General features: G+C 51.0%; 3 protein-coding genes across 3 annotated transcripts; 2 read left to right on the top strand and 1 right to left on the bottom strand.

The window, feature by feature from the left end:
* Positions 1 to 19,002: 19,002 nt before the first annotated feature.
* LOC133627768 (ubiquitin carboxyl-terminal hydrolase 42-like) lies at positions 19,003 to 24,045 on the top strand. The gene is made up of 11 exons (XM_062014798.1): positions 19,003 to 19,189; positions 19,632 to 19,742; positions 19,823 to 19,925; positions 20,074 to 20,141; positions 20,294 to 20,364; positions 20,915 to 20,997; positions 21,247 to 21,358; positions 21,648 to 21,788; positions 22,006 to 22,106; positions 22,859 to 22,997; positions 23,869 to 24,045. Exons 1-11 carry the CDS (start codon positions 19,003 to 19,005, stop codon positions 24,043 to 24,045), a joined length of 1,293 nt encoding a protein of 430 aa, XP_061870782.1.
* Positions 24,046 to 29,773: 5,728 nt separating this feature from the next.
* Positions 29,774 to 39,676, bottom strand: LOC133627769 (non-structural maintenance of chromosomes element 4 homolog A-like). Its single transcript, XM_062014799.1, has 10 exons — positions 39,439 to 39,676; positions 38,510 to 38,590; positions 37,810 to 37,940; positions 36,943 to 37,079; positions 33,809 to 33,908; positions 32,328 to 32,418; positions 31,780 to 31,874; positions 31,069 to 31,117; positions 30,323 to 30,414; positions 29,774 to 29,857 (listed from the first exon to the last, which is right to left on the bottom strand). Exons 1-10 carry the CDS (start codon positions 39,674 to 39,676, stop codon positions 29,774 to 29,776), a joined length of 1,098 nt encoding a protein of 365 aa, XP_061870783.1.
* A 2,645-nt stretch (positions 39,677 to 42,321) lies between these two features.
* Positions 42,322 to 49,400, top strand: LOC133627770 (HAUS augmin-like complex subunit 8; the record flags this gene model as incomplete). The annotated part of the gene is made up of 8 exons (XM_062014800.1): positions 42,322 to 42,364; positions 43,427 to 43,540; positions 44,038 to 44,150; positions 44,710 to 44,784; positions 45,303 to 45,461; positions 46,329 to 46,470; positions 48,210 to 48,351; positions 49,108 to 49,400. Coding segments are annotated over 8 exons (909 nt in total), but the record flags the coding sequence as incomplete, so codon positions are not given.
* Between the last annotated feature and the right edge of the window lie 19,969 nt (positions 49,401 to 69,369).

Below are 69,369 nucleotides of genomic sequence, written 5' to 3' on the forward strand. Positions count from 1 at the left end.
GCCTGGCCAGGGGCTGGTGTCCCTGCAGGGTCAGGCAGCAGGAGGGAGGCCCCGGGGCACGTGGGAGCTGTAGGCCTGGGGCACAGGCTGTTGGCTCCTGGGCCATGTGGGAGCTGTAGCCCTGGGCAGGGGCTGCCAGCCGTCCCTGTTCATTGCTGGGCGCTCTGGGAGCTGTCGCTGCCCCCTCAGCTGCTCACAGCCGTGTCGCTGCTGTGAGGCACAGGCTGTGCTGCAGCTGTGGCCTGGCTGAGGTGAGGGCTGGGGCCAGCCAGGCCCTTGGGCAGCTCTGGCGGTGTCTCCTGCCTGCTGCCCACCCGGGGCTGGTGATGGGAGCTCCAGGCTGGAGCTGGGCCTGGCTGGGGCAGCCCCTTGGTGACCCGAGAGCTGGGGAGGGGCAGGAGATGGAGACAAGGCCCCGGGCACAGGCCCCGGGTGCCCCAGCTGCCAGAGCCCCCGCAGCCGCCCCAGCATCTCAGTCCCTGCCCTGACAGCAGCAGTGTGTGGTGCTGCTCACTCTGGCAGGGCTTTCACTCCATCTCCCTTCTCCCCACAGGTGCTGGGCCGGCTACAAAGCAGCAGCTTCTACTCACTGTAGCAGCCATCCTGGCTCGCTCTTTGGCTCACTAAAGAAGAGGTGAGTTCTCCCAATTAAAACAAGCAGGTGAGAATCTGCCAAGTCAAAAGTGCCTGATGTATTCATAGGATGGACTTCTGGGGATGCTTGCACAGCCTGTGTGAGTTGGTCTCTGTTTCTGCTAGTGGGCTGCATTATGTTAGGCTCAAATGCTGATGTGCTGCAAGCTGCTGGGTTCTGTGGTTATTGAGATGTGACAGCAGTGTGCAATACAGAGTTATTTTACCAGAGGAAGCCACCGAGTGACTGATTATTCAGGTGACAAAGGTTTAGTCATAAGAGTTCTTTCCAGTGGTGGAAGCCACTCCTTAAGCAGTGGCTACATGTGTGTGACCAACCGAGACCAGGGAAGTGGAGGGAGAGGCACATGGCACTAATTGCTTTCTGGTTCTAAAAGCTTTGTGTGGAATCTGGGTGATTAGTCATTGATTTGTTCCTGCAGCCATGGTGTGTTGCCTCCAGCCTTTCAAATCCTAAGAGTGAAAAGAAGCTGAAAACACCATGAAGTTTCCTCAGTTTCTGTTGTCTAAGTAAAGAGAAGAACTAGTGGGAGTGGGTGCAAGCCCTTTGGGGAGGGGCACCTGAGTTCTGGGCAATCTCTCCTCTTTCTAGGCCTGATGGTTCCAGACTCACCCATCAAGAGATGTCTCAGGACCATGCCAGGGCTGATGGAGCTGCTTTTGCAATCCCATGAGAGGGCTGGGCAGAGGAGCAGGTTCGCAGGTGCCATGGCCAGGTACATGGGCAGGGTGTCAGGGCCACCCCTGCCTGGTGTCCCCAGCCAAGCCGCAGCTGGTGCCAGCCCCGAGGCTCAGAAGCGTTTCTGCGGCTGCTGCACCCTGACGGGCCCCGGCTGGGACCCACCAACTGCTCGGGGCTGGGAGAAGAATCCCCGTGGGAGTAGTGAAAGCCACCAGCATCACAGAAGGAAGTGTCATTACAGCATTGTGCTCCTTGTGGAGGTTTCAGGGTGGTCGCCTGTTCTATGAGCTTACAGGGCTTTCAGGCTGTATCTTTCCTGTCAAAGCTGCTGTGCAAAAACATGCCAACAACAACCTCATTTGTAGGCAACTGCTCTTCTTTTCCTAATGACAATGTCCATTCCAGGCTGGAGAAAAAGAGCAATACCCTGCAGGGCATTGCCTGTGGCGTGGAGTGGGATGAAGGGATAGTTAATCCTTCCCCAAGGTGAAGCTCTGGTTGAATTCTGTATCCCTGAGCTTTATGGAGGGGAGAGAATCAGGTGTCTTGGTTACAGTGACAGCTATTCCACTGCACTGCTGGCTCCAGGGATGTTGCTGCCATGGATGTATTTGTACAGTCCAGTTCTGTCTCAACCACACGAGCATTGTTGGCTTGGTCATGTTTTCCAGCTCCCTTAAAGAGGTATCTCTCCCCCACAATTAGTACATGTCCTTGGCTTGTGGTTCTGCTGTGTCTTTCTAATGTTTGTTCTCAATCAATAGACTGAGGAGTCAGAGTGTGTCTCAGACCAACAGCATTCTGACAGCCATCTGCAAGCAAAAACCCCTGAATTGCCATCTCTCTGCCTGTAAACTTTGGGCACATGACTCCAGCAGCTGTGGCAATGCCTTCCAGTAGTCCCTGGTCAGGAGCCCCTCTCCTGGTATGGAAATGCTGCCTGAAAGGGAGAGGACTTTTGTTTCTTCTTCTAGAGGTCCAGCTGAGCCAGTGAGTGGTACATCAAAAGCTGTAAGTAAAGACACAATCTGGCACTGTTTTTGTACACACTGCAGTTAGTTCTGAACACTGCAGCCTTGTATTAACCTTCCAAACATTGACTTAATGTGTCTTCCAGTAAAACCTTGTACATGTTGTAAACACAGTGTGTGTGATTGAGTGCAGTACAAACTGTGTGCTGCCATCACTTGCACGGCTCTGATGTGACCCTTGGTGTCTGGGCCTAGTGATGCTCTGTATTTCCTAGGAACGTGCCAGGACATGGCCTGTAGCACCTGGACAGGTGACCTGTGATGGTTTGGAGGTCATGTAGGTTTAAGGGGATGGACAGTTGAGCATGGTGCTGTGTTCTACCTCTGTGTGTAACAGGTATGTTTACACAGGTTGTGATGGGCTTTGATTTAGAATCAGAGAATCAGAGGATTGCTGTGGTTAGAAAAGACCTTGAAGATGATTGAGTCACACCCCTCACCTCACTCTGCCAGGCTCATCACTAAACTACCCCCTGTCCCTCAGCACCTCCTCTGTGTGTCTTTTGAACGTCTCCAGGGATGGGACTCCACCAGCTCCCTGGGCAGCCCGTTCCAATGCTTAATAACCCTCTCAGGGAAAAAGGTTCTTCCCAATGGCCAATCTAAACTTACCCTGGAAGAATTTTGAAGCTATTTCCTCCTGGCCTGTCATTTATTCCTGGAGAGAAGAGACCAACTCCTACCTCACTACAGCTCCCCTGCAGGCAGTTGTACAGAGTGCTCATGTCTCCTGTCAGCCTCCTCTTCTCTAGGCTGAACATCCCCAGCTCCATCAGTCTCTCCCCGTCAGACTTGTTGTCCAGACCCTTCAGCAAGCTTTGTTGCCCATCTCTGGACACACTCCAGCACCCCAATGTCCTTCTTGTAGTGAGGGGCCCAGAACTGGGCACAGTATTGGAGGTGCAGCCTTCCTGCCCTGGTGCTGCTGACCACGATTGCTGGTCCAAGCCAGGAAGCCATTTGCCTCTTGGCCACCTGGGCACACTGCTGGCACTTACTGAGAGGGCTGTCAAATAATCCCCCCAGGGCCTTTCCCTCTGGGCAGCTTTTCAGCCCCTGAGCCCATTGCTCCAGCCTGTCCTGGTCCCTCTCAAGAGCCTTCCTGCCCCCAAGCAGGTCCCTGCTCCTGCCCAGCTTGGTGTCATCAGCACTGAGGGTGCACTCAATCCCCTCATCCCCGTCACTGATAAAGTTGTCAAACAGAACAGGCCCCAGCACTGAGCCCTGGGGAACACCACTGGTAACTGGCCACCAACTGGACTGAACTCCTTTCGCTACAAGTCTCTGGGCTCTGCCATCCAGCCAGTTTTCCACCCATCTCCAGCAGGTCCATCCAAGCCCCAGGCAGCCGGTTTCTCCAGCAGGATGCTGTGGGAAACTTTATCAAAAGCGTTTCTCAAGTCCGGGAAGACACATCCACAGCCTTTCCCTCATCCACAGTAAGTGGGTCATCTTGTCACAGCAGGAGAGCAGAGTGGTCAAACAGGACTGACTTTCCTAAGGAAGCTCCTTTCCTTTTGTAAGGTACCTGCCTTTACCTGGAGATAACTCCCACACCAAAGTGCTGGGAAGGTAGAACGTTCCTGGCTGACAGGCTGCTCTGGGAGCTCTCTAAAGGGGAAGAAGGATGTGGGATTTGGAACTTTCTTGTGTCTCTCAGTGTCCACTGGATCCCTCTCAGCTGCAGCCTGGCCTCTTCAGTCTGGGCTAAGCAGACTAACAGCATACAAGTGAGGATAAGTCCCAGAGCCAGAGGACTAGGCAGGTGGAATGTGCTGGCTGACAGGGTACACTGGGGCCTCTCTAAAGGGGTAGGGAATGTGGGCCTGGGGGCTTTCCTGTGCCCCTCAGTGTCCACTGCTCACTGAATCTCTCTCGGCTGCCCGCTGGCCGATGGGCAGAACAAGTGCATACACTTGAGGACAGCTCCCCCAGCAAAAGGGCCTGGAAGGCAGAGCTGTGCTGGCTGACAGGCCGCCCTTTTTCAGTCTCGGCTGTGTGCAGCAACTGGAACAGTCTGCAGGTTGCTGCCTAACGGAAGGTGCTAAGAAGGAATGGTTTTGCTTGCACAGAGGTGACCTTAGTTAGGGCATTTGCAAATGAGCAGGCAGTCTGGGGCTGTCAGCTTTCATGCTTCCCAAAGTCTCATCAGCCACACTGCGTAGCACCCTCAGCTGATTCCTGACTTTTGGCGTCTCAGCGACTGCAAATGGTTCCCAAGCTACAGGAAAGAGCCGTTGTGACACTGCTGCAACCACGGACACGGAGCGGTTGCTGAGGCAGCTCCAGCTGCCGTGTCACAGTGCTCTGGGCACTGAGGGCGTGGGGTGCAGGTGCCCAGAGCTCCTGGCCAGAGCGCCTGAGTCGCTGTCGTGAGCGGCCAGGCCTGGGAGTGCTGCGTGCGCCCCAGGGAGCGGAGCCCCGACCATGTCGTGTGTCCACTACAAGTTCTTCTCCAAGCTGACCTATGCTGCGGTCACCTTCGATGGCCTCCACATCTCCCTGCGCGACCTCAAGCGCGAGATCATGCGCCGGGAGAAGCTGAAGGCGGCCAGCTCTGACCTGCAGATCAGCAACGCCCAGACCAACGAAGGTGCGTGGGGGCGGCGGGCGCGGGGCCTCAGGGCCCTGCTCTTTGGGGCTCATCTCGTGGGACAAATGAAGGTTTTGCTGCTTGTGTTTGATCCTCAGAGCTGAAGATGTCTTGCAGCCTGCAGCTCGTGTGTTGAGACGAGAAGTGCAGGGTGTTAGATGTACCATGGGGCTGTCCTGTCTGTAGCGGGGTTCTCTGAAGGGCTCTGACACTCCAGAGTCAGACACTTGCTCACAGACTGACAGTTTTTTCTGTGCTGCCTTTGCTTTCAGAATACACCGATGAGAATGCCTTGATCCCCAAGGACTCGTGGGTTATAGTCAGGACAATCCCTGCTGTAGGAGTTAAAGCCACCAGCCAAATGTCTGCTCGGTGAGTATCCAGTATCCAGGCTTTGATGTTCAGGCTGGAGACTCTGTTTTCCCTGCTTTGTGCTGGAGGCAGGTGCTTTGGTTTAAGTTCTGATCCCTTTTATTTCTTCTTCTAGAAATCCAACTGAGCCAGTGAGCAGAACACCAGAAGTGGTAAGGAAAATCACAATCTCCTACCTTTTCTGTACATGGCACTGAGTTCTAACCACTCCAGCCTTGTATTAATGGTCCAAAGATTGACTTGGTGTATTTACCTTTAAAACTGCTGTAAGCACAGTGTGTTTGACTCAGCAGAGCCCAAACTGCCTGTTGCCATCACTTGCACGGCTGTAGGGTGAACCTCTGATGTGTGTGTGTGTGCCCAGTGGTGCGCTGTGTTTCCTTTTGAAGTGGCCAGAAGGTTTCCTGTGGGACCTGGTGTTGCAGAGCTGGGCTGTGCTGGCTTTGGGGCCGTGGGACCTGGTGTTGCAGAGCTGGGCTGTGCTGGCTTTGGGGCTGTGGGACCCGGTGGTGCACCGCTGGGCTGTGCTGGCTTTGGGGCTGTGGGACCTGGTGTTGCACAGCTGGGCTGTGCTGGCTTTGGGGCTGTGGGACCCGATGTTGCACAGCTGGGCTGTGCTGGCTTTGGGGCTGTGGGACCTGGTGTTGCAGAGCTGGGCTGTGCTGGCTTTGGGGCCGTGGGACCTGGTGTTGCAGAGCTGGGCTGTGCTGGCTTTGGGGCTGTGGGACCCGGTGTTGCACAGCTGGGCTGTGCTGGCTTTGGGGCCGTGGGACCTGGTGTTGCAGAGCTGGGCTGTGCTGGCTTTGGGGCCGTGGGACCTGGTGTTGCAGAGCTGGGCTGTGCTGGCTTTGGGGCTGTGTCGGTTCCAGATTTGCACAACTGAACGTGCTGCTGTGTTCTACACCTCTCTGTGGCCGGCAGGAGGGATGTTTGTACAGGGTGTTGTGTGCTTGCTGTTTCTTGCAGTTCACATTGTTTGGTGTGTAGCTTTTGCCATTTTCACATTGTATCAGGTAGCTTTTTGTTTTGTTTTAAACAGTTTGGGGTTTTTCTGCCCAATGGCTTGTGAAAAAGTAACCCCAAACCGCTGCAGAACCACTGCTGGGACACTTGGTCCCGTTTCTGACGTTCCCGTTTCTTTCTCTATGAACAGGCTGCTGAGGCCCGTCAGGTGACTGATGCTTCTCTACGGCTTCCTCTGGAGCGGCTGGTTAAGGTAGATCTCGATATTCCTGTCACATACTGCAAAGAAAAAGTGTTTGCCTCGTATTTTTACACCTGATACTGTGCCTCAGGGCAGGATAACTCTTGTCACGTGAGCAAAACCTTAGCCTCAGTTGTAATAGCTGAAGTGCTTTCTTTACCCTGCGGTTGCCAGAGTTTGGGCAGACAGCAGGCGAGGACCTTCTCAGGCTCCACGTGACACTGCCGTGTTCCGCAGCTGCCGGGCACAAAGCAGCAGCACTTCAGAAGCTGCTTCCTGCTGCTCAGAGGGTTTGTTAATTTGGCCCTGGAAGCTGACACAGTTGTTAAAAAGAATGTAGTTGTCTGTCAGTTCTGGACTTGGGTAAAAGCTCTCCAAGGGATGTGCACCCTGAGGCTTTGGAGAAAACATGAATCTTTCCAAAACAGACGGGACCAGGAGGTAAAGCAGCTCCAAACTGCTCCTTACTCTGACCTGTGAGAAGCTGTGTCTCTTTGAATGCTTCTGTGTCTGAAGCCAGATTCCAGCAAGCAAAACCACCTGCCCTGACTGAAATTGTGGGTCCTTGTCATGCTGCAAAATGGAAACAGTGACACTTGCCTACATCTCAGTGGCATGTGCTTTGAACGGCTTCTCCTTCAGATAGTCTGGAGCCTAAAAATCATCTGACAAAGACTGGACAGTGTGATTATTTTCTGCACGTAGCTTCAGGCCACTTGGAGGGAAAGTGGATTGGTTGCACAGGTCTGTGGGTATAATGCATCAGCAGAGGCCAAGGTTTTGAGTGCCCAAGAATGCTGTTTCCAAGTAGGTTGAGAGGCAGCTACACACGTGTGACGGTGTGAGGGCTCCCCAGAACATCCCCAGGACAAGTGTCTTTATAGGAGCAGCTGTTTTCATGCAGCCTCGGCGAGCATTGCACTGCTCCTGGCAGCGCTGGGTGAGAGGGGCTGTCTGTGCCTGTGTGGGCTTCAGTGTGTTTCTAATGCCCGATCCTTCCCTGTGGAGCAGACTGCCAACCTGGCCGAAGCCAACGCTTCCGAAGAAGATAAAATCAAAGCTGCCATGATCCAGTCCTGCCTGTACTACTATCCCCTGGAGTAAGTGCTGAGCACGTCAAGTCTGTTCTTGGCGGGGGATGGAAACCTTGTGGAGGCGTTTGTTTTGACAAGAGACACACACCTGCACTGCTGTTTCTGTTTCCCCACGCACTTTTAGTTACCTGTTGAACCGCTCCTGTGCACCTCCACCACCATACATCTGCTTTCGCTGCGGACAGCCTGGCCACTATATCAAGTACTGCCCAACAAGCGCGGTGAGTCTGGGGCACTGCTGGGCTTAGTTTGGATGTTTTCGCCTGCTCACTTACGCCCCAAGCCCAGGAACACTCATTCACGTCAAGAGTCGTTTCTCCTGGGGTGAAATGCAGCGCTTAGATGGCAATGTTGCAGAGCCCTTACGATTCAGGCGAAACTGGAAAGGTAAAGGTGGGCTTTTCCTTTTTCTAGGGCACAGCCGTTCAGTACTTGCACGGATCTTTCTCTGGGAACTTTTTCTTTGCACCAAAGAGTGGAATTCTCTTTTACAGGACTGGAATTGTCTCTGGGCTCTAACTCTTTTGCAGGAGAGCTCTCTTTTGCATGAGAGTGTGTTCTATATAAACCAGACGGTTCTGTTGGCCACATCTGTTCAAGATTTGGGTGTTTTACTGACACAAGCCTCTGGGCAGGGGCTCACGCCATTCCACGTTAGTCACTGACTGTATCTGCACGAGGCACGAAGTCACCCGGCACCTGGAGATGGTGAATCTAAGTTTCCCCTGCAGCTGATTGAGAGCCCAAGACTTTGGGAACTCCTGGCTACATTCCTTTAGGAAAATCAGAATTTCAGTCGAGGAACCTTTACACTCGACAGACAGAGAGGACAGAAAGGCTCCTGCTGCTTAAAGCAACCCTTGAGATGCCCTTTCGAGTGTGGCTCTGAAGATGAGCTCTGTCTGCACTTCTGTTCTTAACAGTACAGGAGACTTGCCACTGCTCCCAGAGTGAAGAGGAGCACTGGAACTGGCAGGAGTTTCATGGTGGAGCTGGGTGATCCCAACACGGAGGGCGCGATGCTGTCAAGAGATGGGAAATACGCCATCGCAGCCACTAATGCGTAAGTGTGGCATCGATTGCACTGGCCCCAAAGTGAGCGAGAGGAGCCGTGTGTGCGTGTGTGAGAGGCAGAGCAGCCAGGCTGGCCAGCATCTGTCCTTGGGAGGGAGGCAGCAGTGTCACTGGATCTTCCCCTTCCAATCTGCCCTCCTTTCGAATATGAAAACGGTGCTCTCCTGCCGTTCCTGCCCTGGAAGTTGCTTCATCTGGTGGTGTGCCAGGAGTCTGCATTTCTGCCAAAGAGTTCAGTGCTGTTTACTGGGGAGTCCTTCTCTTGGAAAGCTCCTTTTTCAAAGGCTTCTGGCCAAATTTACCCGCTGGCTGTTGGCTGGAGATTTCCTGCTGCTCTGCCTTGGATCAGATCCCAGGTGTGAAACAGGCTGAAGTTGTGCTGTTGCTCTGATCTGCAGAGATACTGCTCTGTGCTGACAAGAGTGGCTGTGTGAAAAAGGGACGGGAGCCCTGGTGGGTTTCTGTCACAGGGCTCCTTTTGCAGCAGCTGTTTCTTCCTTTTCTAAAATGCAATTACTTGGAGACTAAACTTCTCCTGAGCCTGCATTCTGTATTGAACCCCTGGCAGAGCAGAGGTGGGATTCATACCGTGGATTTCTAGCTGTCAAGAAAGGATTTGACTAGTCTGAAAGGATGAGTTTTCCTTTCCCCATCTTTAACGTTTTCCTTTTTCTTTCCCCACTGTCCCTCCAGGGCGGCTTTTGCTCGAAAAAAGGAAGAAAAACTTCCCGTCTTGCCACAGGAGCCATCGTCCTCCTCCTCCTCCTCCTCCTCTTCCTCCTCCTCCTCCTCCTCAGCTGTTCCGATTCCCGAGGAGCTGTTGTGTCCCCTCTGTAAAGAGTTAATCACGGACGCAGCTGTTATTCCCTGCTGCCGAAACAGTTACTGCGAGGACTGTAAGTGTTACAGCCATGCTTGTTAACTCCAAACATCACACCTCACCTTGTGAAAGCTGAAAGAGGAGATGACAAAAGAGCTTTGTTACCTGTTGTATTGAAAACTGAAGTACACTTGGAGTAGGAAAGGGCTCTTCTCATGCAAAAGAGAAAAGAGAGGGAGCGAGCTCTCTGTTCACTTTTAATGTATCTACTTAGAGGATGTCTACAGGCAGAAGGAGTCTGAGGAGAGTGCAGAGTTGTGCAGGTGAATTCCAGGGTAGATACTGAAGGCATTTAGTCTGCTCACAGCCCTTTTGTTCCCACAAGACTGTTCAGCCAGCTCTGGTCACTTGCTGTGCTCTGCCACAGACAGACAGTCAGGCATTTCATCCACATTCTTCTCCACAGGAGAGCGGGTTAAAACCTGCCGAGCTCAAACCCACTGGTGGCTGTGTAGATGAACCTTGAGCTTGGTGACTTCTCACTCTACTAGAGAGTGGAAAGAAGGCGAGTCAAAACCTCAGGACACAGCCCACTGACATCTGCAAATGGTCCAGGAGGGACAGAGCAAAGCTGTGGAGTCATTGGCTGCAGACAAGGGAATGTTTGAGGCGATTGGACATTTCTAGCTTCACGCTCTCAGTTCAAGGCCAAACTCACCCCTTAATCAGAGACAGGCTTTTGTAACTGATTGGAACCCTAAACCTTTCCTCAGTTTGGCTCAGAGCTATTTTGGTGGTTCTAACTCTTCACAGGCATTAGAAGAGCACTGCTGGAGTCTGAGGAACGTCAGTGCCCAACGTGTCATCAGAGAAATGTTCCTCCCGGCTCTTTAGAGGCCAACAATTTCCTGCGCAAGGTAGCACCGTGGCTTGGGTGGAAGGGGCTTGTGAGGAAAGTCTGTTTGCAAACAGATGGAAGGGAAGGAAATGTTCATTTACATCTCCCTAAGCAAGGCTCAGTGGGGTGAGGCTGAACTGGCCATGATCTGTTGCCGGAGAAGCTGACAGCTCCTTGCAGGCAATCTGGCCCATTCAGGTCACACCTCTGTTTCCCAGCACTGCCTCCCTTTCCAGTTGGCTGTTAACACTCAAGTGCTTTAAATGCAGCTGCTCTGAGTGACCAGTCATTCATATCAGTGTTTAGTGGGATGTGCCCATGTCTCTGTCTCTGGGTTGATTTTGGTATTGACAGCTATTACAGGGACACACATCCCTTCCCTCTGTGGAGGCTTTTGTTTCTGAGTCTCCCGAAGCTCCATGGTGCCTTTTTGTAAATGTTTGTCTGCCTCTAGATTGTGAACAACTTCAAGAGTGACACTGGCTGCAGTCAGCAGATTCAGCAGCAGCCTCAGCAGCAGCTGCCGCCGCCTCCACCTCCAGCCCCACTCCCCAGACAAAGAACACACAACCTGCAGCCTGTTCTCCAGCCGACCGTTCCCAGCCAGCAGCATCCCCTCATCATCCCACCAGCTTCTCCAGCTTCTTGGCCTGCTGCTGCTTTGCCACCATTGATCCCTGCTCCATCATCTGTGGCAGCTGGGCTGCCAGGGAATCTGTGGCCTGCTGTGGCCTCTGCTCTCCCTCCAGCAATGTCCTTCACTCCCCATGCTCAAAAGCCAGATGGACCTTTTTGGTAAGTGACTCTGAAGAACAACGTCAACACAAAAGACACCAAAGCTCTGAAGTGAGGTTCTTCTTCTGGAGCTTCTCCCCCAGTGGTGTGTGTGTCCTTAGGGACACCTCACTGAAGTTGCCCTGTTCTCCCAGTCTGTGTCTCAGTGGTGTACTGGGCTGCAGTTACACGCAAAGTGCCTCTGACACCAGCTGAAACGACACAGGGCTTGTTCCCATTTCCTTTGAGTTGCAGATGGGAAACGTACCCAACTAACCCAAGAGCAACGTCCTTCTCAGGCTTTCCCTAAAGCTTGTAGGAAATGGAAGGTGCTTGTACTGGAGTAGGGTGGGCCCTTCTGCATTTGCAGGCAGTGTTCATTGTCTCATCTTGGCCATGTTTTGCTTCTTGGTGCCTTTTTGGAGTCAAGGTCAAACTCTCACTGGAACAGAGCTCAAGCTTGTTTGAACAGGGAAAAGAGAAAGTCCCAACTTGATGAGTTGACAAGGGATTTGGCCAAGCAACTGCTAGAATACAGGAAGGTTGAAAAGGAGCTTTGCAGCTGCTTGCCGTGCCTGTGGTGGAGAAGCAGGTTGTGTTGGGGACTCAGCAGGAGCTGGATTTTCTGCATCTCCATGTTCTGCTTGTTACTGTTACCCCAAAGCACTTTGGAGGAGATGAGTGAGAGAAATGGTCTTCATTTGCTCTTTGGTCTGTCTCGTGGAAACACAGGGAGAGACTTTCCCCTGGGCTGCAAACCAGTGGCTTTTGCGAGGATTTGTTTTGACATTGTTCATGTTTTTCTGAAGAATGGCAAGGTCAAGCTTGTTCTTCAGGAAGTCTGAAACTGCTGAGAGACCTTAAGAGGGGGAATGATGCTGAAGAACATGTGTGTAATGATGTGAAAGGGTGCCTTAAAAACTAAGAAAACCCCGTGAAGAAGCAGCACAGGCAGCTGCTGGGTTTTATCCCCCCAGATCCCTTGGGCAGGAGCCTGTGTGGCTCTCTGGCAGTCATGCTGTCAGTCTCTAGCCTAGAGGGATGGCACTGAGTCGTGTTACTGGAGGCTGAGCAGGGAGGCTTCTCTTAGATACAACTTCTCTTGAAGGCAGACACCTGGCTGGAAGTGTTGAATGAAAACGTTGTGTGTTGGGTTTCAGTACAAGAATTGTAGATCCTGTGCCCGTTGCCAAAGGACAAGTGGAGTTCAATAGTCTGAGCTGAGATTTCCACACGGACCTTTCCAGCCTTCAGGCTAAATCAAGTGTTCTGGATGTTGGGTGCTGCGCTGTAGCCATTGACTTGCTCTTTTAGCATCTTCCTGCAACAAAAGTGATTTGCACTGTGTGCTCTTGTGGAGGAGTGACAAATGTGGGTGTTGAGGTGGCAGTTGAGGCCAGGCTGCCCCAGCTGGGCCAATCAACAGCTGTGGGAGTTCACATGATGGGAGCGAGTGGAAATGGACCTGCCCTTCCTGTGCTGTTCTAACAAGGCAGCAGCAGCTCTGTCTTGCACACAGAAGCTTTCCCAGAGCAGCAGCTTTCTCAGTTTGCAGAACTATTTTGTCAGCAGCTGAAAGAAGCTTTGACAGAAACAGATGGAGAGAGGAGAAAGCTGGAGAGACAGTCTGCTTTGAATTAACATCTTGTGTGTGTGTGTGGTTTTTCCAGGTCCAACACTCCCTATGGGGCTTCCCTTGGCTCTGGAGGCTCCTACATCTGCCCCAGGTCAAGAACAGGTTCTTCCCGCTCGCGCTCCCCATCCCGATCACTCCATGGCCGTCGCCGTTCCAGATCCAGGTCTCGTGGCCGTCGCCGTTCCAGGTCGAGGTCTCGTGGCCGTTGCCGTTCCAGATCCAGGTCTCGTGGCCATCGCTGTGCACGGTCGAGGTCACCCCCACGCAGAAGTTTCTACCCACAGTACAGGTAAAGAGGAAACCAGGAACCTCTGACAGAGATGGTTGCGTGGGGGAAATGTGACACGGGCGGGAAACAGAAGAAGAGCAAAGAGGAAGAGCAAGATGACCCAAACTGTCACTGCATGAGGGAGGAGAATAAATTACTGAATTCCTGAGTCACCTGTATTCAGCTTTGTTAAAATGCCAAAGAACTGAAGCATGACACATCTGTTGCACCTGAGATATCGCTGCCTGAGTCTTTCCTCTCTATGCAAGAGCTGTATAAAGGGAACATTTGGTACAGAACTGTGAACTGAGACCCATCACATGGAAGGTTTTGCTGAGGCATCTGGTTTCTAAGCACTGTTAGCTGAGTGGAGTTCCCTTTGCTCTGTAAAGCTTTGAGTGGAGTTCCCTTTGCTCTGTAAAGCTTCAGAGCTCGGGGTTTTTCAGTTGCCTGGCAGAAGCAGCTGGTGTCAGTTCTCAAACACCCACAGAAGGGTTTGCAGAACCCCTTCCAGATCAGCTTCATCACTTTGAGGGCGACAAAAAGCTTCCACGTGATGAGATTGGCAGTGGCGGCTGAACGTGAGCACAGCAGCGACGAGCGGTGGGAAGAAGCTGCCAGGAAAAGCTTGCTGGTAGCTGACATGTCTGAAAACGACCTGTTGGGGGGCTGCAGCCTTTCCCACGGGCGCTGCTGCCCGCTCTGCAGGAGGCTGTCAGCGAGGCCGAGGCCGGGCGGCTGAGCCAGGGCCTGCACTGGAGGATGGCCAATGGAACAGCCACCTCCAGGAGGGGCCAGAAGGAGGATCCTGGCACCATCAGGGCTGTCAGCCTGACCTGGGTGCTGGGAAAGGTGATGGGACAGATAATCCTGAGCACCATCTTGAGGCACATACAGGAGAGCCAAGGGCTCAGGCCAATCTGAGCTCCTTCTGTGCCAAGATGAAGGAAAGGCTGTGGATGTGTCTTTCTGGACATTAGTAAGGCCTTTGACTCTTGACTCACCCACAGCATCCTCCTGGAGCAAGTGGCTGCCCAGGGACCTACGCTGAGATGGGTGGAAACTGGCTGATGGCCAGGCCCAGAGAGTGGTGGGGAATGGAGTTAATTCCAGATGTTGTCTGGTCACCGGTGTGTTCCCCAGGGCTCGGGGCTGGCACCTGCTCTGTTTGGCATCTTTGTCAATGACCTGGATGAGGGGATGGAGTGCACCCTCAGTGAGTAGGACGATCCTTTCAGGATCTGGCCCAGGCTGCCCAGAGAGAGTGTGGAGGCTCCTTCCTTGGAGGGCTTCAGGACCAGCCTGGACACATTCCTGTGTGACCTGATCTAGGTGGGACCTGCTTCTGCAGGGGGATTGGGCTGGATTATCTCTAAAGGTCCCTTCCAATCCCCAGCATGCTGTGATTCTATGATTCTATCTCTGCAAGCTGGGTAGGCGTGTAGATCTGTGTGAGGGCAGGAAGGAGCTTCAGCGGGCCCTGGCCAGGCTGGAGCCATGGGCTAAGTGCAATGGGATGAGGTTCAACAAGGCTCAGGCTGGAGTAGAGGGGCTGGAAAGCTGCTGGAGAGAAAGGGCCTGGGGAGCTTGATCAACAGCAGCTGAACATGAGCCAGCAGTGTGGCCAGGTGGCCAAGAAGGACAGTGGCATCCTGGCTTGGGTCAGAAGGAGTGTGACTAGTAGAACCAAGGAGATCATTGTCCCCTTGTACTCAGCTCTGGTCCACAAGCTAATTATGAATGTCCTTCAGAAATCATTTGTTGTCTGCAGACGTCCAACTCCAGCTCAGTCCAGATGTTCCTTTTCTTCTGCATTGTTCTAAGACTGGTATAAAATCTCTTGGCTGTTCACTGTGTGTGTCTGAGTGCACAGAGAGAAAGAAGAAGGCAATAATCCACACCTGCAGCCATACTAAACAGCACACTGAAAACAGCCTCAGATGTTTTTGAACAGCAAAATCCTGTTCACCCTTCAGAGGCTCCCCCCTCCACTCCCCCAGCTCCAGTACACACCCCTGCTGATAGAAACAGGACAAGTATTTCATGAAGAGCTTTCAGCAGAGCTCCTGCGACATCTCCTCTGGAGGTACGTGCCATTGGCACACACACATTGCTGCTGGCTTCTGTCCCTGTAGCCCCACAGGCAGTAGGATGCCAGCGCTCAGGGCAGTGGGCTTTCACCTTGCATCTTGTCAGAAAACACATCAAACTCTTGGGAAGGGGCTCAAGGCACCTTTCTACAACAGCCAGGCTCTAGAACTTGGCCCAGCAATCCTTGGCAATAGCTGAACAGGGGATCAGTAGGAACCTGAACACTCCCTGGCACACTTTCTGGCTGCAGTTCTGTTCAAGGAGACTCACGCCCAGACCCTGCTCCTCGATTCCTGGAAATCAGCCCGTTCTGTTACCAGAGAGCTGAACTGCAGCCCACTGCAGAAGGACTGTCACACTCGTCATTCTCTGCTCTGCACATCAGAAACGTCTGGTGAATGTTTTTCCCCTTGTAAACAAGTTCAGGCATTTCACAGGGAGCCATCACTTGGGTCACTTTGCTGTTTTCTTCTCTTTCCAGTGCATTATGTTTTCTTTGCCACGAACTTGTGAAACGAGCCCAGTACCCGCAGCGAGCAGGAGTGGAATGTGTGTGTCTCATGGGCTGAGTTTAGCGCAGCTTCACCACAATGCTAAAACCCCGACAGATGTTACAGAGTGCTTTTTGTGGTGAGGCTCAGCAGCTCCTGAATGGTGTAAAAAGAATGGAGGAACACCAAGTTCACTCTGAGTTTAGGCCTAAACTTCATGTGAAACGGGGTGGTGAGCTGCAAGCAGAGGGATTGACATAGAGCCAACTTAGCCAAGCTATCAAGGTTAGAGTCCAGCTCAGAGCCAGGGTTAGGAGCAGCGTGTTCCCAGACTTTGGGAAGTGAGAGAGAAGCTGCATTACAGCAAGGCTCTGTGACCAGCACAGGAGCTTTGCACTCAGGAGCTTACTATAATGACAATGCATTTGATGTGAAACTGCTGTTATCTCGCCCCATCTTGGGCTCTAAGAAGGTGTGTGGTGGTTTGACCCTGGCTGGATGCCAGGTGCCCACCACTCCGCTCTGTCATCCACCTCCTCAGCAAGCCAGGGAGGAGAGAAAATGAGAGTCTGGTGAGCTGAGATAGAAGCAGTTGACTAAAGAAGCAGCAAAGCCACGTGCAAGAAGCGAAGCCAAAGCAAATCAAGCTGTTCCTCTCTCCCTCCCATCAGCAGCCACGTCCGGCCGCCTCCCGAGAAGCCGGGCTGCGGGATGTGGAACGGTTGCTTGTGGAAGGCCAAAAATGAATCTTGCCCCCCTCTTCCTGCTCCTGTCCCCCAGTTTCTCGTGCTGAGCTGATGTCATATGGGATGGAATATCTCCTTGGTCAGCCTGGGTCAGCTGTCCTGGTCATGGCCCCTGCCAAGATCCTTCCCAGCCGCAGCTATGGGTGAAGGTGGGGGAAGGAATGCTGGAGGGACAGCCCTGATGCTGGGTGAGCAATAGCCAAAACGTGGATGTGCTATCAATAGCAACAGCTTGGGGAAGCAAAAGCTTGGAGAGGAAAAAGATTGGGGAAGCTAAGTTTGGGGAAGCAAAATGTGGGGAAGCCACACTTTGGGGAAGCAAAAGTTTGGGGAAGCAAAGGAAAAGGAAAGCAAGTGGATGAAAGAAAAGCAAAGCAAAGCTTGAGCAAGCAAAGTAAAGCAAAGCAAAGTTTGGGGAAGCAAAATTTAGGGAAGCAAAAGTTTGTGGGAGCAAAAGTTTGTGGTAACAAAGTTTGGGGAAGTAAAACCTTGGTTAAGCAAAACCTTGGGGAAGAAAAAGCTTGGGAAGCAAAAGTCTGGGGAAACAAAAGTTTGGGAAAGTAAAAGCTTCAGGAAGCAAAGCAAAGTTTAGGGAAGGAAAGCAAAGGAAAGTTTGGGAAAGCAAAGAAAAGTTTCAGGAATCAAAGCAAAGAAAAGTTTCAGGAAGCAAAGTTTGTGGAAACAAAATGTTGGGGAAGCAAAAGCTTGGGGAAGCAAAGCAAAGGTTGGGGAAGTAAAGCAATGTTTGGTAAAGCAAAGCAAAATTTGGGGAAGCAAAGCAAAGGAAAGCAAGTGGATGAAAAACAAAAAAGAAAAAGAATATGGAAGAGAAGTAAATCAAAGCAAACCAAAGGAAGGAAAAGCAAAGGAAAGGGAAAGGGAAAGGGAAAGGGAAAGGGAAAGGGAAAAAAGAAATGGGAAGAAAAACCCCAGTGATGAAGGAATACACACACCAACTACAAATCATCTGGTGCAGGTGGCTGGCAAGGGGAAGTCCTGTTTTGACACTGTCTCCCACTACAACCTCATCAGAAAGCTCAGGCAGTGTGGCTGGGATGAGTGAAGATGAGGTGGACGGAGAACTGGCTGAATGACAGAGCCCCGAAGGGGGTGATCAATGGCACAGAATCCAGATGGAGGCCTGTGGGCAGTGGATTTCCACAGGGATGGGTTCTGGGGCCAGTCTGGTTCAATATCTTCATCAGCCACTTGGATGAGGGGACAGAGGGACCCTCAGCAAGTTCCCTGCTGGCACCAAGCTGGGAGCACTGGCTGATTGCCCAGAGGCTGTGCTGCCAGTCACCCTGTACTCGGTGCTGGTGAGGCCACACCTTGAACCCTCTGTCCAGTTCTGGGCCTCTCTCTACAAGAAGGACATGGAGGTGCTGGAGAGGATCCAGAAGCAGCTACCAAGCCAGGAAAGGATTTGGAGCACGTCTCAGATGAGGAAGGGCTGAGGGGTCTGAGGCTGTTTAGCCTGGAGAAAAGAAGGCTCAGGGGAGACCTCCCAGTCTCTACATGTATCTGAAAGGAACCTGTAGCCAGGTGGGGGTTGGTCTCTTCTCCCTAATGACAAGCAATAGAACAAGAGGAAACAGCCTCTTTTGTGCCAGGGAGGTTCAGACTGGATGTGAGGAGGAATTTCTTTGCTGCCAGGGCTGTCAGGCCTTGGATCAGCTGCCCAGGGAGCTGCTGGAGTCACCGTCCCTGGAGGGGTTTCAGAGCCGGGTGGGTGTTGCACGGAGGGCAATGGGCTGGTGGGTGATGGGGCTGGGACAGAGGCTGCACCCCATGAGCTCAGAGGTCTCTGCCAGCCAAAGCGATTCTGTGAGGCCGTGACCCACCCAGTGTTTGTGACATCACCTGGCCAGGGCTTGACCTGCACAGCAGCAGCACAGCAAAAGCCATTTGGGCTGAGCTGCCCTCGGGACAACTCGGCTCCTTCCCTCCCTACTCGCTTTCCAGCTTTTTCACGCTGTTTGTCTTTTCCTGCTCACTTCTCAACTACCATCCTCCTCCAAAGGTAACTATGATTTGCCTTTCAGGACAGACTGTAGAGCAGGCAGACAGGGGGTGAGAGCAGAGGCTGGTCTATACCTCCTGATGTCGAGGCTGAGATTTCTCTGGGCTGACCAGGGTGGAGCTCCTATTTGCTAAACCTTCTTTCTTTACCACAGAGTAGAACAGGTCAGAAGTGGGGCTGCGGCATCATCTGAGGCTTTGGGCTCAGCCAAGAGGTGCAGGAAGCCCACCCTGACTGAGGTTGTAGGAAGGGAGACAGAGAAGGGGCAGGGCAGAGGCAGCTGTTCAAGGAGAGGCTGACAGTCAGTCACTGCTGCAGACAAGCTGGGAAAGGGAGGTGTGACTGTCAGCAACGTCAGCAGGGGAACAGACTCTCTTCCAGAACGCTTTCTTCCCCAGTAAATGCCCACGGCAGTGTGAGGTGTCCCCAAGGGTTCTGGCTTGGAGGTTAGAGCTGGGTGTCCCAAGTCCCAGAACTCGACTTGTCAAAGATGTCACAGGATGGTCACATCCTCTGACAAATTCCATCTCTGTGCAGTCATTGCCGAGGGAATGGCTCCACCAGAATGGAGCCTCTTTCCCCCGGAGAAGCTTTGCATGAACTTGCAGCCAGGACAGAGCATCGGAGCAGGACTCTACAACATGGGCAACACGTGCTTCCTCAACTCCGTGCTGCAGTGCCTGACGCACACCCCGCCTCTGGCCAACTACCTGCTGTCTCGGGAGCACGGCCAGTCCTGTGAGTACTTGCAGGAACATCTCCTTGGCAGTCCCCTGGGCACTTCTCAAGGGCTCCCAGAGCCTGGCATTTGATTGAGGAGAAAAGCAGCCCTGTTGTATCAAAGTCACCAGTTGCTGTGCTTGGAACACTCAAGCCTAGAAGCCTCTTTTCCCATCTAGGTGTGCTCCTCTTCAGAAAGGCACCTCCTTCTAGCCCTGGCTCTCAGGCCTTGCTCCTCTCACTTCCACTCTCTTGTCTGGTTGCACAGAACACTGGTGTCAGTTTGGCATCTCTCTCAAGTTTTCTAGTCATTAACCTGCCCAGGGCTCCTGGGGATGTTGACACCTGGGGAGGAGTGGAGACTCCTTACAGCTCCCAGGTCTCAGCTGGATTTCCCATTGCTATGGAGATTTGGCTGACTTGAGGAGCTTCCTGCCCTCCCTCTTCTCTCCCTCTTCAGGTCTTCAGCGAGGTTTCTGCATGATGTGCAGAATGGAAGCCCATGCTGACATGGTCCTGCATTCCTCAGGCAAGGTGCTGAAGCCTTTGGCTTTCATCAATGTCCTTTCATGTAAGTCCTTTCACAGCAGAAGCTGCTTTTAGAGGTTTCCTTCCCTTCTTCGAGGAGACAACTACTAACTTCTTTCTTAGTGATAGGAGAACAATTCCAGTGGGGCAGGCAGGAAGATGCCCACGAGTTCTTACGCTCTGCTGTCGATGCCATGCAGAAAGTTTGTCTGAGAGGAATCAGCCAGTAAGCACAAGCAAACGACCTTTCCCACGTTCCCAGCCCCTTTGGGCTCCTTGATGGGCTCTCGTCAAGGAAACCCTACTCTCAGGGCTTTCAGACAAAGCCGGTCCCACGGAGCTGGTAACTCTCTGCCCTTGCTGTTTCTTTCCAGCTTGGACGCCGCCTCTGAAGAGACCACCATCGTCCATCAAATATTTGGAGGACAGATGAGATCCAGAGGTACTTTCCCATGACTATTACTCTCCTTGGGATTGTCTGTGTCCTGCCAGCTGGTGAGGAACAGCTGCTGGTGTGACTGGCGTAGTGGGTAGGAAGGACTGGCAGCCTCGCTCGACTTGCCCTATGGCTGAGCCTTTTCCCTCGCCTTCCAGTCACGTGCTTGAGCTGCAATGCAGTTTCTGATTCCTACGAGGCCTTCCTGGATGTCTCTCTGGATATAAAGGTAAGAGGTTTTATCATTGCACTCCAGGGTATCCCAAGGCCCCTGCTGCTTTCTGGAATCCATGCAGTTGGCTCAACAATGTGTGCTGTGAACACCAGAGAGCTTGGTGGTGCGAGGGAAGAGGAACAGCTTTGTCCTCCTGGGGAGGCCCTGGCAGGAGGTGCTGGCTTTTAGCTGGGAAAGCACAAATTCTCCTCTCCACACCCTTGACATACTCTCATCCTTCTTTTTGCCCTCCCTCAACACTCCGTTTGGCTCCCAGGCTGATGGGGTGGACTGTTTTCATTATTGATGACCCCTGCACGCCATCAGCAGCTGAACTGTGTGGTGCCACAGAGACCAGCTCTTGACTGAGCTTGTCCAACTCAGTCCCTGGGGACTGAGGGAAGTGTTCACCCAATCCCCTCTCTCTGCCTCCTCTGGACACTGCCTGTGGGCTCCCAAAGGGTCTCCTTTGTGTCAGCTGCCCGGGTCTCCTTGTCACCTTCTCGTGAGTGTTTGGGCAAGGGTGTCGCTCCAAGTCCAGGACTCTCCTTTCTCATTCCTCCAGGCAGCCTCATCTGTCACCACAGCTCTGAAGCACTTTGTGAAACCAGAGCACCTGGATGGTGAAAACTGCTTTCACTGTAGCAGGTAAGATGATCCCTGATGCCATATTAACAGCAGGTTTGCCGTGAAGGTGCTGCATGGCCTCCAGCAGAAGTCGCCTTGTCACGGAGGTTTCTGGCACAAGAGTGAGAGGCAGCTTGTTTGTCACGAGGCCTTCTGGTACTGGCTAAGGCTGACAGTGACACAAGGCTGTGTAAGCCATGAGAGCTTGCCTGGCCTTCCTGGGGGAGAAGTGGGTGCATTTTGGCCCTGGTCTCTGTGCTTGCTTCCAAGGTGTGACAAGCTGGCTGCCGCCTCCAAGAGGCTCACAGTGCATCGTGCACCCAGGGTTCTCACAGTGTGCCTGAAACGCTTTGACGCCTTCACTGGCAGGAAGATCTGCAAGGCATGTACACCACTGGAGGGCAATAACCTTGTCTCCCTGGAGCAGGAGGTTCCCCAAAGCAGGATGCTCTTGCACACGTTGCTGACGTTGGGTTCTTCCCGTTGCCTGCTGCGGACACGAGAGTTGCCGTGGGCAGACCAGAGTTGCCGTGGGGAGATGAGCATCTCCTCTGCTCTGAGAGCGCGGCTTTGGCCCAGAGCAGTCTTCTGACACCCAAACCACGACGTTCTGGGGGCTATTGCATCTAGTAGTTCAGGATCATTTCTGATCCCTCTTGGTCTCTCTGTAGGCTGTGGGGTACCCTGAGCGCTTGGATCTTGGGCCCTACATGTCTGAGACGCCTGCAGAGCCGCTCCGCTACACCTTATACGCTGTCCTGGTGCACGCCGGTTCCACGTGTGACGTGGGACACTATTTCTGCTACACAAAGGTACCGAGCAACGGCCTTCCCAGCAGGGGAGAGACGTGTGCCACGAAGAGCAGCTGGCAGGGCAGGGCTCCTGGCAGCCCAGGTCTGGGGGGAAGAGGACTCCTTAGGAGCTGGGCTGGATTTGTTTGGTCCTCCTCTTGCTCCTACAGCTGTCTGCTGGTGTCTCTGTGGAGAAACCGTGCAGCTCCTCTGCAGACAGCAACGTCTTTCTTCACAGGCCGGCAATGGGCAGTGGTACAGGATGGATGATGAGTCTGTGAATCCTTGTGGCATCAATACAGTTCACAGGCAGCAAGCCTATTTGCTGTTTTATGTCAGGTAATGGCAAGTCTTACAAGAATGTGTCCAGAATATGTTTCCTTTCCCCAGCCTTGCTGTGTTTCTTATCCCCCCGAGTGTTTCTCTTTCTGTTCTAGGAGACAATTCACTCCCTGCAGCATTCAGTGCTGAGCAATCTGAACTCTCCCACCTCGGTCCTTCTCATCCCTCACTGGACTTTGGGCTGCTGCCATGCTGTCAGCCTCTACTTGTCTGCTCTCTGCAGCTGGCTAATGTAGCCCTTAAAGGGACAGGGAGAGACTCTTTCTTGGGGAAGGTAGTGATAGGAGGAGGGGTAATGATTTTAAGGGGAAGGAGGGAAGGTTGATGTCAGATGTTAGGAAGAAATTGTTTCTCTGAGGGTGCTGACACACTGGCACAGGTTGCTCCGAGAAGTTGTGGGTGCCTCCTCACTGGAGGTGCTCAAGGCCAGGTTGGAGTGGGCTTTGATCAACCTCTTCTAGAGGAAAGTGGCCCAGACCATGTGGCAGGAGAGTTGGACCGTGATCTTTTAGGTCCTTTCCAACCCAAACCCTTCTGTGATTCTATGTGTCTATGAAATGGAGGCTGTGGGGGGCAGAAAGATGAGGACGTGCTCTGACAGGGGCAGAACTGGTGGCAAGACCCCAATCACAATTGCCATTTGTAGTCTTGGTTAAGTCTTCACTCTGTCGCAGAAGCTGCTCCAAGGAAATGACTCAACAGTCCAGAACAGCCCTAAAGCAAGATCCGTTGTCTTTTCTTCTCCCCAGGAGCTCTGATTTGAAAACTGCAGAAAGAGCTTCTTCCTCCATCACAGCATCATCTGTCCCTTCCTTCTTCAAGCTGTGGCAGTCTGGCACCCAGCAGGCAGGTTCTGCAGGAGCACAGGGTCTGCCTCCACACACCGAGGTAACTCTGGCGAGGTGGCTCAGGGAGCCAAAGGGACGGTGGGTTTCTTTCTGGGCTCTTGCATTGCAACTCTTCACCCTCCCACGCTGCAGCTTTCTTCCCAGCCACAACGCTTCTCCCTCTCAAAGCATCCCACCTAGATGGGATGCTTTGGCCTAGATGGGATGGCTTGTTGGCCTTTGACCCTTCTGCCTCTGCATCCCTCCAGGAGAGGCTTTGGGAGGGCCTGAGCTGTCCCCTCGCACAGCTTCTGGAGAGTCCCCACTGTTCTGGTCCTTGCAGGAGCAAAGGACAGGACCTTTTCACAGCTCTCTTTGCAGGACACGGCAGTGCACTCTGCACAGGGCAGCAGCTCCTCTGCAACAGCCAGCAGAAGCCAGCTAAGCCAGGCAGCTGCCCCAGTGGCACGTGCAGGCCGTCTGCACCTCACCTGGCCACGGACATGCAGGAGCAGGAAATGCCACTGCTCAGGCCCCCGACAACACGTTGATGCTGAGCTGTCTGGTCAGCAGACAGCAGGCAGACACAGACAGAAGCGCACACACAGCCCTTGCTGCCCCCGTGAGAGCAGCAGCGCCAGGCAGAGGGTCCGCAGCAGATCCCCACAGTGGGGCAGCGGTGATCACAGCCGGAGCGTTGAGCCCGGGGACTGTGAGCACTCAGCAGGAAGGTGGAGAAAGAGGAGTCAAATCCCTGACCATGCTCCCAGCAATGACACAGCTCCAGGGTCCTCCAAGGTCCAGTGCGAGGGGGTTCCCACACCCAGGGCTGCCAAGAAGCAAACTCAGCGGAGGCAGAGAGGGAGCAGCAGATCTGCGACGCGGGGCCATGATCTCCGCAGCCGTTTCGTGGAGTTCACTGATTATCGCAGACCAGCGAGGAGAAAGAGGAGAGCAAGTCCTCCACGTTGTGGCGAAGCCCCAAGGAAAAAAGCAGCTTCAGGGCCCTCCAGGATCAGCTCCAAGGGGATTCCCACATCCAGGGCGGCCAAGAAGAAACCTCAGCGGAGGCAGTGAGGGAGGAGCAGCTCTGCAGTGCGGGGCTGTGATCTAACGTGAAAAGAGGGGTGTCCCAACCTCCTGACACCCACCCTTTAGATATTTATAAATGTTAATAAGATCTCCCTCAGTCTCTTCTTCTCCAGACTAAACAGCCCCAGGTCCCGCAGCCTTTCCTCGTGTGAAAGATGCTCCAGTGCCCTGATCATCTTGGTGGCCCTGCACTGGCCTCTCTCCAGCAGTTCCCTGTCCCTCTGGAGCTGGGGAGCCCAGAACTGGACACAGGACTCCAGATGAGACCTCAGCAGATATGGCAGAGTAGAGGGGGAACAGACTCTCCCTCGAGCTGCTGCCCACACTCTCCTTGGTGCCACTCAGGCTGCCATTGGCTTCTTGCCCACGAGGGCACGTGGCTGGCTCATGGTCAGTTTATTATCAACCAGCACCCCCAGATGCCTCTCCTGGAGCTGCTCTCCAGCAGGTCACCCCCAGCCTGTCCTGGTGCATGGGGTTGTTCCTCCCCAGGTGCAGGATCCTGCCCTTGTCTTCGTTGAACCTCATGAGGTTCCTCTCTGCCCAAGAATGGAAGGGGATGGACTTGTTCTCTGGCTCCTTCAGGAGCTGGGGAGAGGCCAAATGCAGGAGAGCTGCCATCCTCCTCCTCCACCTCTTCCCGCATCATTGTGGGGCTGCAGACCCCACATCAGCCCCTCTGTCCTCAGGCCCAGAACGGTCCCTGCCCCGCTGCCCTGTCCCCAGCACATCCCTGGTGTTTTACACCCCAGTGAGAGTCCTTACGTGTGCAGCTGAGCCAAGTAGCAGCTCTGGGGGTGCAGAGATGGTCTCTGGGGGGCCCCTGGGGCACAACTGGAGGAAGGGTTCATTCCCTGCACACTGCAGCTCTCTGTCCCACACAGCACCGGCGCTGGCTCCATCACGAGCTGCCCCTTGGACGTTCAGGGCTGCCCCACACTGCAGCTCCCTGCAGACCACAGCAGCAGCTCCTGAGCAGTCGTCGTCCCCTCCAACCAGCCAGACAAACCCTGGAGCAGCCAAAGCCCCCTGTGAGTTCCCAGAGCCTGCTGGCAGTTACCTGCCCTCATCCCACCTCATCTCCAAGGTCACAAAGTGCCCCACATCCTCCCAGCAGCTCCCAGTGGGTGCTGATGGCACAAACACACCAGGAGCAGCCCTGGGCTGCAGCAGCTCCCAGGGCAAGGACGGGCACTGAGGACAATGCAAGTGCTGGCAAAGGTCCTGGGGCACAGGGCAGCTGGGGCTGGGGTAGGCAGGAAAGGTGCAGCAACAGGTCACCCCAACTGCATGGGGCTGTGGCTCTGTGGGCTGCAGCTCAGGGGGTCACCCTGGCAGAGGAATAAGGTGCCAATAAGGTCCCTTGCCATCTCCTGCCATTCCCCGGGGCTGTGGGTGGCTGCATGAGACGCTGTGGGTGCCTCTGGCAGGGTGGGACCTGGCCCGTGGCAATGCCAGACTGGTCCTGGCTGAGTGGGAGGAGGAAGATGGGAACTGAGACACAATGGGGCAGGGAGGAGGCAGGCCAGGCACTGACTGAGAGTGGGCTGAGCAACCTCAGGGTCCAGGTTTGGGGTTAGACTCTGGACTGGATTCCTATTGTCCTTTCTCAGGACTGGAGAAACCAGCAACACCAGCTGCAGCTTGGCAACGTGACCAGCCAGCCTGGACCCTGCTCTCACACACACTCATTGCTCCTGGAGGGCACAGCCAGGTCCCTTTCTGGCCTCTTACCTGAACAACTCACTCCAGCATCCCAGCTGTGACCACAGTTGTGCTCACCCCATCCCCTGTGTGTACAGTTGGACAGGGCAGGCTCGGAGCCAACACACTTAACATCAACCAACCAAATGGGGCCAGATCCTGGACCAAAATGTGCATTCCAAAAAGCTCGAACAGCAGACCCACATCCCAGCTGCTTGCAAACCACTGCAGCATCTTTCAAGTCCCAGTTGTCATCACACGGTCCCCCACTGTCCCTCATGTTCCACCTCCACTCTCCCAACAGTCTTTTCTCCCTTTTCTCCCCAGCTCTGCAAAGGGCTGAGGCTGCCCAGCAGCAGACCTGCTGTACCATTCACAGCCCCACAGCCTGCAGCACATCCCCACTATTCAACCCCCCTTTCCCATGCCCCCTCTCTCCTCCCCAGCACAGCAACCCCCATATGGCCCCGTGCCCCAGCCCCACACCTCCCTCTCCCACCCACACAGGCACAGCACTGACTCCCTTGAGCACCTTCTGCCCCTCGTCCCAGCGGCACCCGTGAGGAAGCCGAATCGCCAGAGGTATCCCGATGAGCACGCTGGTGCCCACTGGCCCTGGGCTGTGGGACAAGGGAGCCAGCACTTACCCCTGCACAGCTGCAGCCCGAGGAGCAGCCACAGCACCCGAGGCCACAGGAGTCCCTCCGTGCCCATCCTGAGCCTCCTGCCCCGCGGGCACAGCCCTGCTGCTCCCCACTCCCCGGCACGGCTCCCGCAGCCTCGTGGGGCTGCTGCTGATGGCAGGGTGAGATCTCTGAGAGATGCCAACGCAGCTGCAGGAGCCAATCCAAGCAGCAGCACCTTTTGAGATGAGATCAGGAGCTCTCTCCCCTCTGACACAGCTCAGCCCGCCAATGAGCTTCTCCAGTGCCCTTCATGCCCATATATGAGGGACACCACGGTCCCAATGCGGGTGCCACGGCTGCTGCCATGGGGCAGAGTTATGGGCCGAGGCAGGCGCAGAGGGGAAACGGGTCTCCAGGCCCTCACCTGGGAGAACTGGGAGCACTGGGAGCACTGGGTGTGCTGAGCACTGGGAGCACTGGGAGCACTGAGCATCCCCAGGGCTACACTCATCAGAGAACCCACGAAGGCAGTGTCCAGCAGCCCCGAGCTGTGGGGCTGCACTGGCTCTGTGTCGGGGTGGAAAGGGAACAGCCCCTGCCCTGCTGCAGCCCCTGTGGGACAGCCCTGGGCTGGGCACGTGGCAGCCCATAGGTGTGAGCAAGTTTTGAGGGAAAAGATGGGATTTGATCAAGGTCTGAGGGTTTTGGTTGGGGTTTTGAGGGAGAAGGTGGGGTTTTGGTGGTGTTTTTACAGTAAAAGTCAGGGTTTGTTGGAGATTTCAGGGAAAAGTTGGATCTTGGTGGTGTTTTGAGAGGACAGTGGGGGTTTAGCGCTGTTTGAGGGTAAAAGTTGGCTTTTCAGTGAAGTTCTGGGGGAAAAGCGATCTTTTCTAACGGAGTTTGCAGGGTTAAGCTGAGTTTTGGTGCAGCTGTGAGGGGGAAAAGCAGAGTTGTAGTGGAGTTCTGAGGGCAAAAGTGGGGGTTCTGTGGAGTTGTGAGAGCAAAAGCTGTGGGGTTCTTGGAGTTCTGAGGCAAATGCGGGGTTGTGGTAGGATTTCGAGGGCAAAAGTGGTGTTTGTGGTGCAGTTTGAGGGCAAAAGGTCGTGTTTTTTGTATGGGGGAAAAGGTGAGGCTTTTGATGGAGTTTGATGGGAAAAGCAGGGGGTTGGTGAAGTTCTGAGGAAACGTGGCTGTTTGGGGGAGCGTTGGCAGGAAAAGCGCAGCGTCGGTGGAGTTTTGAGGACAAGGTGGAGCAGTGTTGGAGTTTTGAAGGAAATAGTGAAGTTTTGGTGGAGTTCTGAGGGGAAAGTGAGTTTTTTGATGTAGTGTTGAGGGAAATGTAGGGAGTTGGCTGAGTTTTGAGGGGAAGGTGGGGTTTTGGTGGGGTTTTTAGGCTCATGTAGGGTTGTGGTGGGATGTTGAAGGCAAAAGCGAGGCTTTGGTGCCGTTTCAGGGAAAAGGGTGGCTTTTTGGTAAACTTGTGAGGGAAAAGCGATATCTTTTCTAGAGGTTTCAGGGGAAAGGTTGAGATTTGATGGGGCTTAGAAATGGGGATGAGAAAATGGGATTTTGGGTGTGTTTTGAGGGAAAGAGGTGGAGTTTTGGGGGGAAAAGGTGGAGTTTTGCCCAAGGTTAGAGAGCAAACTTCGGTTTTGGTGGTTTTGAGGAAAAAGTGGAGTTTTGATGGAGTTTTGATGGGAATAGTGGGGTTTGGGTGGGATTCTGAGGACAGGAAGCAGGGAGGAGAAGCATGGCTGGTCAGAGCCCCCTGCGGCTCCTCCTTCCCTCCCTCCCTCCCTCCCTGTACCCTGAGGCGGGCACCGAGAGCAGCCTCATCCCGCAGAGCAGAGCCGCAGCGGCCGTGCTCAGCCCCAGCAGCCCCGCTGGGAAGCCATCGCTCAGGGCAAGAGCCGCCCTCAGCTCCCGCCAGGGAGCCCCGGCACAGGCGGCAGACAGGGCTTCCCTGGCTGGCTGAGCGGGGAGCTGCAGCCCTCCCCAGGGCAGGTCCCTGCTGCATCACTCCCCTTCCTGGGCAGCAGCGGCCGCTGCCCTCCCTCTAGCCCAGGAGAGCGGTTGCCAACGTCCTGGCCCAGCCACGGGGCCGCGTGTCCTCCCGGCAGGGCCTGGGCAGCGCCCTCAGGGCCAGAAGGGGAAGGTGAGCTGCACAGCTGAAGGACACCAAGGGGCAGCAGGAGCTGGCCGAGGCCACGCTGGTGGCCACAGTGGCCGAGCAGCTGCAGGGGCAGGCGAGGGGCAGCGCTCCAGCGGCCTGTTGGCTCGGCAGGGGGGTCCTGGGAGGGTCCCGGCCCCTGGCTGGATGGGGCCACTGAGTGAGCCTCCGGGGCACCTGGGCTCGTTGGCCACGTCCATCCCCTCTCTGAGCCGAGGCCTCCTGGCCCTTCCTGCAGCCGGACGAGCTGAGGGCGATGATGGAGAGCACGGAGCAGGCGCAGGCAGCGCATCCTGGCTGCAGAGGGACACCAGCACGCAGCTGCAGCAGCTCCTCCAGCACTGCAAGGAGATCCAGCAGCTGCTGGAGTCCTTCACGCCACGCAGAGGAAGGGGGGCATTTGTGACTGGTGTTTGTCTTCCCAAGCATCCGTTGTGCGTGCCGGACATCGCTGCTGAGGGCAGCTGCAGAGAAACAGCTTTGCTTGCTTTGCTTTCACACACGTGGCCTGGCTGGTTCTTTACTCAACTTTATTTATGCTGCTAACCTGTCTTTCAGCCCACGAGGCTGCAATAGAAAGAGCCACCCCCAGGATGAAGGGTGCAGGAATAACCCTGGGACAGGCACCAACACAACAGCTTAGAGAACGGGTCGAGATGTCCCAACAGAAATGCATCTCACCTGATAACAGAGACACAGCAAATCTCTCCTGAAAGGAACCTCCTTTACACTGTTCTCTTTAAGGCTCCTCAGGGGAAAAAGACAATGGAGAAGGCAATAAGACAATACACATGAACACTGGAAACTTACCAAACAACCACAAGACAAGGATTCAATCCTTTCATTTAAAGGAGTTGAGAGGGGTTCTGGCTGTCTTGCCTTCCCGCTTCCCCAAGTCCTTCTGCTGACCAATCTATTAACTCTCAGTAGAGTTAAAACACAAAACAAACCAAAGTACACAAACTCAGCTCTGATTCTTCTCAGCATCTAAGTACAAAGTTCCAAAACCTAACTCAACTTTATCCCTCAACTGACTGCCAAAGGCAAAAGTAAAGTTGTGAGGCCTTTCAGTCAGTTACCATGTGGGAGACTGGGCTCCCTTGTGTTCTCTGCTCTTCATCTCCTCATGGAAATGTTCCCTGCTGATAGTTCTGCTGCCTTTGTACTTTCCCTGCAGCTTTTCCACTTGTGAGAGGGACTCAGGTGTCATTTAGCTTGCTTTGTCACAAGAATCTGGGAGAGGAATTAAGCTGTCTCCATTTCATCTTCATCTCTGGCACAAGGAGGGGTAATCATGGGCTCTGTTATTTCAAATGCTTCAATGACCTTCTGGTTAGAGAAGACAAAGAGTTTGTAAGTTACAAGAGCTGAACTATTTCAGTTTCATTGCAGTTACCATCAGGTAAGTGAGAAAGTTCCTCTTACTAAAGCACTATTACAAATGACTAAGTTTCCTCTGCACACTCTGAGGAAGGTACAAAGGTGAAGGGCTCTGTGTGCTTCAAAAGTACTTTTTCTACCAGAGTTAGTACAAACAGTGAGGAAACTGTCAGGAGAATTTCCCCTCTAGAAGCAAGAATCCCATCTAAGGGAAGCAACAGACCCCCTATTTCTGCAGTCCTCACATCACACCATAAAGGCGAGTCGCTGCATGCCTTAAAAGCCCTTAAACCAGGCTTTTAAAGATTAATTGCTATCTCAATCCTCAGCCCACAGCAGCACTGCTCTCAGATGCATTCTTACACTGTGGAGAAAAACATCAACACAAAAACTATCCCATGTTGTCTACTCTACCTTCCACTCCTCATGGCTCAGAGATATGACAGCCGGGTTCCGTGACGGAGACCTACGGGCATCCTCCCTTCCCTCGTCCTCTTCACAAGGCTCTGTTCCAAAGACAGGATGTTCACAGTCTTTACACTCCAAGTTCCCCCAGAAGCACAGCAGCTTCACAACAGGCACATCAGTTACCCAGCTGCACTGAGCTCGTCTCCATCGGTAGCCTGGACCATACACTTCAGTCTCACCTCCTTAAAATGTATGAACTGACGTTTCACAGAGTCCCAGCAGGGCCTGAGAAACCCTGAATCCTCTATGAAACCCCAGCAAAGGCTTCATCCCATTCATATCCTGGGGGAATGACAGCTGAAGACCTTCTCTGTAGAATGGCATTGCCTTTTCAGCTCTTGGGAAGTTGCAGCACTTCCCAACTCAGACAGACAAAGGAGACTTGTTGCACACAAAAATGTCTTTTCTCAGCAAAGCAGAACAATGTTCATATGAGCAGAACTATCACTGAAGAGGAAAAGCAATTCTCTTTCTTTTCAAGAGAATTCCTTTGCCTTTTTCCATACTGTGGTCTTTAAAGAGACTCAATTTCAGCTCCTCTCAGGAACCTCGTCACACTTTTAATGCCATTCACTACGTAACCCCAAATCTTGCAGCTCAAAGCAGACCAAAAACTTTGGGGACACCTAAGGCCCAGCAACTTTTCACTGTGGTAACAAAAGCAGTTCTAGTCTTTTAAAGGTAGGTTTTACCTATTATTGGCAATTTATCCTCATCCAGTGTTATTCTTGCAAAACCATCCTAAAAGACAGTAAGGTTTCAAGTTTCATAAGTCAGAGCTTTGTAATCAGGATATGCACCGAGATTCCATGACCTAAATGAATACATCACATCATCACACACAGGTACATACATGGACAAAGAATCTCAACTGGCAAACCAAGTGAGAAAGTGTATTTAAATACAGTATTTACTGCTCAATAACCCAGCTGATACAGGCAGCTGCTAACTGTGACATTATGAACACTCATTTTATTGAAAGTCATTGTTGTGCATTAAAATACCTGTGAGGGTGAGGGAGCCCTGGCCCAGGCTGCCCAGAGGGGTTGTGGAGGCTCCTTCCTTGGAGGGCTTCAAGACCCACCTGGACGTGTTCCTGTGTGACCTGATCTAGGTGGGAGCTGCTTCTGCAGGGGGGTTGGACTGGATGATCTCTAAAGGTCCAACCCCCACCATTCTATGATTCTACCATTCTATGACTTACCCCCTCATCATCACATCACTGGTGGCTATAAAGCTGAGTTTAGCCACAGTACATTTCTAAGTTTCCCTCTTTTCCCAAATCCATTTCTTCAACAAACTCAGTAAAGTGCAAATCTACAGACTCAAAAAGGAAATACCCCACTGCACTGACACCTTTCCCACAGCCTCAGTAACTCTCCCATGCACGTGTTATGTCTCACCTTTATCAGGAAGGACACGTGGAACAGGTTTTCCACCGTGCGTGCAAAAGAGTTTGGATCGATCACAAAGTCGAAGAAGGAAATGGGTGTATTGGCTAGGGATGAAAACATGGCTTTGTTAAAGAAAACAAGCAAGCAAGGGGTCTGCACAGAGTCACCACAGAGAAACAAAAGCCTAAGGAAGTCCGTGCTCCTTTTAAAAGCTAACGGGATGCTGATGTCAGTGTAGCTCCAATGCTGAATTCCCAGCTGCCCTGTAGAGAGCAGGATTTGCTTTTGCCACAGGCACATTATGCAGTGACTGTCTGACGGCCTCCCCAAAAATTACACGCTCTGGCACGAGGGGGAGGGCAGGGTTTGCACTTGCTTTGCAATCAAACAGCAACTGAGCGCTGTTCATCGAGAACACACGGTCAGTACACATCTGTCAACAGGAAGGTTTCTACTCACAAACTATGTTTGTTCCCATATTTTAACAACCCCCAACTGCAGAAGATTAACAACGTGGCCAAAGGAAAGTTTGGAAAGCTTCACTGAATCACACTCACCATCACTGTGAAAATAAGCTCGCAGTAACCCCAAGATCCTCTCTACGGCTTTTTCTGTGGCTTCCTCAGGAGCCACCTCCGTTTCCTTTAACTGGAAACAAAGAGACACAGTTTCACCTCAAAGAGCTGCTGTGGGCAGATAAGGAGATGAAAAGGGCGTTTGATGAACACACAGGAACTCTCTGTGCCACACGTGTGCAGTCACTGACACACTGACACACACACACGGGCAAACTCGAGACAACTGACGAAGTGCTTCAGGAATTAATTCCCACTGCACAGCATCAAACCAAAAGGCCACAGCTTTGGATGTTCTGAGCCTCTGGGCAGCTCTACGCTGCCTTGGCAGGAGCTGTGTGGAATTGGGTTACCCTGGTGCTACACTGTCTGTGATTTTCCCCAAGCAGCTTGTGCATAAGCACAGAAGAGCAATTTGCTCAGATCTTTGCCCTTTTTCTTACAGAAAAGGCACCTAAGTTGACATTTAACAGACACCATGGCATGAAGCTTGACATAAAGGACACAAGGACTGTTACTTTACAGTTGTGTTCATTATCTGTGAAGCAGGGTTCTTGAAATGGTCTTTCAAGTACTGCAACCAGCTGAGCACCAAATTCACTTGTCAATTACAGCCTTCAGTGACTTGTTTGCTCCCCCTGTGAGCTAACACCTTCCCTTTGACCAGCTTGCAACAAGCAAGCTACAGAAGCTCTCACACCTCTCCACATCTAACACAAATTAACATGTGGCCCATCACCAGTGTTTCCCTAAGCAAACCACAAAGAGCAGGGACTCAATCCTGGAAGCAACTCTCTCAAACCTTCCAGCTCCTCTTCTTCCCAGTACCAGCTCCATCAGGGGAATTTCTATCCCCACTGGCATTATTATGAAGCAGGCTGTGATTTGAAAACATACTCAGCACTTTGCCTCGATGTACTGGCATTATCAGCCAGAGGCTCCCCATACCAGTGTGCTTTATTGTTTCGGTCTCACATGTAAGCTTCTCTCTGAGTATTGTCAGAGTTTTGCCTTTCTGCCAGAGGAAGCCAGAAGGAACAGGAGAGCAGAAAGCAGGAGAACAGCAGTGTAGTGAGCTCATCTTTGGCTAACCCCATCTCTGTGCCAATGCCACACCCCACTAGGCACTTCTGAAATAAAAGCTGAAAACAGGCTAGTGTCGAGAAGTGTCTTTTCTGTTTCCTTCCAAAGCAACGAGCACCAGTGCAAATAAGTTGATCTCAACTGGAAAAAGTCAAAATCAGTCCCCAAATCCCATCTTTGAGCTTGAAATCAGCGTGTATTGCTTTCCACACATCTCAGTACTGTGCTCCACACAGAACAAATCCAGGAGCCTAATAATGAAGCCTGAATCCTTCAGTACTAAACAGCTCATAACTACAAACCCCAAACAGAAGGATTTAAAAGTCACTTGTAGGAACTATGCTGGAACAAACTGTTACTGAAGGGAACACTTTGCAAACCTGGGCAAGCCGTGCTCTTTTTTCTTCTCCATCTCCAGCCTTTTTCTGCCTCTCAATCCATTGCCTTGGTACAGGAGGATCAGACTTGAAAGTTCCCAACCTGACCAAAATGTGTGTATGGAAATACAGGTTACATTGTGTGCTAAGAAATCTGTGTCCCCCAGAGTTCATCTCCTGACAAAAGTGCAAAGGAATGGCCACAGCTCAAACTAAAGCCTCATCACACTGATTTCTGTAAACAACAGACATCTGATGGCAGCTCCATTCCAGAACTATCAACAGACAAAGCAGAACATTTGATGTAAGTATTCCAACTTTTGCAAACTGTGGATGAAAAGTTTCCTTCTCCTAAAGCTACTTCAGAACTGAAAGACTCTGTTGCTCATATCCTCCACCATCTCTGCCTGAAACCTCTCTCCACACACTATTTCTCTCTTTTCTGTCTGTTGTTCAGTTTCTCTCAGCTCAGGTTTGCAGTGAGATGCTTTGTGGGTTTTTTTAGAGCTACAACTTTGGAGGATCCAGTTCATCACTGGAACATTCCACACATTCACAAGTCCAAAGTTTCTCATGAAACAACGTAAGTGTAACGTAAGTGCTCGATGTAGGCACTTTCCTGAAGGGAAACCTCTCTCCCCATTGACTATAGAAGGAACTTGGGAGCCTAACTTTGGCTGCCTGGCATCTCTACCAAGTTAGATGCCCAAAGGGCAGAGGATGAATTGAGACTCAATTCAAGTTAGCTCAGCAGATACCCAAAAATTCTACAGTACATATTTTGCCGTCTCTTGGCTGAGTTGTGAATGCTCAGGGTCAGAAGTCACAGGCTGACCATGATAAAAATACACCTCAGGCCTCAGACAAGAATAGATGAAGTCAGAAGTAAGTAATTCTTTTCCTAAAGCGAGAACTACACTTTGTTAACTGCCAATATTCACACATCCTTTATCCAAAGCAGCTCAGCATTACCTAAGGTGTCAAAACACAACTAATGAGGAAAAATAAGTCTTTCTTGCAGGTGGTTTTCTCTTAATATCATCAAAATCTACTTATGGTTTAGAGCTCGCAGCCTGAAAGTGCAAACATCAGTTTGAAATACCCCAAAGAGCTATCCAGTATTAAATACCACACATTGCATGAGCCAATTACCACATTCAGCACCTTTCCTGCCATTACAGTGATACCTCTTGTGGGATGGAAGAAGTGTAAAAGCATAGACAACTGAGTATATTCTATCAGCTCTACTGCTGATTGAACTTAATTGAACTAGATTGAAATTGGAGTGTTGTCTACAATCCAGGTGACACAGGGTCACATGAGAGCAGCTGAAAATGCACCTACTAAATGGGCTGGCTCTGCATCAAGAGAGATGATGGTGCATCTGGGAAAGAATCACCCCATTTAGCAGCACAGGCTGGGGAATGAACTGTTAGAGAGTCGTGTAGGGGAAAGGGACCTGGGGGTGCTGGTGGGCAGCAGGATGAGCATGAGCCAGCAACGGGCTCTTGTGGGCAAGAAGGCCAATGGTATCCTGGGCTGGATTAGAAGGGCTGTGGGCAGTAGGTCAGAGAGGTTCTGCTCCCCCTCTGCTCTGTCCTTGTGAGACCACATCTGGAATAGTGTGTCCAGTTCTGGGCCCCTCAGTTGCAGAAGGACAGGGAGCTGCTGGAGAGAGCTCAGTGCAGGGCCACAGAGATGCTGGAGTGGAGCATCTCCCTTGTGATGAAAGGCTGAGGGAGCTGGGGCTCTGCAGCTTGGAGAAGAGACTGAGGGGTGACCTCATTGATGTTACAAATATGTAAAGGGTGGGTGTGAGGAGGCTGGAGCCAGGCTGTGCTCAGTGACGGCCAATGACAGGACAAGGGGCAACAGGCACAAGCTGGAACAGAAGAGGTTCCAAAGAAACATAAGGAAGAATTTGTTCCCTGTTGAGGTGAGGGAGCACTGGCAGGGGCTGCCCAGATAGGCTTTGGAGTCTCCTTCTCTGGGCATATTCCAACCCAGATGGATGAGTTCCTGTGTGCCCTGCTCTAGGTGGTGCTGCTCTGGCAGGGGGCTGCACTGGATGAGCTTTCCAGGTCCCTTCCAGCCCTTAAGATTCTGTGCTGCTGTGCCTCTACATAAGGCCACTTGCCAGTAATCAGGTGACTTCTCTGAAAGCAAGGCCAGAAACCAAGATGCTAAAAGAAAACCCATTAACACAGGCGTACAAGAACTGTTGGTCTGTTCATGACACAATCGTCAGGTGAAAGACACAGACCCTGATGGACTGACCAAGCAAAAAATAAAGGTTCCTCTATTCATAGATGTGGCTGCAGCTTGTACAGAGAAAAGGGAGAAAAACAGGAGGGAAGAGTCAGCATGTGAAAGTAAGAGGATCACTTCCACTTGCTTTGATCTCAAACAGGTAAATCAACACTACCTTACCATCTCCACCAGACACAAGTGATATTATTTTGTAGCCAAATCAAAATATTATGAACTATTTTGGAGATAAGGAGTTCACTGTACCATAATGTAGCAATGGACCGGAAGGAAAATGGACATGCAGCCCACCCAGACTCTGGCTACGTGAGACCATAAGCTGCGTTAGGCAATGAACCACAGGCCTCAGGTGCAGGCTGACCTTTGCTGTATCAGACAGTGGACAACAGGCCCTACAGAATAGTCAAGGACGAGTTGTTTACAATGATACGGATGTGAAGGAAGCTGTGTGAGAGAGACTGTGTAAGCATAGAGCAGGAATGGGATAAGATGGGAAAGAAGCAAAGGAATGTAGAAATTGCTACTATAGAGATACTGAGGCATGTGATGCTGTCAGGCACGTGAACAGAGCGTGACAGACTGAGCTATCCAAGCACAAAAGATTGCACCATGCATCCAGAAAAGAGCAACATACAGAATGTGACTGAATGCTAAAACAAACGGCGTCTGCACTGATCACATCGGTCTGATGCGTGGCCCGTGAATCCCGTCCCGCGAGCGGTCCCTGTACCACGAGACCACACAGATGTTCTTGTTGACATTCTGTGACCCAAGATTAAACTCTACTCAAGCCAGTGCGTTAAAGACAAGACTCAGCTAAGGCCAGAAGCTTGTACTGCAGTATATGCTCTTTCCCCAGATAAACTTACATATAGTGAAAAGTGGGTGCTCTTCTGAAGTGTTTCTCTGCTTCTTCTCCCAGTCTATGCCAGGCATTACCAGGCAAACAGCCACCTGAAGTGCCTTCAGGACTTTCTTCTATATCATTTATTCCCATGAAGGTTAGCTACGAAAGACAAAAGCTGCAGTGAAAATTCACTTTGAGGAAGACCAGCAGCCCCGTTAATGGCGAAGCTCTGCACTGTGGGGTTGTGCTGCGAGAGTAACGTGTCATTTCCCTGCATGAGAGCCTGGACTTTCCTGAAGATACCCCTGAGAATGGAAAAGTCATCAGCAAGTGTTCAGCAAGCACCAGCAAGCCATGGAAAAGAAAGGAGGGAAAGAAAAGGGCCTGTATTGCAACAGAATTTCAATGATGCCTGCAGCAGCAAAGCATCACTTCCATGACACTGTAACACTAAGATGCCTCCCAGTTTCCAAGCACCACACACAGAGTGCACCAGGAAGCCTGGCTCCCCAAATACCATCAAGCAAGTTATTTGGCCCAACTCTGCATCCACCAGCCCAGCCCTAACTGGGAAAAAATCTTCAATAAAATAACTGCATTTGATGGGGGGTTATATTGCAGAGCTCAGGCCCTGACCAAAGACTCGGGCTCTTTATTACTCTGCTGAAACCGCAGAGGAAATTTTCAGGGAGGAAGAAAACACCATCTGCTTCAAAGCTATTCTGAAGTGACTCTTCAGCCCAGGCTTATCTTAAGACAATCAACAAACGCTAACCAGAAAGTTCATCAGAACCATCACGTTCTGCTTGACAACCTGAGGCCATGACTCTGTTACAAAGAAGGCAAATCTCTAGCAAAACTTTTGCCAAATTCAGAGCCTGGAACTTACCACGTCTCCTGCAAATGCTGCTGAATCAAAAGCTGTCCCGTCAGAGTGCAACTCACTGGCCGCCTCCTGTCCCAGGTGTGATGCTAAGACAAGAAACTGGGCATCCAGGGCAGCCTCTCGTGGGTGGGAAACTGTTACAGAAAAGGTGTTAATAATGTGAAACTCTCAAAACTGTAATAATAACATTTAGCACACAGACTGACGGGTGTAGAGCTGTGTAAATCATCTCACTGCAGGGACCTCCAACACTGACTTACATCATCCTGAGAATATTTGCATTTGTTTAAAAAGCAGAGAGTGAAAAGGAGGGGATGCCCCTGACAAAGGCAAGCATGGGAAAAGAGCACATTATCTATTCTAGTGAAATGCATGTTTCATTGACATGTTTTCCACGCCTCCAAGTGAAAGGAACCCCTCCACGCTGATGTCTTTTATACATACTACCTGCATTTATTGCTTTCTCTTCACTTGGTAGAACAAAGAGTATTTCCACGTGCAAATAAACGCTAAAGGAAGGATCTTTCTTTTCTCATATCAGCTCCTTCCAGCAATTTCTCTTCAACTAAACATACTCATTTCAAGTTGTACTTTGACCTCAACTTCATTCTCTTGCCCTGTTGTGTTTATAGGGCACCATCACCTCTCACTTGGACAACTCTCCAACAAACACCTCCACGAAGGACCACGGAATTTGTTTTACCTCCAGTGAACAGCTGATTGGCTTCTACCAAAGATTCTATCAGTCTGTTGGTTTTTGAACCCAGCATATCCTCACGATTTTCTGGAGGGAAGAGACACAAAGGAAATCCTAAATTACTTAGAGAAGCATCACAAAACCAGACTTACACCTTCATCAGAAACGGTCAGTTCACAGCCCATCGTACACATGGGCTGTACGATGAATGTAGTCACAGCATGACAGAATCTTGAGGGCTGGAAGAGACCTGGAAAGCTCATCCAGTGCAGCCCCCCTGCCAGAGCAGCACCACCTAGAGCAGGGCACACGGGAACTCATCCAGATGGGTTTGGAATGTCCCCAGAGAAGGAGACTCCAAAGCCCATCTGGGCAGCCCCTGCCAGTGCTCCCTCACCTCAACAGGGAACAAGTTTTTCTTTGTGTTGCTTTGGAACCTCTTCTGTTCCAGCTTGTGCCCATTGCCCCTTGTCATTGGCCATCCCTGAGCACAGCCTGGCTCCAGCCTCCTCACACCCACCCTTGATGCATTTGTAACCATGAATGAGGTCACCCCTCAGTCTCTTCTCCAAGCTCCAGAGCCCCAGCTCCCTCAGCCTTTCCTCACAAGGCAGATGCTCCACTCCATCTTCTCTGTGGCCCTGCACTGAGCTCTCTCCAGCAGCTCCCTGTCCTTCTGCAACTGAGGGGCCCAGAACTGGACACACTATTCCAGATGTGGTCTCACAAGGGCAGAGCAGAGGGGGAGCAGAACCTCTCTGACCTACTGCCCACAGCCCTGCTAACCCAGCCCAGGCTGCCACTGGCCTTCTGCCTCGCACCCAGACGCGTTTCCCTGGGACAAAGAGGCGTCCCCGCCGGGGCAGAGCCGCCCGCGCCCCGGGGCTGGGCACAGGCCGGCGGTCGCAGCGCAGGCGGCCGCTCCCTGGGCTTACGCTGCAGGCTGCAGATGAGCTCCCGGTACCAGCGCCGGATCAGCCCCCTCCCGTGCTCATCGCCGGCGGCCGCGGGCTGCTCGCCCGGCGCCTCCGGCTCCTCTTCCTCCTCCTCGATGGCGGCCACGGCGCCGCGGCCCCGAGGGGACGGCAGCGAGAACCGGCCTCGCACCGCGCCGCAGCTCGAGCCTGGAGTCGGCGAGGAGGGAAAATCGCCGTTTCCATGCGCCTCCGACATCGCCGCTACCGGCCGCCTCCGCCTCGGCCGCCTCGGCAGGTCGCTGCTGTGACGGGAGCCGAGCGGCGCGGCCGGGCCGGGCCCTGAGGGCGGGAGAGGGGAAAGGAGCGGCCGGGCCGTGAGGGCGGGAGAGGGGAAAGGAGCGGCCGGGCCGTGAGGGCGGGAGAAGGGAAAGGAGAGGCCGGGCCGGGCCGGGCCGTGAGGGCGGGAGAGGGGAAGGGAGAGGCCGGGCCGTGAGGGCGGGAGAAGGGAAAGGAGAGGCCGGGCCGTGAGGGCGGGAGAAGGGAAAGGAGAGGCCGGGCCGGGCCGGGCCGTGAGGGCGGGAGAGGGGAAAGGAGAGGCCGGGCCGGGCCGTGAGGGCGGGAGAGGGGAAGGGAGAGGCCGGGCCGGGCCGTGAGGGCGGGTGGAAGGAGCCGTGGTGCTGGTGGAAGGAGCCGTGGTGCTGGTGGGATTCTGGTGGATTTTCACTCAAATTGTGACCAGGCATCAGAGGGCTTCAAACCTACACACATAGAACACCCGTCCCTTCCCCACTCCGGCACAGTTACCCAGGTGGCCTGGAAATGAAAACTTGTATTCAGACTGATATTAAGAATCAGCGTTGTTCAATTAAGGACAGGTATAAAATCAAGAGGGCTCACAGGGGGGATACAGCTGCTGCTGGGATGTGAGGAATCCACAACACAGCAGTTCCCTGCCCATGCCACGGAGTGTGGAGCAGAGGGGAGGCTCTGTGGTCAGACTCTGTGATGAGACATGGCAACAAGATGGTTCTCTAGAGCTGATCAGCAGCACTTTTGGTACCCTGAGCCAAGGGTCCGGCAGATCTTGACAAAATGCTGTCCTTCTTTCGAACTCTTCTCATTGTAATGTCATTTTAATACCAAAACACTCCTCCATCCCAAAGGCCACCGCTTCCAAGGTGCCACCGCTCCTTGAGTCTGCACCCTGAACTGTTTGTAAGCTGCACCTTTAAATGCAAGGTGAGAGGATTTTACACCAATTGGCATGAAGGTATTTATGACTCAAGTCACTCAATCTCCACCCTGAAGGTGAAAGAAGGTATAAAAATGGTTAAAGGGAGGTGTGGGGGGAAGACACCATCAAGAACAAGTCAGGGAAGCTCCCTCCAAGACTGCCTCTGGCTGCTGGGATCAGCTGACTGGCTGAGCCTCTCTTCCCTCCCCCTTGGGACACCTTGGGTGAGACTGAAACTAAGCACTTCTGTGAGGAACTTAGAAATCTCTCTAGAGAATTACTCCTTAACTTTTCATAGCCAGGCTGTATTTTGTAACTTCATGTGCTGTATTACAGATCTGTCCTTTGCACGTGCTTTCCCCTGCAGACAGTCACTATCACTGGCAAGAACCTGTGTATCTGCTGCATGAATCAAGCTGCACTGTTTCAGTAGCCAGTCATCACAGTTTCTCACTGAACGTGACCAAAGCCTGGAGTATGGCTGTGCCAGTTCACGGGCACGACTGGGCTGAAGCTGCAGCCACTGTCAGTGGATCCAGAGCCGTGACAGTTCACAGGAGGAGAACACGCTTTGGACTGCTGGTGGCAAATTGGGCATCACTCAGAATTTCAGCTGGTCATGGTTCCACATGAAGCCGTTTCTGGTGACGGGGAAGGGGCTGTAAAGATGGCTCCTGTAAGAAGTTGCTCAAAACTCCCCAGCTCTGAGCCAGACCCACTTCAGGGGCTGAGACAATGGGTGCCTCCACAATCACTTTTTAAGCCAGAAGAGGAGGCTTCTTCCTGTTCCTTCTTTGTTCTGCCCTTCTTTTCCACTGGTGGTGGTGCGAGGAGTTAAATTATATATTATATGTCAGCATTGGAATCGGAATGAACAGATTGCTGATGACAATGATATTCAGTCTTACTCATTCCTTGAGTGTCAGGGTAATTCAGTACATTCTTTTTCAACATCCACTGCGACTAAACCCAGATCAGTTCCTCAGAAGTGTAAAGCTTCTGCTGGTTGGTATGACCAGGATGTCAAGGCTGTATCTGCAGAAACTGCAAGCGTGGTGAAGAACCCACGCCAGAGATATCCACCAAGGACTGTGTCTTGTGTGAGGGACCCTGTATGGGCAGAAGCCGCAGCTGCTGGGAACAGCCCACAGCAGAGCAGTTCGTTCAGGACTGTGCCCGGGTGAGGGACCCCGTGTTGGAGCAGGGGAAGAATGCCAGGAGTCGTCCTCAGCTGAGCAGAGAGAAGCAGCAGAGTCCATCTGTGAGAGACTGAGCACATCCCCCATTCTCTGCCCCCCGAGCTGGACCCTGCGGCCCGGCCGGGCTCGTGTCCCTGCTCCGCGCCGCCAGGGGGCGCGCGGGGGCCGGCGCTGCGCGCGCGGCGGTTCGAACGCGATGGCGGCCGAGGCGGCGGCGTGAGAGCGGGGCAGCGGCCCGCCGGCCGGCTCCTCGCTCCCCGTCTGCGCCCGCTGTCGTCTACTGCTTCGTGTTTGCAGGATGTCCGGGCAGGCCCCCAACCGCAGCGCCAGGGGGGCGAGCGGACGGGTGTCCGAGACGGAGCCGAAAGGTACCTGGGCGGAATAGCGAGCGCGGTCCGCCTGAGGGGCGAGGCGGGGCGGCGGGCCCGGCTGAGCTCTCGCCGCTTCTTCCTCAGGAGGACGGGCCGTGAAGTCGCGCTATCTGCAGTGCTTTCAGAAGGACGGCGAGAAGGTAGTTGGACGACTCTCGGGGGCGCTCCGCAGGGTCAGAAATGGTGCGAGGGGCGGCTGGGGCGTGTGGCAGCGAGACCGAAGCGATACCAGCACCCGCCGCGGTTCGGAGCGAGTCGTGGTGTAGCGCTGGATGCAGCCTGGGATGGCAGCTCGAGGTGACTTGCGAAGCAACAAGACGAGCTGGGCCTGTATTGTCAGCATTCAAGTCGGAGTGAATATAGATTGCCGGTGACAATGATATTCAGTCTTACTCATTTCTTGATTGTCAGGGTAATTCAGTACATTCTTTTTCGACATCCACTGCTAAAACATCTGCTGCCACTAAACCCAGATCAGTGCCTCGGAAATGTGGCGCTTCGGCTGGTAGGTATTACCAGAATTTAAGAGCTCTTCTTTTGTGTATTTATTTCCAACCCTTAAGAACTTGATGGTACCCTGAAGAACTCTAAAATGCTGCTACAAGATGATCTTTTGTTTTACTCACATCTGAATACAAAGGGAATTAGTAAATGATGTGGGATTAAGAGGTGTAAACTCAAGTGCATGAAGTCTCCTTCGAATCTTCTGATAGAAAATTAATGTTCTGATAGGAGACTGTTTTGTGATGAAGTCTTTGGGTTGTCTAACCTTATTTCTTGCCTTCTGCACAAGACTGAACTCTGCCTTCACTGTGCCCTCACAGTTACCCAGCTTTTCTATTTAATCTTTTCAGTAAACCAAGAGTAAATGACTGAGAATCTCTGGCTGCAGGACAGTCCATTTTTGCTTCTTTTGCAAGAGTCACAAAAGAATTTTCTAACAAAACTTTTCTCCAGGTGACTTGAAAATCCTGAGTTAATAACATTATTCTCTGTTGTTGAGCTGTGAAATGTTTCAGAGGATAACATTCTGAGCCACCTTATCTCGAGGTAAGTCAGGGAGGAAGCAAATGAGAGAGAGAGAGACAAAATATGTAGAAGCTTGTGTAAGGTGGCCAAATATTAGTGAAAGCACACAGAATTGTGACTTTGTGCAGAATCTACTCTAATTCTTTTAGACTGACAACAGCTTCTTTCTTCAGGTCGTGTCCCTGGCTCATTAAACCAAAGCAGTTTTGAGAAAGGTGACTTGCAATCCACTTTATTAGATGAAGATAAAGGTAGTCGACCAGAGCTTGATCTTTCAGCTGTTACTGGTAAGCTTCCACTCATACTCAGGTTCCAGGTTTATTATTTTTCATATCTGTGCCATGACTTGATGATAAGTAACCTTCTGTTCTTCTAGATTCATGAGAGGACTTCTGAAGGGAAGTTGAATGTTGTTGCAAGTGTCCTTAAGCAGAGCTATTAAGACCTTTGGAGTTTAAACGAACCTCTGTTTTATTTAATTGTCTGGGTGCTCGGTTCTTTTTGTTTAGCATTGAGTTTTCAAGCACAAAGTGCTCTCCATTCTTTGTTCCTGTGACAGATGAGTGTCAGATTATCAGCCCTTTGGCCAGTTGTTTCCCTGGGGTCTGTAACTGTCACTTGCAGCTTAATGCTCCCACGATGCACATCTCGTGTCATCAGACTCAGAAGCAGAGCACACATAATAATCTTGAAGTTGTCTTTGCATGTGAAGGACCTGATGGTGTGTTGTTCCATCCTGTATACTTTGGTAGAAGAGAGCAATAACTTTTCTGTTGCAACACAGATAGAAGTGCTTGTGAAGAGACTCATCATTCAAAACCTGTTTGCAAAGGAGCTACTGGGACACGTAAAAGCCGAGCAAAAAAGGTGAGTCTCACTGCTTTCATGTGTGTCTTTTGAAATGTATGAAATGAAGATTCTCTGTTTATCTTTAATCTCCATAACAACTTTGAGGTCCTGGAATCAGCTGAAGCCCTCTGGAAGAAGTCAGAGGCTATGTCTGTTGTGTTGCTGGTGATGTTCTTGTTTATCAGATGTCTTAACACTGACTGAAGTTTTGCTTCCATTCCCTGTGGTAAAGAACCTGCTCCACTTGTAGCATCTCCTCAAGTGTATTCTTGTTATGTTTCTGTCCTACTTGTTAATTAGATCACATCTTTCAATATTTTCTGACCTTTTTACTCAGAAAACCAACATTGATTCAACCTGACTCAAAGTGCAGATCTTGTTCAACCTAGCACTGAAAAAATGTGCTGAGAATGTTACAGAAAAGGGTGAAGCACAGAGGTGTATTGAATGTGCATTGTTTAATAACCCAGCCTTCTTTGGAGCAGACTGTTGTTGATGACTCGATGATGATTCTGGGCACAAATGGAACTTTCAGTGATTTGTTTGAACATTAGAAGAATAATTGTTGAAATACCAAATTTGCTCTAGTATGTTCTTTTCTTTCTAGAAGCGAAATGATGATGATGATGTGATTGAAGAGCTGGAGTCTCTGACACTGCTTTTAACTTACCTAAGAATAAAGGTGAGAGTCAGTCAAGTATTTGGTGTTTCAGACAGAAGAACTTGATATTGAGGAACTGTTTAATGCCTTGTCTATGCTTTCTGACCTATAACAGTTAGATTTTTGTGACTTTCTATGTTTATGCTTGTAAAACCATTTTCCTTGCTTTGAAAACTCTCTTAGAGTGAATGCAGTGCCAGTTTATGAAGCTGGGTCTTGTTCTTCACAAAGCAGGGATATGCAGAAGCCTTGAGAAGACTGAAGGAGAGCGTTTGGGGTTCATGGTTGTAGCAATGACTTTTTGCTCTTTGTTCAATCAGTGCTTTTTATGTCTGGTTTTCCTATACAAAAATCATTTGGGAGGTTGAGGGAAGATGATGGAGGGGGCACTTTAACTATAATGTCCTGTGCTTATTGCATGAGGTCTTTGCTTCCTTAACTGCAGCTCTTTGATCTGGTCTGGTCCTTACATTTGTTTATTCAGAGTAACTTAGACTAGTGTTACTTGAGTTAATATTTTGTGTGTGTGTGTGTAATAGGCAGAAAAAAATCTTGCTGAGCTGGAGAAAAAAAGAGAAGAGAACTTGTTAAGGTTATGTGAAGAAAAGGAGAGACAACAGGAGAAGCTCTGGGAGCTGAAGCGTGAAATTCTACTCAAAGAGAGAGAGCACAGACTAGAGGAAGCATTAGACAAACAGGTAGGCTTTATTACAATCTGAACCTCTTCTCTATTGAAACAAGCTCACTTAGGAAGTAGTCCTTTATCCAGAGAAGATTCCTCTGCTTCTCTTGTCTCCTGGGACATGGTTTTATGCATCTTAAAATAAAGATTGACTTCTTGTAGCACGAAATGTTTCCTAGTAACCTAAACACAGACCTTTTGTCACTTTCTTGGTTGTGTCCTGTACATAGGCAAGGAGAAGTTAGAGCTGCAAGGGGCAGCAGTAGTGCACTGATCACCAGAGCACTTTACAAGCTCTGCAAGTGTCTTAAGCCATGTGAACACCCTGCTGCTGGGCAATGACAGTTATAGCTAGAGCTTGAGATGTTGACCTTTAGATGAGAGGTGGACATCTGTACTTTGATTTATTTTTATACATTAGCGATAGTTGTGGCCTGATTGTAAGAAGGCAAGTTTCTAATTAAGTTCTTGGTAACAGGTGATCTTAGAAGCTAAGTCTTCCCCTCTTTGTCAGTGTTTTGTTAGTTCTGTTGCATCACATTAAAAGGTAGTTCTTTGGGAATAACAAATGTTCAGAACTGATCTTAGGTTTGCTTTTAATAAATATGCATTGCAAAAATTCAACAAGACTTCAGTGTTCTGATGAATACACTCTTAACTGTAGTGTCATGTATAGTACACTTCACCTGATCTATTGCTAATAGCTCTCAACAGCAGTAACAAGGAAATTGGTTTTGACATAGACATTTTGGGGTGGTAGAGGAAAATCTAGTAAGCAGCATTAGAGGAGTATCCTACCACAAACTTCTCAAATTCTTCTGTAAATGAGCATTTCAGAGCGGTACTTGGAGTTTTTTATAAACTATTTGTGCCTCTCTTTCAGATGGATGTACTTTCCCCCCTTGTTGCTGTTTGTGAACAGTTTAAGGAGCAATATAAAAACTTTGCTACTTCGCTGGATGCCGCTAGACATAAATTACCCATCAGGAATATTCACATAGAAGGAGATGCACTAACATACCTTGGTATGGCAATTGGATTCATCAAACTTCTTATAAAAAATAGTGATTTTGTGGCATACTAGAATTCCTACATTGTTTTTGCTGGCTCTCTGGTCACTGGAGGAGTTTTGTGTGCTCTTACAGCTTGTATGGACACTGGGCTGCAGCAGTAGTCACATGTTTTGCTGTGAGTAATTTTTGTCTCTGTTTAACCACTAAACCACACCTGAACAAGGTTTTTATCTTGCAGCAGGAAAAACTGTCTAAACTGGGGCAGCTTTCATGCAGAAAATTGCTAAAGAAAGTGTGTGTTTTACCTATTCGTGGCATTCCTCTTCCTTTCTAGTTCCTAATGAGTGAGCAAGTTATAGTTACAAACATACTGTGATCTCTTTTTGTTTCTGTGTTTGAGAGATAAAGTCACGTGGGTAGACGTGCTCACATTTCCTGTACAACTAGAGTTTAAATGTGCCCTGGGATATCTTGAGCCAGAGAGTGCTTGTTTGATAAATGAGTACTTGTGTTCTGTATTGAAGTCTGGACAAAAAAGATATCTTTAAACTGCTGATCTGCTAGTAATGAGATTCTTAAACCATCTACAATGGTCTTGCTTACTCTTTAAAACAAATGGAGGAGATTTATTGAAGAACTTGTGGTTTTTTTGTAAGAAAGATTGAAAGAAATACTTATTTTTGGTTGAAGGAAAGGACTGGATCAGTTCCATTTTGGGATTATATGCCAAAAGCAACGTATGTAACTGGCCAGGGAAATTTGGATGTATAAAATATGCTTTTCTCTTGCATTTGTCATGTGAAAATCTTTTACATATTCTAAATGAAAATTTGATTAGCAATTTTATTAGGCTGCTCGTAGAATCGCTGTACGGTGGGGGTTGGAAGGGACTTTTAGAGCTCATCCAGTCCAGCTCCCTTGCCAAAGCAGCTCCCACCTAGATCAGGTCACACAGGAACGTGTCCAGGTGGGTTTGGAAACATCCCAAGAAGGAGCCTCCACAGCCTCCCTGGGCAGCCTGGGCCAGGGCTCCCTCACCTCAACACTGAAACAGTTTTTCCTCAAGTGGAACTGTTTGTGTTCCAGATTCTTTCCATCACCCCTTGTCCTGTCACTGGAGACAACAGAAAAAAAAAGTGCTGCCCCAACCTCCTGACACCCAGCAGTTAGATACTTGTCAATATGAATGAGCTCCCCCCTCAGTCTCCTCTTCTCCAGACTGAACAGCCCCAGATCCCACAGCCTTTCCTCAGAAGGAAGATGCTCCAGTCCCCTCAGCATCTTGCTGGGCTCTCTCCAGCAGTTCTCTTTCCCTCTTGAGCTGGGGAGCCCAGAACTGGGCACTGGACTCCAGATGAGGCCTCCCCAGCACAGAGTAGAGGGGCAGCAGAACCTCCCTTGACCTGCTGCCCACACTGTTCCTGATGCCCCAGGATGCCATTGGCTTTCTTGGCCACGAGCTCACGTTGCTGCTCACGTTTAATTTGCTGTCAACCTGGACTCCCAGGTCTCTCTCCTGGAGCTGCTCTCCAGCAGGTCTGTCCCCTGGTTTTGCTGCTGTTAGTCTCCATAGCTAAAAATAACTTAGCTTTCCCAGTTTTCTCGTAGGGTGATTGTGAAAGCTGAACAAACAGTAGCTTTCATTACCTAGTTCACTTGTTTCTGTGGATATTTGGCTGTTAAGTAATCTTGTATGAATTGATGCCACTGCCTAGATTTTTGAATGAGATCTTTACCATCTGATATTGTAGATGGCCTGCAGAAGGAGTTAACTGTCACACAGGAACTTCTGGCAGAAATTATGCCATGCTACTCAGAAGAAAGTGCACAAGTGTTTGGGGTACTGAAAGACCTTAAAGAAGTCTCTCAGAAACTGGATCAAGAGATTCAAAGGTATTTACAGCGAATCAGGTGAAAAGACTTATTGGCTAAATGTTGGGAGGAAAATCCATAGTTTTGCCAGACCGTGTGTAGAATGTGTCTTGGAAGAGGATTAACTGAGGGAACAACACCGAGTTTAGTTCTGTCTGTAGTGGGCATCTGTATTTCCATCCCTACCCTACCTACTGTCAAAGGAAAGACGTTTGGACTTTTCATTTTGTTTGTTTCTTCTAATTGGCCAAGTTTTGTGTGCCATTCCCTGACACTTCCACTGAGAATTGCAATGGCCAAGAATAGCCCTGGGAAAGTGCAAGTATATAGGAGATGAGAACTGCAGGAGACAGAAAGGCAAACTGGAAGCAGTGTGTCTTAAATAATAACCATGGAAATGTATCACCCTTTAGAAGTGACAGGGTGCACAGAAAAGGTTTTTTCCTTAAGTATTGAGTCAACAAATACAAAGTATCACTGAGAGCAGGAGGAAGAGATGAAGCATGATCTATTTCCCTTCCTCCCTTCCTTCATTTCCCTATAATAGATGACAGGTAAAATCTTTGAAGATTAATAGACCATAAAGCATCTCCCCCTGCTGCAGACTTCCCTTCACCAAATTTTAGCCTTTGGGTAGATAATACATTTGACAGTTTTTCTTGTGGCTCCATGGTAGGAGAATGATACAAATGTCCAGGTGTCAAATGTCCATAGCCTTTGGGGTTCAGCAGAAGTTGTTATCCTTTAGAGTAACTGATTTAGCTTCATTTATTCCAGGAGCTCCACACAAGTGCAGAACCTGGCGTTTGAAGTTAGTAAAGAAGTTTCTCTGTGTAACCAAAGAAAATGTGAAGAGCAGCATGGACCAGATGTTGTAAGAGACTGGTACTTCGGCTAAGTTTGTGTCTTGTTTGACAAACGAGCGGGTTCTAAAGCAACGAGACCATGCTTCTGTGTGAACATACAACTTGTCCAATTTTCAGTCAGTCATACAACTTACCAACACTTTCAGGCTGTGTGAGCACTGTAAGCATGTGTGCTTCCTAAAATAAAGGGAGTTTTCTTCTGCATTCTGCCCATAAGGAGACCTCCTTTTTGAATTCAAATTTCTTTGACACCTTCTGCTTTGACAATACTGAAAGTATTTTCTTGGCAAATATGACCTATGTATTCTTAAAGTTCTTGTTTGCCTTTCTTGGAAGTAGCTCCAAGACTGATTTAGACTTTTCAGACTGATTTCCATCTTTTTCCCAAGTAGCATTCTTTAGAGGGCAGTGTACGAGAACGCCAGTGGATCAGAAAGAGCCTGGTCACTTCCACCAAGTGGAAACTTTGTTAACTTTGTGGCTGATTGTCTTGGAAATGAGTTATTAAAACCATCAATGTTTTTGTAGTAACCTGCCATCTTCTTTTTAAGGACTTTAATAATAAAGAGAATAAAGATTACTTTCCACTGCTCTATCTCTAGCCTTCATGCCAGAATATCTTCCCTGTTCTACTACAGAAGCTTTTGTTTCCATCTGGGCTTACATAGGGGCTACACTACCATTCTATGATTCTAGATATGCAGTGATGGACTTGCAGGCATGTCGTGGTTTTGCCCAGCCGGAGCAAAGGGGAAGGAAACCGCGACTCCTCTCCGTCCCCCTCCCGACGGAACGCGGAGGGGATCGGAGAGGGAGAAAAAAAAGTAAGAGAGCCCGCGAAAGTTGAAGTAAGAACAGTTTACTGGGGAAAATTGAAGAGGAACTGTGGGGAGTTTTGTAGAGACTTGACTAGAGAAAAGAGGACATGATAGAATACAGCTGGTTAGGCAGTAAGCATTAAGCGATAAGCTACTGGACTCCTGCTCAAGGCCGTGAGAGCAAGAGAGCTGTATGATAACAGGATGAGAAAGCAGGAGCTTAGTTTGGGTTAAGCAGCCACACGTATCTGGAGTATGTTGAAACAAGGGTGAGGTTTGCACCTAACTCTGAACCAATGATGAGCTTAGCTTTTGCAATATGTATGAGCCTGATTATTGTATCTATAAAAGAGTTGTATCTTTGCAAATAAAGTTGAGACTTGTTGCACTGCAGGGTGGGCTTGTCTGCCGTCGTCTTCAGCAAATGGTGACCCCGACGTGATACGCGAAGGACGTGATATACCGACTGGGCGCCACGGCAGAGCGACGAAGGGGTTCGGGTCCTATGCAGCAAGGACGGCAATAAGCGTGAAAATTGGGAACACGCCGTGCCCTGGGTGACCGTATAGCCGAGCCCGGCCGATACGTGCCGCTGGACCTTGAAGGGCTGCAACAGCGCGCTGACAAATAGGTGTGGAAAGGCAAGCGGCATATGATTTATTTACTGCATTCTTGCAGAAGCGGCAGATAAAGGGTATAGATCTGCAAAAAGACCTACCAGGGTTGTTAGCTTATGGGTATGCTAAGGGAGTGTTTCAGAATCCACATACAGTGCATGAATTGAGCGAATGGCGTAAATTTGGGGATTTGCTGTGGGAAGCTACCCTGGAGGACGATGAGATAGCTGAAAAGTTAGGGAAGCTCTGGAGGATAGTGCACAATGAGTTGTTGCAACATCAGGCAGAAAAGAAGGCTGCTGAGCACGCATCAGCAGCACAGAGTATGAATAAAAAATATGAGCATGACTGGTTCCAACTCACCTCGCTGGCTCCTACTGTTTCAAAAGTAATGCTCCCCACCCCGCGTGTAGAAAATGACCCTGGAGGCACGGACGGGGTACGGGAACCATATGAGCCATCAGCCCCTCCTGGGGAACGAGAGTGCCGGCCTAAAGAGCCCCCGCCTCTGCCCCCCCCCCCCCCCCCCCCCCCCCCACTTAGTGAGCCTGTCCCTGGGGCAGAGAGTGAACTGGCAGAGGCACCGACAGTAGTGCCGGGAGAAGCGCCGGGAGAGGGGTTGAGAGCAGCGCCGGGAGCGGCGCTGAGGCGGATGATACCGAGAAAAAAGAAAAAGGTTCTTTACACAAGAGTTTTTGCAAAGTCAGAGAGGCGAAGGGGCTTCGGAGCAGAGCCCCCGCGGGAGAGCTGCTTCCCATTCGAGCCCAGCCCGCCGAGTTCCCCCTGGGACGACTCGCAGGGCAATGCCGAGCGGGCGGAGTCGGGCGGGGTGCGGCGCAGGGTGATCAGAGGAGAGTGGGGGAGCGCGACCCCGTGTTAGCCTGGGCACCGTCGGGCACGCGAGGGGAGACAAAGAAAACACGGGAGAGAGTAACAGCGGCTGCGCCGCCGGCGCCGGGGACGGCACGGAGTGAGCCAGACCCCCCCCGCCCCTTCCATCCGCAGCCGCCGCCGCGCAGCCGCTTCCCGCGCCCGGTCGGTGTCTCCGGAGCCCCCCCACACACACCGCGCCGACACCGCCGGCCCCGGCCCTCACGGACCGCTGGGCTCGTCCTTTCCATCCTCAGTCCCTTGCCTCAACGAGTGTAAAAACTGTTGGTCGTGATGTTATGCATTTTGCTGTAGATGTGATGATGAATAGTGGTTTTCTTACAGTGGAAACTCTCTAAGGTGTTTTAGGTGTCAGGAATGGAACTTGGAAGAACAGAACACTTTGGCATTGAGAAGCTAAAAGGTGGTTTATGTTGATGCTTCAAATGATTGTAGTAAATGGTTTTAGACAATTTCAACAACCCAAGCAAAACATGTGGGTTACACTGGCCAAAGCAATCACTCAGTCTACAATATGTTTATCAATGGCCACTCCAGATAATCCTTTTTCTACCTCGATGGCGGCCACGGCGCCGCGGCCCCGAGGGGACGGCAGCGAGAACCGGCCTCGCACCGCGCCGCAGCTCGAGCCTGGAGTCGGCGAGGAGGGAAAATCGCCGTTTCCATGCGCCTCCGACATCGCCGCTACCGGCCGCCTCTGCCTCGGCCGCCTCGGCAGGTCGCTGCTGTGACGGGAGCCGAGCGGCGCGGCCGGGCCGGGCCCTGAGGGCGGGTGGAAGGGAAAGGAGAGGCCGGGCCGGGCCGTGAGGGCGGGAGAAGGGAAAGGAGCGGCCGGGCCGTGAGGGCGGGAGAAGGGAAAGGAGAGGCCGGGCCGGGCCGGGCCGTGAGGGCGGGAGAAGGGAAAGGAGCGGCCGAGCCGTGAGGGCGGGAGAGGGGAAGGGAGAGGCCGAGCCGTGAGGGCGGGAGAGGGGAAGGGAGAGGCCGGGCCGGGCCGTGAGGGCGGGTGGAAGGAGCCGTGGTGCTGGTGGAAGGAGCCGTGGTGCTGGTGGGATTCTGGTGGATTTTCACTCAAATTGTGACCAGGCGGCAGAGCGCTTCAAACCTACACACATAGAACACCCGTCCCTTCCCCACTCCGGCAGTTACCCAGGTGGCCTGGAAATGAAAACCTGTATTCAGACTGATATTAAGAATCAGCGTTGTTCAATTAAGGACAGGTATAAAATGAAGAGGGCTCACAGGGGGATACAGCTGCTGCTGGGATGTGAGGAATCCACAACACAGCAGTTCCCTGCCCATGCCACGGAGTGTGGAGCAGAGGGGAGGCTCTGTGGTCAGACTCTGTGATGAGACATGGCAACAAGATGGTTCTCTAGAGCTGATCAGCAGCACTTTTGGTACCCTGAGCCAAGGGTCTGGCAGATCTTGACAAAATGCTGTCCTTCTTTCGAACTCTTCTCATTGTAATGTCATTTTAATACCAAAACACACCTCCATCCCAAAGGCCACCGCTTCCAAGGTGCCACCGCTCCTTGAGTCTGCACCCTGAACTGTTTGTAAGCTGCACCTTTAAATGCAAGGTGAGAGGATTTTACACCAATTGGCATGAAGGTATTTATGACTCAAGTCACTCAATCTCCACCCTGAAGGTGAAAGAAGGTATAAAAATGGTTAAAGGGAGGTGTGGGGGGAAGACACCATCAAGAACAAGTCAGGGAAGCTCCCTCCAAGACTGCCTCTGGCTGCTGGGATCAGCTGACTGGCTGAGCCTCTCTTCCCTCCCCCTTGGGACACCTTGGGTGAGACTGAAACTAAGCACTTCTGTGAGGAACTTAGAAATCTCTCTAGAGAATTACTCCTTAACTTTTCATAGCCAGGCTGTATTTTGTAACTTCATGTGCTGTATTACAGATCTGTCCTTTGCACGTGCTTTCCCCTGCAGACAGTCACTATCACTGGCAAGAACCTGTGTATCTGCTGCATGAATCAAGCTGCACTGTTTCAGTAGCCAGTCATCACAGTTTCTCACTGAACGTGACCAAAGCCTGGAGTATGGCTGTGCCAGTTCACGAGCACGACTGGGCTGAAGCTGCAGCCACTGTCAGTGGATCCAGAGCCGTGACAGTTCACAGGAGGAGAACACGCTTTGGGCTGCTGGTGGCAAATTGGGCATCACTCAGAATTTCAGCTGGTCATGGTTCCACATGAAGCCGTTTCTGGTGACGGGGAAGGGGCTGTAAAGATGGCTCCTGTAAGAAGTTGCTCAAAACTCCCCAGCTCTGAGCCAGACCCACTTCAGGGGCTGAGACAATGAGTGCCTCCACAATCACTTTTTAAGCCAGAAGAGGAGGCTTCTTCCTGTTCCTTCTTTGTTCTGCCCTTCTTTTCCACTGGTGGTGGTGCGAGGAGTTAAATTATATATTATATGTCAGCATTGGAATCGGAATGAACAGATTGCTGATGACAATGATATTCAGTCTTACTCATTCCTTGAGTGTCAGGGTAATTCAGTACATTCTTTTTCAACATCCACTGCGACTAAACCCAGATCAGTTCCTCAGAAGTGTAAAGCTTCTGCTGGTTGGTATGACCAGGATGTCAAGGCTGTATCTGCAGAAACTGCAAGCGTGGTGAAGAACCCACGCCAGAGATATCCACCAAGGACTGTGTCTTGTGTGAGGGACCCTGTATGGGCAGAAGCCGCAGCTGCTGGGAACAGCCCACAGCAGAGCAGTTCGTTCAGGACTGTGCCCGGGGGAGGGACCCCGTATGGGAGCAGGGGAAGAATGCCAGGAGTCGTCCTCAGCTGAGCAGAGAGAAGCAGCAGAGTCCATCTGTGAGAGACTGAACACATCCCTCATTCCCTGCCCCCCGAGCCGCTGAGGGGGACGGAGGTCGCCAGCTGAGCCTGCAGAACGCAGCCACCTCCCGCCCAAGACCTGAGGCGAAACCGGCGAGGTCGGTCACGTTTAGGCGTTGTCAGCCCGTCGCTTCGCGCTTTGCCCTGGCGCCGAGGGGAGCGTGGCGGGGCTGTGCCGGGGCGGGAGGGCTCCGTGCCCGGGCCGTGACCCTGCGGCCCGGCCGGGCTCATGTCCCTGCTCCGCGCCGCCAGGTTCGACCGCGATGGACGCTGAGGCGGCGGCCTGAGAGCGGAGCGGCTGAGGGGTCGCTTTTCTCGAGGCCGCAGCGGGGTATTTACAGGCCCGAGGAGCAGAGGGGCGCGGCTGGTGAGTCGTGCGGCCGGGAGGGGTCGCTGTGAGCTGCCGGGGCTGTGGCGGCTGTGGCAGCAACCCGGGCAAAAAGTGTGTTTCAAAGAAACGTGGCGCCCAGACAGGGGTCCCTCGGAAACGTGTAGGTGTCCGGGGCTCTGGCTGCAGGGAGTGCTGGGGTCTGGCGTTATTAGCAGGGGACATAAGAGGCAACACATGTGTTGGGTGTGACCCAGGTGAACGACCTGCGTAACCTGATGGTTAAACTCAAGGAAAGACTCAGGAGCATCAGGGAGTGCAAGAGAGTGGTGGACTGAGAATCTACAGTCTCTGAGATGTAAAGCAACAAGTGGAGCCATCCCAAGAAGTACAGAAACCCCTTACCATCTTCTAGCCAGGTTAACAGAGGGCACCTGAGAGCTGGAGGGGAATAGATATAGATCCCTTCTGGGAGGTGCTGGTGGTGGCAGGTGTGAGCACATGGTGTAAACAAGGGGTTGAAGTTTGGCAGATGGACGTCACTCATGTGGCAGAGTTTGGAAGACTGAAATATATGCATGTAACCATAGACACATGGAGCAAATTCGTTTGGGCAACAGCACAGACAGGGGAGAGGGCCATACATGTGGAGCGTCGTTTATATGGTTGTTTTGCAACAATGGGAATTCCTCAGAAAATAAAGGCAAACAAGAGGCCAGCCTATATAATTAAAAGCATAGAACAGTTTATGAGGCAATGGGGAGTTAAACATGTAGCAGGGATTCCCCATTCCCCCACAGGACAGGCCATAATAGAAAGAGCTAATGGGACTCTAAAAAGATACCTTGGCAAATATGGGGATGTTAAAGACCCACATATGAAATTGTTAAAGGCCTTATTTGTTATGAACCACCTGTGTGTGTTTGGGGAACAGAAGCTACCACCTGCAATAATACATCATAATCCAAAGGCACAAAAGGAGAGAAAGAAAGAAATATGGGTTAAATATCGTGACCCTAAAACAGGGATATGGCAGCCTCCGGCCAAAGTATTATACTGGGGACGTGGGTATTTGTGTGTTGATTCTCCCACAGGATCCACTTGGGTGCCAGCCAGGTGGACAAGAGCTGTCCTTGAAGCTGCGGAGATCCAACCATCTGACGAAAAAGGACAGGAAGAGATTGAAGAATAAATACACCCTCGTCTTGTGGTCATTGGAGGACTGGCTAACAATCAAAAGACTGAAGGTTATATAACAAATATATAGTGATTTTTAATGAATAATAATGAGGTGTTTTGTTATAACCATAGCTTTTAGTGTAACTATCATTGCTAACAGCTTGACGCATTTTAATCAGCCTAGAGATAATATTTGGATAACCTTTGCTAATCGAACTGGTCAATCATCTCTTTGTCTTAGTTTCGGAGGGGTTACTAATCCTTTTTAAAACATGTTTGGTAGGATTGCCCGTGTGGAATCTGGAGGAACTTTGTGGACTAGTAGATGATAACACCTTGTGTAATAGAATGGGGCTGAATGTAATTAGGATGGGAAACGTCAATGTGAGATGATTAAGTCCCTTAATACCACATTAGCCTCACCCCCTGAGGAAATAGACCTGTTTGGAAGTGCCAATGCAAGCTTCAGTACTAATGTAACTGGGGGAAATTGGGTAAGTTTTATGTCACGGGATATCCACGACTTTAATAGAAATCAAAAATACTGGGCCACCTTAGACTCTGAAGTCAGAAACAGTATTTAAGCAATTGTATTCCAGCTGTAATGTTTCTAGTATTACATCACCGAAGAAATTGCCCACGGGTATATTTTTAATCTGTGGAGAAAGGGCCTGGAACGGAATACCAGTAAATCCCCCAGGTGGACCCTGTTCTTTGGGGAAACTCTCTTTATTCCACCCTAACTTAACCACGCTAATGCAGCTTGCTGACCATGATAATACCTGCCACAAAAAATGTAGTTATTATGAGTTTGATTGTACTGAGATTGGTCCCCCACGATTTTGGAGTGAACTGAAGCAAGTCATAGTTGCCACCCTTTTTGCCAGGAGCAGCAGCCAATAAGGCCATGAATTTGGCTGAACAGTTAGGATGTCGGATTAAGGATGAGGTAAATTAAACTTCAGAAATGATTGGTATGTTAACAGCTGACGTTCAAAGTGTAAATCATGCGGTGTTACAAAACAGAGCTGCCATAGACTTTTATTATTAGCCCACGGACATGGATATGAAGAGTTTGAAGGCATGTGTTGTATGAACCTGTCGGACCATTCCTCCTCAATACATACCAAAATGAAAGAACTTCAACAGGGATTACATCAGTTGAAACAAGAAGAGGGATTAGGACTTGAAGAATGGCTTAAGGGATGGGGAACAGGCCCTTGGTTGCGAATTGTTATAATGTATGGAATTGGCTTTATGAGTATTGTTTTATTTATATTATTAGTGTTTCCCTGTTTCATAAATTGTATTCAACAGACACTAGAAAGAACATTTGAGAGGATGTGGCAGGCTAATATCATTTTCCAAAAATAAAACGGGGGAGATGTGGGGAGTTTTGTAGAGACTCGGCTAGAGAAAAGAGGACATGATAGAATACAGCTGGTTAGGCAGTAAGCACTAAGCGATAAGATATTGGACTCCTGCTCAAGGCCGTGAGAGCAAGAGAGCTGTGTGATAACAGGATGAAAAAGCAGGAGCTTAGTTTGGGTTAAGCAGCCACAAGTGTCTGGAGTTTGTTGAAACAAGGGCGAGGTTTGCACCTAACTGGGAACCAATGATGAGCTTAGCTTTTGCAATATGTATGAGCCTGATTATTGTATCTGTAAAAGAGTTGTATCTTTGCAAATAAAGTTGAGACTTGTTGCACTACAGGGTGGGCTTGTCTCCCTTAGTCTTCAGCAAGGAACAACTATAACAAAGACAAGGGCATATTACAAAGAAAACTGGTGAGTGATGCAGTTGCTCACCACCCGGGACCTGACCTAAGCAACCGCTCCGGACCGGCGACCGAGAGCCCGTGCCCCTGGAAGAGCTTCTTCTGGCCAGCCCCCAGCTATACCCTGGGCATGACGTTAGGATGGCATCGAATACCTGTTGGCCAGCCTGGGTCAACTGTTCAGGCTGTGCTCTTTCCTGGTTCCTCATGGGAATTAACTCTATCCTGGCTCAAACCAAGACAAAAATGAAACTGAAAAAAATCATAATTAGTTTACAGCCCTTTCTGTGAGCCCGACTGACAACCAGGCTTGAGCTTTCCTAGTTGCCTCCCTACATCCTCTGATGATAGTCTTATGTTCATCCCCCGTGGCCATCCCTTCCTTCCATCATCTGTAGGCTCTCTTCTTCCACTTGAATTTGCCCAACAGATCCCTATTTAACTGTGCAGGCCTCCTGGCTCCCTGTTTGATTTCCTGCTCCCTGGGATGCTCTGAGAAGCTGGAGCCCAAGAAGTTCCATTTAAACATAGGAAAAACTATTCACTGAGGGTGATGGAGCCCTGGCCCAGACTGCCCAGGGAGTGATGCCGCGAAGGTGCCAGCCAGGACTCAACAGCCAATGTGACTATGAAGCAGATATTCTTTATTGCAGCACTGGGTGCATGGGGGATTTCTCTTCCAAACATCAACACCCCAGCCTCTAGATTTGGACCTTGTGTTTACAACAAAAATGCACATTCATTGCATTTCCAAGACAAGACTGGGGTATACTAATTATTTCCAAGAGCTCATTATCACTGATTGCGCCCATAGTCCTGCCTTGGGCCACTCGCGATATGCCTCTGTCGCCTCCTCTGGTGGTCTTGGAGGATGAAGATCCAAGTCTTCCTCACATTATCCTTTTCACCTCATGCTGTTGAGCCAGTTTCCAACCCACAAGCCAGGAGTCAACTGGTTTTAGTTCCCCTCGTGCTCCTTCGTTATTCCTTCCTCTTCATTGGGATTGGTCCCTAGTTTCTCCATACAGGAACAAGACATAGGCATAGAATCCATAACTCACTGATGTTTCTTAGAATATTAGATTGTTTTGATGTGAATAAATATTTTTGGTTTTGCAACAGCATCATTTGACTGTGTCCCTCCACGACACACAGTTCCCTTACCCTGTGACCACTGGGGTTAGAAAGAAAATCTTCATAGTCTCAAAATGCAAAATACAATATGGGCCAAGGTATAAAGTTCTGTATCCACTGCCAAGGTCAAAGCCAATATCGGGTCCACGATGTCACTCTTTTCCTCCTCCAGTTTATATATCACCCTTCGCACGTGCTCAGCTCTCTTACGAAGCCTTCTCTGCACAACGCACCCACCTCCTGTGAAGACAAAGTTGTCAGCAAGGGCCTGGTACATACAGGGAGTGGGGCACAGAGCTGAGAAGCAAGGGGAGGGACCCAGCTGGGACCCCTTTGCCACTCCTGACTGCTAGTCACATCTTGGCACCTGACCTCTTCAACTTGGTACCTCTGATTTAAGTCTGATCATCTTCTGGTGCTTCACCAGTTGAATCTCACATCTACGTCTCAGCTTCTTTTTCAACTGATCCTCATAGTCTTTTACACTGTGTGACTGGTTCTTCAGCTTCTGATTGTTTTCAGCCTCCTCCTTCCTCTGGACCTTCTTTTTCTGCTCAACTATTTCATTCTGCTCTTTCAAAGCTGGTGAGAGAGAAGCAGAGGTGTTGCAAAGGCAGGAGCTGAGCACATGAGCCCCTGCGGAGGACTGTTGTCCCCCTCCATCACATTTGGCTCTCCACACACAGTGGCATTTCCCCTGCCCTAAAGTTACTTCTCATCTTCTTCTCCACCTCTATCAGAGAGAGGTCTGTGGTGAGGATGCTTTTGGCCAGACTCTGATTTGCAGGAACTGCAGCAGGGCAGCATCAGCCTGTGGGACCATAAGGAAAAAAGGAGTCAAGGGGAAAAACAGCAGCTGGGGACAGACAAATTCTTTGGAGAAGCAGATGGGACACAGAGCCTCTTCCCTTGAAGGGGAGCAGCTCCTGTTCCAACCTTCACTCCCTTGCCAGGCAGTTCCTGATATCTCTTCAACAGAGCCTGCTTGTCTTTTTTGAAGAGGTGATAACCTCCTGGAGCTCTGTAGACACCAGCTCTGTTCTGTCTCTCCATGTCTTGGGAGAGGTCCCTGAGAGCAGCCTCACACTTTTCACGGGACGCTTGCTCACTGTCCTTTAAGAACTTCTCTTTGATTTCCTCTACCTGATGCTGTGGGAAAGGTGCAGAGGGAAGGCATCAGCCCTGGCTGAGCTGTGACTGCTGCTCCCACCATGGGCAAAGATCAAGCCTGTGAACATGGGATTTGAGATCCTCGGTGTGTGGGATAATCATCTGGGAGGTGGCAGATGGGGAGACCATTCTGCACCCATGGACCTCTCTGGACCAAGGTGCACAGGAGCAGAGAGCACACCAGGGACCAGACTTCATAAACCTCAGGCACAAGGATTAGTCAGCAGGACAGGGGGAGGCTGGAAGGCTGCAGGGTTCAGGGCAGAGACACATCTCTGGGATGATGATGGGAACCATGAATGGGATGGAATGGGATGAGATGGGATGGGGTGGTGTCCTGGTTTAGCAGGGAGCAGCTTTTGCTTGGTACCAGGGGGAGGGGGTTGCAGTGAAGACCCGGTAGAGAGTTTATGGACTCTCCCCCTGGCTCCTGGGCTCACACCCAGCTCCGGCCCGGCAAAAGGGACAAAGGGCAGAAGCCATCGGGAGTGCACTGACTGAAACCCCCACTCCCTGCTGCCCCCCCCCGGGGCCGTTCAGGGGGAGGAGGTAAAAACCCCGGGATCAGGGCTCTGAGCCTGGGAAGAGGGGAGGAGTGGGGAGAAGATGGTCTTAAAAAGTCTGCTCAGACTCTTCACTGTGGTATTACTCTCTGTTGTTTTATTTTGGTTATGTTTGGGGTTTAAGGTTATGTTTAGTTGATGTTGCATTAAGTTATTCTCTGTTTTCTCCCCAAGCCCAGCAGCCTGCTTTGTTTTGTCCTGAACCTTCAGGGCAATTTAAGCTCTCCCTGCTCTTTGGCAATTCTCAGCCTCTTGGGTACTTGAGGCTAATCGTGGTCTTTTGTTCCCTGATGGGTCTAAACCAGGACAGCACTATATATGTAACTTTTATTCTTTATTGATTAGTAATGATTTGCCAACCTTGGCCCCTAAAATTTTCATTTCTGTAACTACTTAAACACCAGCCTCATTGTGCTCAAACGCCATTTCTTTGTGTTTGTATAATACACCATCTGCTGTTGTATAACATCCCATCTATTTGGCCTTCAGTTAATTTCTATTACACTGAACTATAGTTATGCTTATACTGAGCAATTGTCTTTTCCCTTAAACTAAATAGATGCCTTAAACTAAGTAAATGTCTGGCTGGTACAAATCATGTCCTCTTTCACTCAAATATACACCTACAGCCTGTGTGTGGCTTGGCCATGGTGGGTGAAATTGTACCAGACTTTAGTTTCTGAGGTGCTCTGGGTCTGGAAATGGATCTGGGATTCATTTGTTACTGCCTTTTCTTTCCCCACAGCAATCCAGGTAACAGCAGGATGATTGATTGACAGCAGGATGATTGACAATGGGATGATTGATGGTAGAATGATTGACAGTAGGATGATTGACAGCAGTCAAACAAAGCAATAAATATTTTCTTGGGGTACAGGGGATGGGTTCATCTTCAGTTAAAATGTGGGAAATACCCACCTGGAACTGTTCTGTGTTGGTGGCCATTAGAGTCAGAGGTCACCCAAACCAGTGGCCCTCGGCCTTCTGTGAGGGTCCTTGGTACAATTGCAATGTGAGGGAGTTGAACCATGACTGGTTGTCACACCTTCAAGCAATCTTGAAAGATTTCAATTGAATCATTTGGGTCTGGTTTAAGTGACACGAGTTTAGAAAAGCCCTGGCTGTGTTACCAAAAACCTGCTAAAAACAGGTGTCAGCACAGCACAAAAGTGAGCACTGGCACTTCTGAATGCCTTTAGTCCTTTTCCTGCAATTCTCAGTACTCCTCACTCAAGTCCAAGCCCAAATCCTGCTTGTATGACGTACAGTACTGAATGGGGGGAGAAGAGTTTCTGTGGGGTTCTATGAAGAGGAGGCTCTGGTCTGGCTACTCTACAAAAGCCAGGGATATGATTTTTCTGTTATTGCAAATTCCCCGTATTTTGCTGATGTTACTTTTTATTAGTAAGAGTGGAAATAGTATCCAATTCTGAAACGTTTCCACTGGGACAACAGCCTGACCTGCAACTCGTTCCACGAATCTTTATCTCTTTTTCTGGACCTTGGCATTTGGCAGAGGGCACTTCTATTCCCTCCTCTTCTCATTTCTTCCATATTTCTTGTGCTGTCTTTCTGCATTTTTCTCTTCTACCTCTACAAACATATTTTAGTGAATTTGCCTGGGCCAGGTTTTCTGGTACTGGGGTGCTACAGGGGTGGCTTCTTTAAACAAGGATCTGCCAGAAGCTTCCCCTGTAGCTGACAGGGCTCATGCCAGTCAACTCTAAGCTGGACCCACAGCTGACCCACAAAGTTTACTGCAGGAAAAAAAGAGGGTTTTTTGAGATTGTAGGGAAAAGAGGGTATGGTGGAGTTTTGAGGGCAAAAAGGGGTTTTTGGTTGAGGTTTTAGGGAAAAGAGATTTCTGTGGAGAGAAAAGGTGGGGTTTGCAAGGATTTCTTCTGTGAAAGCAGGGTTTGGATGGAGCTTTGAGGCAGAAGTGAGCTTTAGGTTGAGTTTTGAGGGCAAAAAAAGGCTTTGTTGAAGAGAAAGGTTGAGTTTTGCTGTCATTTTGAGGGAAAAAGTGGGGTTTTGGTTTGGTTTTGAGGAAAATATGGGTATGTGATTAATTTTTGAGGAAAAAGCTGGGGATTTGGTGTGTTTCTGAGGGAAAACGTGGGAGTTTTGTGTTGTGAGAGGAAAAGTTAGGATTTTGGAGCAAAAAATGGGTGATTTGTTGGAGTTTTGAGGGAAAATGTGAGAGTCTGGTAGTTTTGAGGACAAACGTTGGGTCGTGGTGCAGTTTTAAGGGAAAAGGTGGGTTTTTTGGTGGATGTTTGAGGGAAAAGTGGTGTTTTTTGGATGTAATTTAGAGGGTAATGGTGGGGTTCGGGTGGGATTTTTGAGGGCAGGAAGCATGGAGGAGAAGCATGGCTGGCCAGGGCCACCTGCAGCTCCTGTCTCCCTCCCTGTCTGGCCCTTGTTTTGCACTGGCAGGGGTGGGAATCGCCAGCCTCGGCTCCTTGGACGTGCTCCTGACACGGAGCCAGGCTGGGGATGAGGTTGTGACTCTCCAGAGGCCCGTGTTGGGCCTGGCCAGGAACCTGGTGGCTGTGCACAGCACGAGGGAGGATGAGGCCGTCCCTGCTGGTAGGATGGGCAGAGGAAAGCCTTGCTGGCTGCAGAGCTGGGGTGCTGATGAAAGCTGGGGCCTGGGAGAGTGCCTAGGAAGGAAGGAACAGTGGGCCCTGGCTGAGCTCGTCCTTCCCACGGCTGGTTTCCCAGGCAGGAGGGAGCGGGAGCCTCGCCATCAGCCGCGGTGGGCACGGAGGCCTTTACAGTTTTTACTTATGTTTGAATGGAACTGTTTGTGTTCCAGCTTCATCCCATCACCCCTTTTCTGTTGCTAGACACAATAGAATAAAGTGCTGCCCCAACCTCCTGACACTCACCATTTAGATACTTGTCAATATGAATGAGCTCCCCCCTCAGTCTCCTCTTCTCCAGATTAAACAGCCCCAGGTCCCACAGCCTTTCCTCATGAGGAAGATGCTCCAGTCCCCTCAGAGCACACTGGACACTCAGCTTGGCCGTGCTCCAGGGACTCACATGGCCAGACTCAGAGTGTGGCGGCGACCAAGGAGAAACTTCAACACCCAACTCTGTGAGCCGTGCAGTTTATGAAAGCCACAGGTTACACAGAGCCTGATGGATTGCCAGTGACTGTCTGCAAAAACACCCGTGAAAATGGATCTCTCTGAGTGATACAATGCAGGAGTTAGAAAAGAGAGAGACTGGAGAGATTTCTAAGTGGAAAGTTCAGGCTTTGCCCAAAGGCATCCCTGTGGGTCAGAGAGGTTCAGCCCCTCAGCTGAGCCCAGGAGTCAGAGTCAGGAATGGATTCTTCCCTGACTTACTCACCATGGGATTTTCCCTAAGGGTTCCTCTTTGTTAGGCCACTTGTAAAACAGTTTTCACCTTCAGGGTGGGGCTGGAGTGACTCTAGTCATAAACATCTTGATCATTCATAAAGATGTTGATCAGGAGTGGTCCCAGCACTGAGCCCTGGGGGACACCACTCGTGAGTGGACAACAACTGGATGTAATTCCATTACCTCAGCTCCTTGGGCTCGACCATCTCACCAGTTTTTCACCCAGGAAAGTGTCTGCCCATCCAAGCCAAGAGCAGCCGATATCCCTTCGAGAATGATGTGGGAAACAGCGTCAAATGCTTTCCTAAAGTCAAGGTAGACAACATCCACAGCCTTTCCTTCATCCAACAAGCAGGTCACCCTGTCATAGAAGGAGATTGGGTTTGTTAAACAGGACCTGCCCTTCATAAACCCAGGCTGACAGGGCCTGAGCACCTGGTTGTCCTGCATGTGCTGCAGAATAGAGCTGAGGATGATCTGCTCCATCAGCTTCTCAGGCGCTGAAGTCAAACTGACAGGCCTGTAATTTCCTGAGTCAACCTTCTGTCCCTTCTTACCTCCGAGTGTCACATTGGCTGACTTCCAATCCGGTGGGACCTCCCCAGTCAGCCGGGACTGCTGATGAATGACGGACAGGCTTCAAGGACAGGCTGCTCCAGCCTGGATCCCTCACAGGGTCACAAGTCCTGACAGCAAACCTGCTCTGGCCTGGGCTCCTCTCTCCCCACGGGCTCCCAAGTCCTGCCAGGAGCTCGCTCCAGGGTGAGCTCCCCACGCAGTCACAGCCTCCTTCAGGCATCCCCCCGCTACAGCCTGAGCTCCTCCAGGGGCTGCCCATGGGTCTCTGCTCCCTGGGGCTTCCATGGGCTGCAGGGGCACAGCTGCCTCACCATGGGCTGCAGCACAGGGCACAGGGAACTCTTTCTGCCAGGGCCTAAGCACCCTCCTCCCCTCCTTCTCCACTGACCTCGGTGTCTGTGGAGATGTTTTCACATTCTCACTCCCTGTAGCTGTTGCAGTTCAGCCACTGCCCAGCAACTTCTTCCCCTTCTCCAACCCGTTAATCACAGAGGTGTTACCTCAGTCACTAACTGGCCAGGCTTGGCTCAGCTGTGGGTCCAGCCTAGAGTTGACTGGCATGAGCCCTGTCAGCTACAGGGGAAGCTTGAAGTGAAAAAACAAACTAACAAAGAGCCAGAAGACATCTGCACCTCTTCAGAGTTTTGCTCATGGCTGTAGAACAATACTTTAACTTTTGCTTTTTCATTATACTGAACAGGTAATGAAAAATGGCACATTTCAGTAAAGGGGAAGGAAGGAGCACTTGTTGTCTATCACTGTGCTGAGAACTTGGAGGAGCTGACAGTGCCACTGACACTGTAAGGTCTGATACAAACACCAGAGGCTTCAAAAGGAACAGCAGGTTTTGAGGAAGAATGGAACCAGGGAGTGTGTTGAAGTGGAGAAGTGCAGAATTCCTACCAGCATTTCTTCTGTGAGTATATTGTTTACTGAGCTAAGAGAAAAGTGTTTGAAACGCTTTGCCCTGGCTCAGGTGGTTTGAAATCACTCTACCACAAACTGATTGTTTTCCCTCTCAGGGTCTGGGAAGCAGCAGTGACTTTGGAGCACTCCCATGTTAGCCTGTGTCTGGATCCTTTGGACAAGCTGCTGGCAGCTCATGCCCTGATTGTATACAGCTTGAGAGTGTGTGAGGAAAGTGGGATCATTTGACTGTGTGCAAACAGCGTGGCAAGAGACAAGCTCCTGTTTGGAACTGGCATCACTTTTCCAGGCGAGCCAAGTCATTTCCACTTGTTCTACTACTCTTGCATTTCAACAGTTTGTGGTTGGTGTGATGTGACAGCATAAGGAGACATTTCTGCCGCCTCAGGACTCTGGAATGTTCCTTCTCCAAGCAGATGTTTGAGTGCTGAGCTCCTATTCAGCCAGCAAAGCTTTTCAGGAGGAACAGAGGTAGTTCTCTAGCGATGTGCATCAGCATTGCTCCACAGAGCCTCACCCCCTCCCATAGGCACACTGATACCTCACCTGTTGCTTATACCCAGTGAGGATGGTGTCTTAGCCCAGCTTCAGGAGGAGACGAAAGGAGTTGCTCTGCTTGCTTTCCTTTGTGTAACAACATGTGTGGAAGGAAAGAAAGGAGATGGAAGGAGCTTCAGGAGAATACAGTTCCCATGGAAAGAAAGGGCACATTAGCTTTTGCAGCAACTGGTTAAATGTGAAAAGGCCTTTTCTATTTAGAAATGACACTCTCTGGACATGGTCTTTGTAAGGATGGGTGTCATGGTTTTGCCCAGCCAGCAAAGCAGCACCACAACACTCTCTTGCTCACTGCCCCACATCCACCCTCACCCTTATTTGCATGGTGAAGGTCCCAGCAAAATGGGAGGAAAAAAGATCACCAAGGATGTTGTGGATGGAGACAAGGGCAGGGAGGGCTCGCTTCCAATTACAGTTCCAGGCCAAACAGACTCCACTGCTCGACTTAGAAAGTAGGAAAGTTTGTTCTACTACCTACAAAAAACAGAACAGAAGCAAAAAGGGAGCAGGATGATGAGAAAACTACAACTAGCACTTTAAGATCTCCCTCCCTCATCCCTCCTTTCTTTCCAGCTCACTGCTCCCCAGATCTCTCTCTCCTTCCCCCTCAGCGGCTCAGGGGGGCAGGGAATGGGGGATGTGCTCAGTCTCTCACAGATGGACTCTGCTGCTTCTGTCTGTTCAGATGAGGATGACTCCTGGCATTCTTCCCCTGCTCCGATACAGGGTCCCTCCCCCAGGACACAGTCCTGAACGAACTGCTCTGGTGTGTGTTGTTCCCAGCAGCTACAGCTCCTGTGAATGTGGGGTCCCTGACATGGGACACGGCCTCCTCTGGGCACAGTCACAGCCCCTGGTGTGGGGTCTTTAAAGAAATGCAAACAAATCTCAGCTTCACCAGTCCTCTCATGGAACAGCTACGGTTGGAAAAGACCTCTCAGATCATCGAGTCCAACCAGCCACCTCACACAGCCAGGCCCATGGTTAACCACATCCCTCAGTACTTCATCTATGTGTCATTTGAATATCTCCAGGGATGGGGACTCACCACCTCCCTGGGCAGCCTGCTCCAATGCTTAACAACCCTCTCAGTGAAAAAGCTCTACCTAGTGTCCAATCTAAACTTCCCTGGTGCAACTTAAACCCATTTCCTCATGTTGTTATTCAGTACTACAGAGAAGAGCTCGATCCCTATCTCACTACAACCCGCTTCAGGTCACTGTACAGTGATCCTGTCTCCTCTCAGCCTCCTCTCCTCTAGGCTAATTATCCCCAGCTCCCTGAACCTCTCCTCATCAGACGTGTTCTCTAGACCCTTCACCAGCTTCATTGACAGACTCTGATACCCAGCTGCACCCACAGTGCAGTTGATGGAAGAAACAGGTTACCCAGGTGCTGATGAGCTGACAGGGATGGACACACTGTCTGCCAGAGCACGTGCAGATGTTGAGGCTGTGAATAATGCAGCAGGAGATGAGAGAAGCGACTGTGCAGAGGGAGCACAGAGAGAGGTACTGTGCTGAGCTTCCCCAGCCAGCCCTCGGCACAACCAGCTCTGAGCCAGAGGCGTCCCTGTGAGGGAGAGAGGTGCAGCCGTCGGGTGCTCACAGGAGTCAGAGGCAGCCTGAGCTGGAATCTTCCCTGACTGATTCACGAGGGTGTCTTCCCCAACAGCCCCCTTTCTTAAGCCCTTTGCAGAGTCCTTTTCCCTCCCAGGTGGGGCTGGAGTGACTCTGGGCACACAGACTTTCATCAGGAGTCCTGGGAAACGCTCTGGCTTTGCTTGCCAAGGTGTAGGGTGAGGAGAATGCAGAGCACACGCTCAGTGAGGGCTGGTGGCACCTGGGAGGTGGGTGGCTTTGGGATGCAGCTGTGTTTTGGTAGTAGAATGAGATTCTCATGAGCAAAGTTCACCCCAGTATTTTTTCACACAATGACACACAGTTGGCCCAGGGTGTCAAACATGCAGCTTATGAGCTCCACAGTACCCTGCAGCTCCCTTCTTCTGCAGGAGCTCACAGGACCTGCCCATGCAGTCTCTGCTCTGTCCCAGCCTCCGTGCTGGTGTCCCAGGGAGCCACTGTGGAGCGGATTTCTTGCTCCCCAGCTGCCTCCTCCCTGCAGCCCTGCTCAGTGTCAGACTTTCCCTGACAGTGTGAACAGTGCTGTGCCTTTAGTAGAAGTTGAAGTTCTAAATTATTGCCAGGAATGATTCCAGAGGCCATCCCAGGGGAGGGGCAGCGCTGTGGCCGTCACCAAGGGAGACAGAGAACGTTGGGCACTGCTGATGTCACACAGGGGCTGCTCCAGACCCCACCTGGCGTTTGTGACCTCACCTGCCCAGGGACTATAAAGCCTCTCTGTGAACAGCCAGAGCCAGTTGGGCTGAGCTGCCCTCAGGAGGACTCAGCTCCTTCTTTGGCTCTTTGCCTTTGTGCTTTCTTCCAAACATTTCTCATTTGCCGCCAACTTCTCCTCAACTCCCATCCACTTCCAAAGGTAAGCATGATCCAACTCTGCACCTCCCAGTCGACCTCTAGGCTGAGCTCTTGCCCCTGCCTCGGCTGGCCAGGGCTATGTGTAGTTTGGCTCTGTGCTAGTTCTCATTGTGGCCCAAAAAGGAGGCACTGGGAGCTACAGAGGAGGGTTTGGGCCCAAACAGGAGGGTTTGGAAGCTCGAGATGGTAGAGCAGAGCTGTGAGTTTCGGGAGCAGCTGGAAAACTGCTCCTGGAAATACCTCAAGGTGTTTGTGACACCTTCCCTTTCCTGTTTCTTCCCCTGTGTCTATTTGAACGTGCTGCCTGTGTCTCCTTCCAGATCCTGCTGAGCTCTGTACAATGCCTCTGCGCTTCGCCAGCGTGATCCCATACGCCGTGCCCGGAGTGCTGGCACTGCTGGGCTGCTGGTGGCTCTACTCCTCCCAAAAAGCACAGGCCAGCAACCATGAGGAAGCGCAGCAGGAAGGAGAGAAATACCAACAGGAAGCCACAGTCACGGAGTTGCCACAAGGTCTGTGTTGCTTTTGCCTTCTAGAGCCTAGCTGGTGTGTGCCTGACAGAACACAAAGCTGTCTGAGCACACGGGAACCCCTGTGACCTTGGGCATGGATATGACAGTCCTTGAGAGGAGCCTGTGCTGCCAACAGCCCTTAAGGCCATGAAGGCCATCAGGGTGTGCTTTGTCATTGCTACAAAGCAGCTGGGGTGTTGCTTGAGGCGAGACACAGGGAGGGAGTTGGCTACAACTAAGGACTAAACCCACAGAACATTTTCACCAGTGAGAGTAACCCCGGGAGGAGAATGGTTTTCTCTTGTTCATGCTGGTGGGACAAGAAAGCTCTCATTCAGCTGGGAACTTGGACTTCTTGCAGTGTCTTGTCTCTGCTGCTGGGTAAGGGCTC

Source organism: Colius striatus, chromosome 25, assembly GCF_028858725.1.
Source record: "Colius striatus isolate bColStr4 chromosome 25, bColStr4.1.hap1, whole genome shotgun sequence".
Classification (NCBI taxonomy): domain Eukaryota; kingdom Metazoa; phylum Chordata; class Aves; order Coliiformes; family Coliidae; genus Colius; species Colius striatus.

What these genes read in the sequence shown, in the direction of transcription:
- LOC133627768 (XM_062014798.1), top strand. Translation starts at nt 19,003, where the DNA reads ATGGCTCCACCAGAATGGAGCCTCTTTCCCCCGGAGAAGCTTTGCATG. An exon ending in CTGGCAGGAAGATCTGCAAG is followed by an intron (nt 21,359 to 21,647) that starts GCATGTACACCA and finishes GTCTCTCTGTAG; the next exon opens with GCTGTGGGGTACCCTGAGCG. An exon ending in TATTTGCTGTTTTATGTCAG is followed by an intron (nt 22,107 to 22,858) that starts GTAATGGCAAGT and finishes TCTTCTCCCCAG; the next exon opens with GAGCTCTGATTTGAAAACTG.
- LOC133627769 (XM_062014799.1), bottom strand. Translation starts at nt 39,676, where the DNA reads ATGTCGGAGGCGCATGGAAACGGCGATTTTCCCTCCTCGCCGACTCCA. An exon ending in CAATCAGCTGTTCACTGGAG is followed by an intron (nt 37,941 to 38,509) that starts GTAAAACAAATT and finishes TTTCTGTAACAG; the next exon opens with TTTCCCACCCACGAGAGGCT. An exon ending in ACGTGTCCTTCCTGATAAAG is followed by an intron (nt 31,118 to 31,779) that starts GTGAGACATAAC and finishes ACTGTCTTTTAG; the next exon opens with GATGGTTTTGCAAGAATAAC.